The sequence below is a fragment of the Puma concolor genome, chromosome C2 (assembly GCF_028749965.1).
Source record: "Puma concolor isolate L17-30 chromosome C2, mPumCon1.1.hap2, whole genome shotgun sequence".
Lineage (NCBI taxonomy): Eukaryota > Metazoa > Chordata > Mammalia > Carnivora > Felidae > Puma > Puma concolor.
Window position 1 is genome coordinate 8313750 of NC_141675.1, and position 71773 is coordinate 8385522.

General features: G+C 47.4%; 1 long non-coding RNA gene across 3 annotated transcripts; it reads left to right on the forward strand.

The window, feature by feature from the left end:
- Positions 1–22741: 22741 nt before the first annotated feature.
- On the forward strand, positions 22742–56904 carry LOC147577073 (uncharacterized). Of its 3 annotated transcripts, none has more exons than XR_015255978.1 (3): positions 22742–23538; positions 53022–53166; positions 53314–56904. It is a non-coding gene; the product is annotated as an uncharacterized LOC147577073 (long non-coding RNA). The 3 variants fall into 3 exon arrangements; XR_015255976.1 differs by lacking the exon at positions 22742–23538 and adding an exon at positions 35301–35603; XR_015255977.1 differs by lacking the exon at positions 22742–23538 and adding an exon at positions 50378–51534.
- Positions 56905–71773: the final 14869 nt, after the last annotated feature.

A 71773-nucleotide genomic window follows, 5' to 3' on the forward strand; every position in this document is an offset into this window, starting at 1 on the left:
CTGTAGCAGGAGGATGAGCTTAGGATGTCTTTTACAGTGCCTTGGCTGATATATTTTGCTTTGAGTGCAAAAGCCCATGCCAACTTGAAATGCTGTCTGTGCTCTGTATTTAATAATAATAATAACGATAGAAAAAGCCACATAATTTTTGGGCCATCTTTGAGCAGAGCCCTCTCCGGTGGCCATTATTTTGCAATAATATTCAAAAAGGTTTATTGATTACATTGCAAAATGTCTTCGTGAATTTTCTGTTCTCCTAACATTTTTTTCCACTTGCTATCATGTATCATTTTTCCCTCAGTAGAAGTGAAAATTTAAAACTGAGAATTGCAGCTGATGACCAGGGTTAGTGTTCTTCAAGCTAAAAAACAAAAACAAAAACACTATTTTATGCTGGTAAGAGACTAAATCTAGCTTTTATTGAAATATAATTAGTGCCCAATAAAACGCAGATATTCTAAGCATTTGATTAGTTTTGACAGTTACCTACACCCATGTAACCACCACCAAAACAAGATCACGAACATTTCCGTCTGCTGGATTACTCCTGTCTGTCCCCTTCCAGTCAATTCCTGGCTCCCAGATGTAGCCACTGTCCCGATTTCTGTCACCATAGATTAGTTTTGCCTGTTGTTGACCATTGTGTAAATGCATTATGTGTCCTTTTGTGTCTCTCTTTTTCGCTTTTGTGCTTAGCGTGTCTCTGCGATTCATTCATATTGTGTGTTATCTATAGCCCGTTCTCTTTAACGGTTGGATAGTAGTCTGTTGTATATTTACACAATGTTTTTCCATTCTCCTGTTGATGGGTTGTTGGGTGGTTGGGACTATTTTGGACAAAGTTGCTCTGAACATTTGTGAACGAGTCTTTGCAAGAGTGTGGTAGGCTCTAAGCTGGCTCCCAGTGATCCCTACCTCCCGGCACTCCCACTCTTATACAGGCTCCACCCCTCGGGTGTGGGCAGAACCTACGACTTGCTTCTAACCCATAGAATGTGGCAAAGGGGATGGGATGCTGCTTCTGTGATTACCTTTCAGAAGATTGTATCTTCCATCTGGCCGGCAGACTCGATTGACTTTCTTGCTGGCTTTGATGAAGTATGTGCTCTATGAGGAGGCCCGCACGGCAAAGAACTAAGGGCAGCCTCTGGCCAATAACCAGCAAGAAAATTGAGGTCCTCGGCTGGGGGCCTGCAAGAAAGGAGCTGCATCCTGCCGGCAACCCCACGAACTCGCAAGTGGGTCTTTCCCCAGACAAGCCTCACATGAGACCCCGGCCCTTGGAAGACACCTTGATGATAGTTTTGTGCTAGATGTTGAAGCAGAGGACCCAGCTGTGGCTGGACTCCTGACCCACAGAAACTGTGAGATAGTAACTCAGTGCTGTTAGAGCTGCTAAGTTGGTGCTAGGATTACACAGCAATAGGTAGCTAACAGAGTGGGCTTATGTCCTTATTTCTCTTGGTTACATATCTGTAAGTGGAAGGCCTAGATCACACGGTGGGTGTACATTGAAACGTTGAACTTGTGAAGAAACTGCACGCTGTTTTCAAGCGGTTGTGTCTCTGACACTCTCACGAAGCTGGTGTGAGTCCTGCCTACTCCACAGCCTTGGCAACATTTTGTGTCACTGGCCTTGACTTTGCATTCTAGTGGGCTTGCAATTACACCTTCATGTGGTCTGAGTTTGTATTAGTTGATGACCAGTGACAAATAAACCTGTTTTAACCAGTGGAGCACCGCATTCAAATTTTGTTCTTCTTCCAAGAGAAATGCATCTTGTTTGTTGACTCCATTTGTTGTTGTTATCTGAGATACACAGATGAAAAGACAGGGTTCCTATCTTCAGGAAGCTCATAATGAAAACATCAACGTATAATTATGCATAAAATGTAATGGGGAATAGTGGATGTGAGGTATCTATCCGGTACACGTAGAAAAATGAGTAATTCGGTGTACTTGTTGCTGGGGAGGCGACCCGAACCAACATGTCGTAAGGCGGGTGCTCAAACATTTCATCTTAAGATAAGCAGTTGGGCTTACAGACTCGTATCAGTTGAGATGGGCTAGGCTGTGCTGTAGAAACAAGCAGCCCACCATATTTCAGTGGCTTAAAATAATAAAGCCTTCTTTCTCTTAAAAAAAAAAAAAATATTCGTTGGGGCGCCTGGATGGCTCAGTAGGTTCAACGTCTGACTTCAGCTCAGGTCACGGTCTCGCGATTCATGAGTTCCAGCCCCACGCTGGGCTCTGTGCTGGCAGCTCAGAGCCTGGGTCCTGCTTGGGATTCTGTGTCTCCCTCTCTCTCTCCCCTCCCCTGCTCACACTCTGTCTCTGTTTCTCTCTCAAAACTAAATAAACACTAAAAAAAATTTTTTCTTAAAAACTTTAAAAAAATATCTACTCTTTTTTTTTTATATGAAATTTGTTGTCAAATTCGTTTCCATACAACACCCAGGGCTCATCCCAACAGGTGCCCTCCTCAATGCCCATCACCCACTTTCCCCTCCCCCCCCAACCCCCAGCCACCCTCAGTTTGTTCTCAGTATTTAAGAGTCTCTTATGGTTTGGCTCCCTCCCTCTCTAACTTTTTTTTTTCCTTCCCCTCCCCCATGGTCTTTCTGTAAGTTTCTCAGGATCCACATAAGAGTGAAAACATATGGTATCTGTCTTTCTCTGTATGATTTATTTCACTTGGGACAACACTCTCCAGTTCCATCCACGTTGCTACAAAAGGCCATATTTCATTCTTTCTCATTGCCACGTAGTATTCCATTGTGTATATAAACCACAATTTCTTTATCCACTCATCAGTTGACATTTAGGCTCTTTCCATAATTTGGCTATTGTTGAAAGTGCTGCTATAAACATTGGGGTACAAGTGCCCCCATGCATCGGCACTCCTGTATCCCTTGGGTAAATTCCTAGCAGTGCTATTGCTGGGTCATAGGGTAGATCTATTTTTAATTTTTTGAGGAACCTTCACACTCTTTTCCAGAGCGGCTTGCATTCCAGTTTGCCTTCCCACCAGCAGTACAGGAGGGTTCCCGTTTCTCCACATCCCCTCCAGCATCTATAGTCTCCTGATTTGTTTATTTTAGCCACTCTGACTGGCATGAGGTGGTATCTCAGTGTGGTTTTGATTTGTATTTCCCTGATGAGGAGTGACATTGAGCATCTTTTCATGTGCCTGTTGGCCATCTGGATGTCTTCTTTAGAGAAGGGTCTATTCATGTCTCCTGCCCATTTCTGCACTGGATTATTTGTTTTTCATGTGTGGAGTTTGGTGAATTCTTTATAGATTTTGGATACTAGCCCTTTGTTCTATATTGTCACTTGCAAATATCTTTTCCCATTCTGTTGGTTGCCTTTTAGTTTTGTTGATTGTTTCCTTTGCAGTGCAGAAGCTTTTTCTCTTCATCAGGTCCCAATAGTTCATTTTTGCTTTAATTCCCTTGCCTTTGGGGATGTGTCAAGTAAGAAATTGCTGCGGCTGAGGTCAGAGAGGTTTTTTCCCGCTTTCTCCTCTAGGGTTTTGATGGTTTCCTGTCACTCATTTTTGAAAGAGAGAGCACGAGCAAGGGAGGGGCAGAGAAAGAGGGGGACAGAGGATCCAAAGGGGGCTGTGCGCTGACAGTGGTGGAGCCCGATGAGGGGCCCAAACCACGAACTGTGAGGTCATGACCTGAGCCAAAGTCAGATGCTGAACCGACGGAGCCACCCAGCCACCCAATAAAGGCTTATTTCTTGTTCATATGCACGTCCGTGGCGGGTTGCTCTGTGACTCTGCTCTGCACCCTGGTTGTTTTCATTACAGAACTCTGGGTGACAAAGTGCCTGCCACCTGGGGTATTGCCTGTCACCGAAAGCTCGACAAAGCTAGAACAAGTTCATTTTGTAACACATTCACACTTCTCTGTTTTTTTCCAACCGAAGGAATGACTCAGAGGGCAGGGATATATAATCTCATTATCCACAGGTTAAATTACCTGAAAGAGACAAATCTGGATTTAGGCCAGATCTTATGATTCTAAAGCTAATGCTCCTCCCTACCCCCACCGTGGTGTCCCAAATGATCCTTGAAATACTATTTTTTCATTTACTTACCTGCTCCATGGTTTTTTACTCTATTTCTGAGCCTTAAATATTCCCTTATTTGTATTTCATCAGTATGGGTCAGATATCTCATGTAAGAAGAATTTATTTAGCATGCCTGTTTATTTATATACAGATGAGTGTTTTCAATTTCCTCCTTCCCAGTTCAGAAAGCTCTGTTGGTAATGAATTTTCATTAAAGTAGTACAAGATTGGAAAATAAAATAAGCTTCAACACATTTTCCAAAATAATCAACACAAACCCGATGTGAGAACCAAACAATTATTACCTTCAGAATTAGCTCCAGATTATTAAAATGCAATTAGGTTTGGAAAAGTAACCCAGCAGGGGGCCATGTTTATATTTTCTCATTTTCACAATAAATTTTCTCAGTGTATAGGGGATGCCCCCCTCCACACTCTCTTCCTAATATCTGAACAATACCCAGGACTCCAGGGCAAAATAATTGCTTTCTTCCTCTATTGACTCCAAAGATACCAATCAGATAATGATCAGATACTCAGTCAGATATGGTCAGGTGTGGCCTGTAGATGTGTTGTATGTGGTTCACCTTATTTATAACTTAAAAAAATTAACCACCAATACTTAAACATCTCTTTAGAAAAAATTTTTTAAAGTGTATTCATTTTTGAGAGAGAGAGAGAATGAGCAGGGGAGGGGCAGAGAGAGAGGAAGACACAGAATCCGAAGCAGGCTCCAGGCTCTGAGCTGTCAGCACAGAGCCCGACGCGGGGCTTGAACCCACGAACCATGAGATCATGACCTGAGTCAAAGTTGGACGCTCAACTGAACTGAGCCACCCAGGCGCCCCAATACTTAAACATCTTGCATACAAATTTGGATTTGCAGCTTCTGGAAAACCAGAAGAGCTGGCAGACCCCAGGCCCCACTCCTCTGTGGCAGCACGTGGCTGGGTGGTGGGTCCCCCTTTGGGAGGGCCATGTGTCAGATCCCTACTGTCCCCAGAGGTGGCCTTTGAGTTTCCTAACTGAGGGCAAAGAGGAACTGGGCCGTTTCTCAACATGTCTTTCTCCTGGATTCTCCTCATGTTTCCAGCCCCAGCTGTCAGAAGCCTCTGGATGCACGAGCTGCTTGGTAGGGAAGCTTCCCTGAGAGTTGCCTGCAGGGCTAAGAGCCAGACCCCAGAGCAGTGGGTAGCAGTGAATTCAGCTCAGGGCGGTGCCCACATTCCCTTCGTCCCTGTCATGGACTTCAGGCGGCGCCTGGCTTCCTCCTGACTTGTGCCCTGGCTTGCCTTTCTGCTTCTGTGCTTGTCACAGGGACAGTCCACCTCTTGTTGGGTCCCACGAGATGCACAGGCTCTCAGAGCTGGCTGTGCCTTTCCCTTCCCTGAGAGGGCTGTTCCGGATTCCCGCTCACCTGCAGCTCCCCGATGGCAGCCTCAGCCCACAGCCTGGCCACTTCCTCCGGCCCTGTTCACCGCTCAGGCTCTCAAGTGGGCGTGACACTGTTTGAAGTTCTCACTGGCTTGAATTTGGTTCTTTGTTTGCACAGAGTAAGTCTGGAACAGGGTCTTTGGCTCAGGAAGCTGGAAGATGAATTGACCAATGGAACAGAATAGAGTGTCAAGAAACTGACCCATGCATATACAGTCACCTGATTTATGACAAAGGTAACTCTGCTGTGTAGTGGGGACAGGATGGTCTATTTATTTATTTATTTACTTTTTTTTTTTTTTTGAAAACTTATTTATTTATTTTGAGAGAGAGCATGCACAAGCTGGGGGAGGGGCAGAGAGAGAGAGAGAGAGAGAGACAGAGGCAGAGAATCCCAAGCAGGCTCCACACTGTCAGCACAGAGCCTGACGTAGGGCTCGAACCCACGAACTGTGAGATCATGACCTGAGCTGAAATCAAGAGTCGGCGGCTCAACCGTGAGTCACCCCCGTGCCCCAGGATCAGTCTTTTTAATACAACTGTTGGGTCAACTACATATGAATCTGGGGGGGAAACCGTCTCTCTTTACCTCTACCTCACGCGTACACAACCATCGAGGTGGCTTTCAGAAGAAGGTCTCTGAGAGAATACAGAGGAGAACACACTTGTGACCTAGAGTCGCATTTGTTTATTTAGTTCATTTGTTCTTAGTCCTGCAACACAGAGCAGGATTGGGAGCACACTGTATACTGGACTCTGCTGGGCAGCAGGGATGCGAGAGTGAAAAGACCGAGTCCCTGCCCTCAAAGAACACAGTTGAGTCAGGGGGAGGGGAAAAGGCACAACGACAAAGTGTGACGAGAGCCGTAGCAGAGGGAGCCCAGAGCTGGGGGCCCCAGGTCAGCCCAGGATGGGAGGAGAGCGAGCTGTCTGCAGTAGGGGAGGGGGTGTGTGAAGGAGGAGGTCGCCGGGGGAAGAGCACGCCATGCAGAGAAACCGGCATCTACAGAGGCAGGGAACTGTATGGCACGAGGATTGCTATCCGTTTCTTCGAAGTGCGGAGAAATTCTCTCGGCTTATTTGCCGGATTCCTGCAGAGAAATATCACTTGTTTGTTTGGCACATTCACCATGACGCGATGCGACATCCGCGATGGGTCCGATCGTAGTTGTACAGATGGGGAACAGGTGGACCTGGCGCCCTCGGGTCGCTTGTTCAAGTCTAGTGCTCCCCTAGACGCCACCTAGAGCTCCAGCGAGGCTGGAGGAATTAGAACTCAGGTATTTGGACGCCTACTCCTGTATTCTTTCCGCTAGGCCAAGTGGTTGTCAGTTCAGCCCCGGCCAAGCCTTTGGGACGGCAGAGAGCCTTGTAGGTTTTGAGAACAAGAGGAAAGATGCTCCAAGCTGTCTTGGGTCAGGTTTATAATTAGGCGATCCGTGCCTTCTGGCTGCCTGGCATAGTTAAATCGAAGGGACTGGCACACAGCAGGTTGTACGGACAGGGTCACAGAGGACGAGGGCCACAAGTGCGCTGAGTGCATAGTGCCCATTTTACGCTAAATGGCTAAACGTGAGAAGGTGGCTTTGGAAGGAAATGCTCACTTGGACGCCATGCCCAACACCGGCCACTAGGTGGCGCTCGGATGCAGGCGTAAACGGGAGGGTTTTGCAGCTTAGGGTAGGTGAACGTGCGGGTGTCTGTAACAGAAACGAGAAGGAGGCCGGGAGACTTGGACACACACACAGGGTGACAACCTCCCCTTGCTGGCTTGCCAAAATCTGCCGTAGTTCATTCGCAAACCCCGGGCTGAATGTCCCTGTAGACCTCACGAGGTCTGTTTGCCCTGAAACCAGGGGGGGGGGCCGGCAGTAGGCGCAGTGGGCTCTCACCCTTGCCCTGTCTGCGCTCACCGATGGGAACCCCGAACAGCTGGACTCCCCCACGTGTGTACGACACGTGCTTGGGTGGAAATCAGCAAGGACTATCCTTCTGATGGCGAAATTCCAAACGGCCCCAATCAGACCCATTCCGTGGCGTTCTGTTTTGTTACCCATTGGGAAATCTGTGTGGATGACAAGCGAGCCTCTTGAACACTTTGAGACCCCAGTTTTCTCACGTGTGATGTGGGGATAATTACGGCTTGTAGCTCCTAGGGCCACTGTGAGCATCATGTGAAAGAACCAAGAGAGCTTTGCAAACTGTAAAGTGCTCTATGTGCTTACTGTAGCTCTCTGCTCCTAGCACCGTATTTTTGTTTGCTATTTTCTCCTCTTCCTGCTCCTGGCTAGCATTTGTCACGTGCCAGGCAAGGCTCAAAGTGCTTCATCATTCGAACATCTCCCTGTGCCCCGTAAGGCAGTGCTTCTGTATCCCCACCAGGCTAGTCAGTGGCAGAGGGGAACTTCAAACCCAGGCTATGGCTTCAAAACTTACCCCCTCACCACGGCCCCAGGTGGCCTGTCTTGATCAAAGACACGTTGCTGCAATGGAAAACCATGTGCGTTATTTTCCATATTTTCATTTATTACCAGCTGGAGGCTTAAAAGTGCTTTCCCTGTGGTTCTCACCTCTGTTAGACACACCTGCAGCCTTGGGGCTCCTCTTTGGGCTTGGCTGTCCTTCACTCCCCATCTACTCCTCCCTCCTGGATGTACTGGAAGAGGGGAGGAGGGCTGAGGGGAAAACTGGAGAAGCAGGATGGGGGTGCTCTGTTCTCTGGGTCCAGCAGGGGCCCTGAGGAGAGATCGGGGCAGAGAGGTGTGTGGGCTCCTTTAGAAGAGTCCGGAAAAGGAAGGAACGCCCAAGGGTGCACCACAGGGTCGTAAGTGCAGAGAACCAAATGCTCCCCAGAGCACCGGGCTGCTCCCTGTGACAGCAGGGAGCAGGCAGGCCAGGGGGCTGGGCTGTCCTGAGCCGTGGGGGCAGAGGTCCTGTCACGCTAGATTAAACATGAATCACTTGGGGGCTCCTTGCCGCGCCTGGCCTCTTCTAAAGGTCGCCGATCCCAAGCGTCTGGCATTACGATTTGTACTGGCAGCCAAGCAAGACGTCTCTGGTTAGGGGTCATCTCAGAGTGATTTTACACACTCAGTCCCCGTTTAAGGGGTCACAGCCCAAGACGGCTACAACAGGGGACGAAATGCAGGGCCGTCAGGACACTCCTTGCTCTGCAAACCCGCCCTGAGCCCTGCCTGGGGTGTGGGAATTAGGGAGCCTCCCTCCAGCCTCTTGGCAGTTGTACCATCCTGGCCACTCCCAGCCTGAGGTCGCAGGATGTGAAGACCCCCAGTTTGGCCCTGCGGGCTCACAGGCCCTTCCTTCTTGCTGGTCTGCTCTGGAAATACTATTCCATCTTCCCCGAGACAGGAATTGTGGCAATGGTGGCCGCAGCACACAGGGCCACGGAAGGGGCGCTGGGTATCAAACACTGACACTGAAGCAAGCAGGTGCATTCACTGGGCAAAGCACTCTGCCTCTTGGGACCCGTGATTTTTCATCTGTAGCAAGGGTCAAAGTCTCCACCTCGCAGGGTTAAAGATTGAGTGAGACGGTTGTGTGTAACGCTGAGGCCCAGGCCAGCTCAGTCTTTCCGGCTGTGATCTGGCACGTCGCAGAGGACCGTTCTCCTGCCACCCGGGGCCAGAGGGACAGAAAGCCTCCACCCACCGTTCGGCAGAGGCCCGTTCGGTAGAGGCCCGGCTGAGCCCGGGGACCCAGCCTTGGCTGGCGTCCCGGGAGCGCTGCAGCTCACGGCCTGCAGGGGGCAGCAGCGGGACGCGAAGGGGAGGCCAGGCCTCTCCCTGGCGGGCCAGCTGGCTTTCCCTGCAGTCTGGGATAGAAAGTTCTCCTTTGCATCAGTGAATGCAGCTTGGGTCGATTTGTTTTCAAATGGGTGATGTCTGAGATTCCTTTATGAAAGCGCTTCACATCTGGCATTCAAAGAAAATCATCAGTCTAGACTCTCCGGCCTGATAGGAGCTTGTATGAAATTTGGGCCCATCTTTCCAGTAAAAGTGCCTCCCTGCTCCAAGGCTTTGAGCCGCCCTCTCTCCCTCCTTCTCTTCTTGTGACCTTTTATCTCAGCGGGAGCCCTGACTAGAAAGAGGGTTCTGGAAATGTGGTGTGTTTCTCATTAAGTTTCTGCTGCATAAAAGTCACGTGATACAAGGCTCTTTTTTTTCCCCCCTTTCCCTTCTTTCTTTACCCTGTGTATCTACAATAACTCCTACTGCTTAGGTCTTATTTAATTTGAGATGATTGAAGACCGAAATCTTGTTGATAGGAAGATGCTAAAAAATCTGTTTCTAGGGTGCCAGTGGTATATTTGGTTCACTTTTCCTTGGTGTTGAGATGGGCGAACAGAATCCCAAATAGGATCAGTTCTCTGCGAGACTCCAAATGCTCCCCTCTTCCTTCTGATTCCAAATCTGAAATTTTCTTTCTTTAAAACTCGAAGCTTTGACTTGGAGCTGTTAAGGTAGGAGGCTGCCGAGTGGGCCCTGAGGAACCCCTGGGGGTCTGCAGGGAATCTCGAGGCTCTGGGAAGGTCATTGCTGTGATCCAGTCGCTCCCGTCCCTGCATCTGCTGAGATGCTCTCATCTGAGCTCAGTGGTCTGTGGCAATGAAGGTGAGACAGAGGGGGAGACAGGGAGAAAGAGAGAGAAGAGACCACAGATCCTGGTAACTGCCAAGTCTCTGTTACCTTCCCCCGGAATTCGAGAGGCTCCAACCCTACCCTGTCCCTGTGAAATGTAAAGTGATGGGTCAGAGTTGGTGCAGCTGGTGTCTCAAAATAGGTCCATGGCTTCCTGCCTAACGCAAAGACCTGGGAGAGGGGGAAGCCAGGGACATGGGGGCAGGTGAGCATTCTCCTCACCCCTTGCTGTTCAGTGCTCGGCCAGTGGGACCTAGTCTTGGCAATGAGAGGGCCTGGCTTTCTTCTTCCTTTGAAGAACAAAGGGAGCCCGTGGCTCAGCATCACCCTCGTGGCCTTGTAGTGGTCCAGAGACTGGTCCAGAGACCCCGTGCCTCACGGGGCTGGCGCAGAGGCTGATCTACAGGCGGGAATGCTGTCGCCTGCCTCTGCTCCTGGCTTTCTGCCGGCATATGCCCTTCCCTTCTCCTCCTGGGGGTCGTGTTACCCTCTATTCCCAACATTCACAGAAACCTTTGGGATTCAGCCCGGCCATGCGAGCCTCAGTTCTGAACAATGGAAAGGAAATGAGGAGTGGGGCATCTCTGCCACTAACTTCTTGTGGGATTGGGGCAAGTCCTTGGACAGCCCTCTGTGTTTGTCCTCATCTTTTTTTTTTTTTTTTTTTTAATTTTTTAACGTTTGTTTTTGAGAGACAGAGACAGACCATAAGTGGGGGAGGGGCAGAGAGAGAGGGAGACAGAATCCGAAGCAGGCTCCAGACTCCGAGCTGTCAGCACAGAGCCTGACACGGGGCTTGAACCCACGAACCGTGAGATCATGACCTGAGCGGAAGTCAGATGCTTAACTGACTGAGCCACCCACGCACTCCTGTCCTCATCTTTGCAAACCGGGCTTGGATCTGAGGTTTGCTAAACTCCCAGCTCACAGAGCCGGTGGCAGCAACCAGCCCCTCAGTGGTCTGTTTTCTAAATAAAGTTTTATTGGCACACAGCCACACCTATTATTTACGTCCTGTCTGTGGCTGCTTTTGCACTGACACAGCAGAAGTGAGTAGTTGTGGGATCGCATCGCTTGTGAAGCCGAAGGTATTTACTATCCGGCCCTTTGCAGGAAAAATGTGCCAACCTCTGGTCTGTGGCTTCAATATGATTTCATTTTCCCTGGAGTGAGGCAGCACCGTTTCCAGAGCCATCGTGATTGTATTTCACGGTGACGGGTCACTTGAATGAGGCAGAGGCGACCGTTCCGCACCCCAGCCAGACAGCAGGTGAGGGAATCTGTATTAGTCAGCCTGGGAAACCATAACAAAATGCCATAGACTGGCTGACTTAAACAACAGGTAAACAGCAGGTATTTATTTTCTCACGGATCTGGAGGCTGAAAGTCCATGATCAAGATGCTGGCAAATTCAGTTTTATTCTGAGGCCTCCTCACCTGGCTTGCTGCTACCTTGCTGTGTCCTCACATGGCCTTTCCTCAGTGCACAGAGGGCGGACAGAGAGGGGGTGAGCTCTCTGGTGTCTCTTTTATTTTTTTTATTTTTTTTATATTTTTTTAAATTTTTTTTTTCAACGTTTATTTATTTTTGGGACAGAGAGAGACAGAGCATGAACGGGGGAGGGGCAGAGAGAGAGGGAGACACAGAATCGGAAACAGGCTCCATCCAGGCTCCGAGCCATCAGCCCAGAGCCTGACGCGGGGCTCAAACTCACGGACCGCGAGATCGTGACCTGGCTGAAGTCGGATGCTTAACCGACTGCGCCACCCAGGCGCCCCTCTGGTGTCTCTTTTAATAAGGACACTAATCCCATTGGATCAGGGCTCCACTCATATGACCTCGTTTAAGGCTGATTACCTCCTCAGAGGCTCTGTCTCAAATACATTGGGGTTGGGATTCAACATAAGAATTTTTTTAAATTTATTTTTATTTATTACGAGAGAGAGAGAGAAAGCATGAGCGCGGGAGGGGCAGAGAGAGAAGGAGAGAGAGAGAGAGAGAGAGAATCCCAAGCAGGCTCTGCACTGTCAGCACAGAGCCCGATGTGGGGTCCGAACCCACCAAACCATGAGATAGATCGTGACCTGAGCTGAAACCAAGAGTCGGGTGCTTGACCGACTGAGTCACCCACGTGACCCTCAATGTAGGAATTTGGTGGCGGGGGGGGGGGGTGGGGGGGGTGGGGGGTGGGGTGGGGGGGGCACAATTCAGTCCATGTCAAGATTCCAATCATCTTCTCAGGGGACTTTCTAATTATGCCAACCTGACAGATGAGGAGACTAAGGCCACGGGGAGGTTAGATGCTCATTCTGTGTCTTAGGTCAGGTCCCCCAGGACAAACCGGGGAGGATGACTGTGTGCAAGGGATGCTCTGCAGACGAGCCCCGCAGGGCACAGTGGTCAGGGCGTCAGGGAGTCCACGAGGGGCAGGGCAGAGCTCAGGTGCAGCCCCCCAGGGGCGGCTTCCTCCTGGCCCCAGAGGGCAGCTGGGAGCCTGAGACACCACACCTGTCAGCACTGGCTACGGGCTGCCTTGGGGCAATGTCAAGTCCCGGGCATTTCCAGTCTCTGCAGGTGTGGGCAAAGCAGCTCTGGTCGCCTGAAGGCAGTCCTCCAGAAGCAAGATCACACAGAAGCCAGGGAGGGCCGCACAGCAAGCGTAAAAGCGATCACAGGGCACCTTGGCAAGGCATTGGCTGTGTGGCCTCATCCCAGAAGGGCAAATCTGAGTCAATAACAAAATGTATATCCAAGAGTACCCGCGAATGATCTGGTAAAACAAAATTGGCACATCTGCCAGAACGTTCTATGCTTGGAAGAACTGAGAAGGTGACCGAACCTCGTGTGTGCTGACACTCCCAGACAGGGCACCCCAGTAGTTGCTCAGTTAGTTTTGAGGGCCACTTGCAGGGGGGCTGAGCGGGAGCCGGGCAAGGGGCCAGAGTGAGTGACAACAACCTGAGGTCAGGCTTTGAAGAGAGCCAGCCCTGTCCCGGGCCTCTCCCGGCAACCAGGACATCTGCCCTTGGCTGACAGTCCAGGCAGGCTTGGGGTCTGACCGTTTGCCCCAACGAAGGACTTTTCTGAGTCTGAGTTTCAAAGACGATCTTCACCACATGGGGGGGGTGGCCGTTCCCCAGGGGTGTTGAGGTAGAGGGTGCTGAAATGGTGGGTGAGGGTGGGTTGGAAACACAGGACTCATGCAGCACGAGTGGGATTTTGCTTCTGTCTTGATTTTTCACACGTCTCAGAACAAATAGAATGGTGGCCGATTTCACATGTTTTTGTCAGTTTTGTCACATCGCCTACTTTTTCCACCCCCCCAGCCCCCCTTTGGGAGAATTGAACTGAGAAACTATTAGAAATAATGAGAGTTCAGTAAGGCAGCCAGTCACAAAATAAATGTACAAAAATCAATAGCTTTCCTATTTCCAACAGTAACCGCTTAGAAAAAATAATGGAAAAGAAAGATCTCGTTCACAATAGAAACAAAAGGTATTTATCACCTTGAAGCAAACTGATAGAAGACATATGGGCTGCCCTCTCCCCCCTCTGTCCCAGGCATCCCTCTGGGTTGTGGGGGGAGACTTGTGATGACTGTAGCTTGGATTCCGGGCCCCCACCCTTCAGACTCTGCCATGGGAGGGCTGGGGGCTGGAGTTTCCCCGACTCTCTGGGTGGGAGGCACACTGAAGACATAAGCTCATGACGGCTGCTCTGGGCGGCTGCCAAGGGGCCGCTGCGCCTGCTGACTCTGGAAACCTTCAGGGTTGACCACGTCTGCCACTCCGCGGTGTCTCAGTGGCCATGTCAGTGTGGGTGCAGGTCGTAAATGTCATCGCTGGTGAGAGTTCCTCCCGTAACCAAGGATGGCGTCACGTCTGGGATGGGGTTAGGTCAAGGACGGAATCCAGGACTACTCCATCCCAGGAACTTTCTAGGATAACCTTCTGTCTTGGGTGGAAGTAACACATATATTAGTCAGGATGTTTTTCCTTTGCATACGGCAGGAAGCCTCGCTTAACCTCCCCCCGACCCTGGTAACCCCAGCAAAAAAAGAAAATAAAAAGATACAAGAGAACTGTATCCCATTCGTTGCCCCTTGGTGCAGTGAATGACGGTTTGCAGACTGCCAGCCCCCTGTGGCTGCCTCCGGGGTGGGGGCTGCTTTGTTTATCCTCGGGACAGACTGGAAGGGAAAGGTTATCAACTCCTCAAGGGAGTAGCCTGACATGGCCCTAGGCAGGACAGGTGGGTCAATACCCCAGCCCCCTTGCCCCTTGGGCAGGATGACTCTGAAACGTGTGCTCCACAAAGTGTCTGGGAGTTCCTGAGTCGGACTGAGCCCAGGTTGGCCTTTAGCTGCTATCTGCTCAATAATGTGCCTTTTCTCCCCTGTCTTCTTTCCCCATTCCCCTGCTGGTGTTTTCTGGGCTTGCTTCTCAGATAAATTTTTATTGCAGATGAATGCTTATTTCAGGGTCTTCTTTAGGGAGAGCCTCCACTGAAAGAGGAAGGGGGGGTGCTGTAGATATTCATTTAGCCTCATAGAACTGGAGTCCAGACATGGATTTGGCTTCAGGTAAAGTTAGACCCAGTAGACTCATACAATATCATTAGGACGTGGTCTCTCTCTTCCCATCACTCGGCTAGACTTTCTCCCCAGGCAGAATTTCTCAACACAGTGGCTCCCAACACATGTAGGCTAATATTCTCCCACCTGAACTACCTGAGCAGAAAGAAGAGAACTTATTTTTGTGAATCGTTCCAAGAAAGTCATAGAATGGCAAACCACTGGCCTGACTTGCCTACTCTCTGAGTCATCACTGAGGCCAGGTGGATGGAAGCGTCTGATTGACCAATCCTGAGTCACATGCCTGTGGTTTCCTTCAGGTTCTCTTCTGTGCCCCCCTTCCTATGTCTCCCACCCACTCCACTGCCTACGCTGGAGAGACCAGGAGCAGAGACAAGGGCTTTGAGTTTCAGCAGTAGGTAAGGCAGACCCTTGCCCTTGTGCATGTGCTGGTGTCTGTTTATTTGTAAGAAGCAAGGAGCCTTGATTTATCTGTACCTCTAGAATCTGATCACCTGCTAACCATCAGATCGTATTGGTGAACATTTTCAGAGAATCTCTGGGTAGGCCAGACCACTCTTCCTTAAAGTTAGGAGATAAAAAGAAAATGAACATCCCAGCTAAAGTACCACATGTCTACTTTTCATACTAATGACTTCTGCAAAGAAACGGATTTTTTTTTAATGTTTGTTTATTTTTGAGAGAGAGAGGGAGGGAGGGAGAGAGACACACAGAGAGAGAGAGAGGTAGAGTATGAACGGGGGAGGGGCAGAGAGAGAGAGGGAGACACAGAATCCAAAGCAGGCTCCAGGCTCTGAGCTGTCAGCACAGAGCCCGACGCGGGGCTCGAACTCACGAACTGAGAGATTGTGACCTGAGCCGAAGTTAGACATTTAACCGACTGAGCTATCCAGACGCCCCAGAAAACTGATCTTTGACACGAAAATAGAAGAGGGGAAAGGAATAATATCTGGAGGTGGTTACTATGCACCAGGCATCATCTGCATGGCTGTGATTCACTTTACATCAAAGCTGTGGTGTTCATCTTGCCGGTGGGCGCACTGAAGCCAGATGATGTTAAGTCAGGTGCGGAAAAAGCAAAACAGGGATGCTGAGTCAGCCCCATTACATTCCTGGGCCGCGTTCAAGAAGCCTTCCCTCAGAGAATGGTTTTGGGAGAGAGAGCTCTGCTGGTTCTGTGGGTAAGATGGACTCTCTTTGCACTGGTCTACAACGTCCTATGATGTTGGAAAGCAGAAACTTTAACCAAGTGGGGCATGGTGGTACACAGTGTAAGAATTAGAAGCAATCCAGCAGTGCTTGTGAAGTCACAGGGAGCTTGGTAGCAAACAGTGAGCGGTTTGCTCAGATCCAGGCTGGAGAAACCTGTCTATATCGTCCACGAGACAGGCAAGAGAAGCTGAAAACAGCTCAGCTCGGAAAGCAAGGAAACTGCCTGCAGCTGTTAGGACTTTCTCTGCACAGTGCCTGGCGCACAGTGGGTGCGCGGCACATATTTGGTGGTGGTCTTTTTTTTTTTCTTTTAAGTTTATTTTGAGAGAGAGAGAGAGAGAGAGAGAGAGAGCGAGCTTGCGTGCAAGCAGGGGAGGGGCAGAGAGAGGGAGAGGGAGAGAGAGAATCCCAAGCAGGGGCCACACTGTCAGCACAGAGCCTGATGTGGGGTTTGATCTCATAAACTGTGAGATCATGACCTGAGCCCAAATCAAGAGTCATTCGCTTAACCAACTGAGCCACTCAGGTGCCCTGCTTTTTTTTTTTTTTTTTTTTAACACTATACCCGCTGCTTTCCAAATGGCTTTCCATGACGACAGATAAATCATTTCTGATGGTTGCATAATACTTCCTAATCATTTAATTTATTTAACATTCTATTGAATTGACTGTTCAAAATCGTTGTTATTTAATTCCTTATTTTTGAATAGTCGGGTAGTTTTCCATTTTCTGGGGATATTAATGCTGTGAGTGAATATTCTTGCACTTGCATTTTTGTAAGTTTTTCAGATTAATTTCCCTAAGATATAGGCAGAAAATAATTGCTTGGTTAAATAGCATGCACATTTTAAGGGTTGTCTACTTATTTATTTTTTGGATGCATGCAGCCAAATATATATCCATCTGTAATAAGGAAAAAAGCAATTTATTTGTAAAATTAAGCAAACAGGATTTGCCCTCGATACAGTCTTGGGCCAGACCGATCTGTCATATCTTGGCCCAAATTAGCACTCCAAAGCTAATTAAGTAATTTTTGTGAGCCACTGGATGAGATTTGAACATCCTTGCCTTGCTTTCTGTTTCCATCACCCTGTTCTGTGACTCTCTGGAGAGGATAAGCATTTTGTCTTTGGGGCTGTGATACCGTGTCTCCTGTAGCGAATATTCCACGTTGCTTCCTCTGCACCCCCCATAACCTCATTAGTGCCTCACACAGGATCCAGATTCCAAAAATACTTGTGGAATTAAGTGTTGGCAAGAGTGTGGGAAACCCAGACTTGTGCACACTGTTGGTGGGAGTATCAGTTGGTACAGCCACTTTGAAGGCAAGTCGGCGGCACCTATTAAAATGTAAAATGTGCCTCCCGGGTGATTCAGCAATTACACTTCTCCACGTCTCCTCGAGAAAAACTTTTACACCTGTGCAGATGTTTACTGCAGCACTGATCCTGGCAGTGAAAACCTGGAATCAACTCAAACGTCTGTCAATAGGGCAATGATTGAAATGGAAAAGATTCTGTTCTGTGCGGTAGTAAAGGAGAATGAAATAGACAAGAGGCTAAAACGGCCCGGTAAATCCACTTCAGTCCGGCAGGTATATCTCATTCTCTTTGCACGGTATTTTTGTCTTAGATAATCTCCAACTATTTCAGTAGGTTGATTCTTGTTATTTGTTGTTTCTTCATGTTCTACATCATAAACATTGTGTCTTTATGTTCTATAAAGTCTCTGTGAACACTGAATTAGCAAATACTGAACTATTACTCACAGTGAAAAGAGGTTCCTGCCAGCCTCTGGCCACATGTCTTCAACCAATAGATACATAACCTTGTTTTACATGTGTTTTTGTTTAAAGACACTTTATTTAATGTACATTGTTGATTCACTGACATTGAACTCACGGCCCATAGCACTATACCTCAAGCCTGGATGAGGCTGTTCTAACAGTTGTATTTTCTCCATGAGGCACATCACAGCCTTTTTGCCCTTGGGAACACTGGATTGTTTTTCAGCACTTAATGATTTTAAACAGTGAGATTAACAACAAAACAACAAAATCACAAAAATGTGACATTAAATAGACCACAGAAAGAATACGTGCTTACAGTAGGAGAACTGAAACAAGAAGGCAGAGCACACCCTTGTCCAACCTGAGCCGGGAAGGTGCACGTCAGGGTGGCTCAAATTTTTTGCCGCTCTGTCCTTGTCCATGAGTGACTGCAAAAAAGCTGAGAGTGTTGGTCTGGGGGTTACACATAAATTTTAGTGAGGAGGGGAATCCACAAATATAGAAACAGTGGATCATTAGGACTGACAGTATATACCTCTAAAACATAAGGACTCTTAAAAACATAATGTCCATTACCATTATTACCCATTACCATTATTACCCATAAGTTCTTGAATATTATTGAACATCTAGTCAATGTTTGCATTCTTCCAATTGTCTTATTTAAAAAAAATGAACCCATGAATTTAAACATATTTGATGTTTTAATTTACCGCAATGATTATTAGCATTAATTTTATTATTATTTTTAAAGATTATTATTTTCAATTTTTAAACATTTATTTATTTTTGAGAGAGAGAGAGACAGAATGCAAGCAGGGGAGGGACAGGGAGAGAGGGAGATACGGAATCCAAAGCAAGGTTCCAGGCTCTGAGCTGTCAGCACAGAGCCTGACACGAGGCTTGAACCCACGAACCATGAGATCATGACCTGGGCCAAGGTCGGGTGCTTAACTGACTGAGCCACCCAGGCACCCCAAGATTATCATTATTATTATTGATGCTCAGATTGTCCCATCTTTGGCCAGTGGGAACTTTGGCAAGTTGAGATAACACCATCAGTCTTTGATAATTTTCTTGTTTTCTGATACAGTTGGTTGTTTTAGGCTCTTCATTTATTTCCTGAGCAGACCTGAGATTAGCTATTTCTCTAAGCAGATTTGGTCCCTTTTAGTGAGAAATGCTATCTAGAAATTGCAATATGAGCTCTAAGAGAACTCATTGCTATTGGCCTTGGCAATGGAACTAGGAAGTATGGGTAGTGTCTGTCTGTCTGTCTGTCTGTCTATCTATCTATCTATCTATCTATCTATCCTCAATATCATCTATCTTTTCTTTCTTTCTTTCTTTCTTTCTTTCTTTCTTTCTTTCTCTCTCTCTCTCTCTCTCTCTCTCTCTTTCTTTTCTTTCTTTCTTTCTTTCTTTCTTTCTTTCTTTCTTTCTTTCTATCATCATAAAATACATTATGAATTTGAACCAATGTTCTTTTTCAGTTTCAGGATCGTGTGGTTTTTTTTACTTAAACTTTTCTAATATCCTCATTTCTTTCTTTCCACACCCACAATCCTTGTTCTCCAAAACAGCATGGATGACAGAATTGGAATATCATGTAATTATTTTGCACTTTTATCCCACTTTACCCATAGAGTGGTCTTACAATTCCAAACGCACGCACAACCACCACCAATATTATTATTGAACAGTTACTTTTTGTAGTTGTTGTTTTCACAATTCTGTTTGTGCTTAGTAAATATTCCACTCAGAGTGTACAAACTGCTGTAGCTTCTGTGTTTATTTTTAAATATTTATTTATTTTTGGGAGAGAACCAGCAGGGGAGGGGCAGAGAGAGGGAGACACAAAATCCAAAGCAGGCTCCAGGCTCCGAGCTGACAGCACAGAGCCCGATGTGGGGCTCGAGCCCATGAACAGTGAGATCATGACCTGAGCTGAAGTTGGATGCTTGACCGACTGAGCCACCCAGGTGCCCCACTTCTGTGTTGCTTTGCCACCACAGTGGGTGCACTGTTAGGTTCACTTATTTCATTTTATTTTTTTCATATTTGGGGATTAATATTTTAAAATGTAATTGTGTCTTAAAATTATTTATAAAAATACATGGCATTAAAGATATATCTAAGAACCAAAATATATTCAAATAAGTCTAGCTTCTTTTTTTTTTTTTTTTTTTTTTTTTTCAACGTTTATTTATTTTTGGGACAGAGAGAGACAGAGCATGAACGGGGGAGGGGCAGAGAGAGAGGGAGACACAGAATCGGAAACAGGCTCCAGGCTCTGAGCCATCAGCCCAGAGCCTGACGCGGGGCTCGAACTCACGGACCGCGAGATCGTGACCTGGCTGAAGTCGGACGCTTAACCGACTGCGCCACCCAGGCGCCCCCAAATAAGTCTAGCTTCTATTTCTGCCTCACCTACCCTATACTTTCCTTTCCCCTATAAAAACCCGTTTAAAATGTTTGTATGGCTTACTCTTCCATTGAAAAATTGAATCAATATGTATATATATTTTTGTATATATCTCCTCCTTTTTTACAGAAATAGAATATGGGGGCACGTAGGTGGCTCAGTCAAGTAAGCATCCGACTCTTGATCTCAGCTCAGGTCATGGTCTCACGGTTCGTGACATCGAGCCCTATGTCAGTCTTTGTGCTGACAGTTCAGAGCCTGCTTGGGATTCTCTCTCTCTCAGAATAAATAAGTAAACATTAAAAAAAAGAAATAGAATAAGATGCACATTTTTCTGCACCTTGTTTTTTTAAAAAATCATTTTAGCAGTGTAACTTGGAACTTACTCCATAGTAGAAGATGAAGATATTTCTCGTTCCTTATTATAGTTGTAGACTATTCTGTCATATGGATGTATCATGATTTATTCAACCAGTCCCTGATTGTGGCATTTGGTTGTTTTCTGCCTTAGCTATTATAAGTGGTGCCACAATTAGCAGCCTCATGCATACATCTCTTTTGTAGTTTTGGCAGTATATGTTTGGGATAAATTCCGGAGAAGTATGATTATTGGATCAAAGGGTAAATGGATATGTAATTTTACTAAATATCTCCAAATTCTCCTCCATAGGGGTTAGAGCGCTTTGCTTTCCTTCTAGCAATATATGAAAGTGCCTGTTTTCCCAAAGCTTCCCCAACAGAGTATATTGTTGAACTTCCAGATTTTTGCTAATCTTTTGGATGGAAAGAGAAATTGCATCTCAGTGGAGGTTTAATTTGCATTTTTGTTACTCTTGCCCGGTTTTGTGAGGAAAAGAAAATGTATTGAAAACATATAAGATAATACATTTCATACAAACACCTGAGTCTCCATCTCTTGAAACATTAATGCAATAGCACTGAATAGACATTTCCGCGTGGCATGACTGATTGAACTGAGTACCAGCTGTCCTCTTCGGATGGGCATTTATGTTCCAGTTTAATAGAGATTCCACTTTACCTCTTTGCAGGATTATATTACCTGCCTTTCCCTGTCAACATTTGAATTTGTCAGCCCGTTCTTTGACTTGGAGAGTCAGTGTATCAGTTAGCTATTGCCACAGAAATGCTGCGTAACAATCACAAAATGGCGGTGACATATGACGCTGAGCATTTATTGCGATTGCTATTGTGCGGTGGTTGGCAAGTAGGCTCTACAATGTTAGCTGGGCTCATTCACATGTCTGGGGTTTGGTTAGCTATCAGCTGATCTAGATACAGTTATAGAGCCATTGGAAAATGTGATCTGATATACATAAAGCTTAATATGCATTGGATGGCATGCTTCTTGTCCAGCATGTCTAGCTCATGGCATAAGCCCTCACCTGAACAACAGGTTCAGGGTTGGGGCCTGAGTCCTACTGACACCCATACATCCTATTGTTCCTCTAATAGGACCTTTCTAATGCCGATTTCTTCCCCCTTCCCTTTACCACGTTTCCTGCACTCTAGTTTTGGGCATAGGCTCAGTATCAGTAAGGGTAGGTCCTTCAGCTCTGTCAAAGATGAGAATGTACTCTGGTTCTTCCTGAACGATGTGGTGGAAGTGAGAAATGTAAGTAGCAATGTTGGCCTTAATAGAGAAAAGACTGAGCTTCCCAGGAGAAGGGGGAATTTTGGGAAGTCACATATAGACTCGAATTGCAACTCTTCCCTGGGTCCCCAGCCTGCTGGCCTAACCCTGCAGATTTTGGACTTGTCAAGCCTCCACAATTGTGTGAACCAATTCCTTAAAGTCTCTCTCTCTCTCTCTCTCCTCTCTCTCTCTCTCTCTCTCTCTCTGTTTACATACATACCTATGACACACACACACACACACACACACACACACATATATTCTGTTGGTTCTGTTTCTATGGAGAACCCTGATACAGAATGTTGGCAGGGGAAGGGTTTCCAACCTGTGTTGTTGCTTGTTTTCTTCTAAACTAACAAAATTAAATATATCTCACTACTGTGAGAATTTATTTCCTTCAATGTTATAAAAAAAGATGACTATTCCCTACATACACAAAATTCTGACTTTACTCCTTGTCGATCATAACTTTATTCTTAGGGTTCAATTCCCTTCTGATTCTAAGTTGCACCATAAAGATTTCTGGTATTAATTGACATTGAAGGGTCCCAGCTCCAGATAAGTGTTCTGCAAGCTCTAGGTTTTTCTCCTGCAATGGTGGGTTATAGGGGTGGTGAAGGGGTAGAAGGACCAGGCTGAAAAGAAGTCTCCTCACCTGCCACCCCCTTTAGAGAGGGGGTTATGCACCCCCTCCCCCCCTCCCCCCACAAAGATTTAGCCCTTCCCTAAGCACCATGTATTCTGGGAAACTGTTCTGGGCTCTGGGACTGGTTTGTTTCAGGCCAAACCTAGGAATGGGGATGGTGTAGACACAAGAATATTTTGAGCCATTTTGTCTCATTTAACCTAGCAGAATTTACACTCAATTTGGGACTCAGAAGTGGAAGATTCTGTGTGTCCTAGAGATGCCAAGTTTTGTACAAATGGCATCACTGACATATAGATCTTGACTCGCCCTTGAGGATCCCTGAGAGCATGTAAGAACGATCTCAGTAGCCAGACTTGGAAAAGGAGAGGAAGTGAGAGGGGATATCAGCCTGTTGGTGTGTCAGGCAATCTAAACTCTGGTGTTTTCACAGCAGTTGAGGCTGGGATTTTCGTCTTCCTATCACATTATTTTACAAATATTCCATGGAGTGTTTGTTCTAAATATCCTTTGATTTGGCAGAGACACCTCTGCATCACGAGGAACTGGCAGCTGGAAGAACTGAAGGAACCCTGCAGCGGGGGCTGATTTCTTCACTGCTCATAAATTCTGCATGCTGTGGAAACAACAAAATGCATAACAAACACACACTCTGAGAATCTTCTTAGGAACCCTTTTCAGTCTGTGCTTCTGCCGAGAACAGGGGCATCATCTGAAAAGTAAATAATCACCTGGGGTCCTAAACCCACAATGGGTGAATGAGAGACTGATGGGCTTGACTCTCCAAATTTGGGTCTCACTCCCTGGATTCCACCGGCAAAAGCCAAGTGTGCAGGGGGGTGAATGGTGGCAGGAGAGAGAAGGAAGAAGAAAGTGGTAATGCCAGTCTCCCAGTGCAGCCACTGCTCTTCTTTGGGGAAAGAAGCCGGCACAAAGAAGGTGACAGCCAAAGTGAGCCGCCGTGACACGGAGGCGCCTGAGCTGGCCACTCCTTGGTTCGAGTCCGAGCCACGTGACTAGAGGTTTACCAGCCACGTGACTAGAGGTAGGTCATCTCATGCCTTGACCCTTAGTTTCCATAGTGTACGATGACAGCAATAACTACCTCAGAGTTGTGGGCAGGTCAAGATCGTGTATATGAAGAATATGGCACATACTAAGTCTTCATAAATGCTAGTTGTTGTTGCTTTTGTTTTTACCGTACGTATGGTTGCGACACCAAGGAAAGCTGACGGGCAGCCACTTCTGCCTTCCATGAGGGTCCCTGAGTCAGTGGCAGGGTGGGGCTGAGAGCTGAATTGGTCATGGTTCAGTCTAACTAAAGGGTCAGCTTCTTGAGGCACCTGGGTTGCTTAGTCGGTTAAGTGTCTGACTTCAGCTCAGGTCATGATCCCCCAGTTTGTCAGTTCAAGCCCCGCATCAGGCTCTGAGTGCAGAGCCTGCTTGGAATTCTCTCTCTCTCTCTCTCTCTCTCTCTCTCTCTCTCTCTCTCTCTCCCCTCTCTCCCTCTCTCCCTCTCTCCCTCTCTCTCCCTCTCTCCCTCTCTCCCTCTCTCCCTCTCTCCCTCTCCCTCTCCCTCTCTCCACCCCTACCCCACAAAATAAATAAATAAATTTAAATAATAAATCTCTCAAAATAAATAAATAAACTTTAAAAAAATAATAAAGGGCCAGATTCTTGATAAACCATTGCCTGAATGCTTGGAGAAACCAAACCTGCCCTGGGGACAGGTATGTATTTTGTTCTTTGACCCCTGGCCACCTTGCTCAGGAGAGGCAGCTGATCGCAGGACAGGCTTGTTTATCTGACCTCTGCTTATCTGGGCCATGGGTTTATCTGGACAGAGTCCTCACCTGGCTGTCTTCTGTCTTGTGTCTCTCCTGCACTCCCTTCAGGACAGAGCACCGCACCCCTGGAGACGCTTCGTCTCCGTTTAGAGAGACTTCTCCGGCCTTCTTACGTCACATTTCTCTTAGGTTATTCAGGTGTGTGTGTGTGTGTGTGTGTGTGTGTGTGTGTCCCCTAAATCAGATTAATAGGAGGTCTGAAAAGTAAAAAACGAATCAAAGACGGTAATCACTTCACAAAGAGTCTCTTCTCTGTCTCTTCACAAAGAGTCTCTTCTCTTTCTCTTTAATCTCTCTGTTGTTTTGATAAACTTGGTGCTGATTCCAGCTATGGCATCATGGAAAATCTTGGCCTTCCATACTATCTGTGAGGTTTATATCAGGGCCATCTTTCCTCATAAGGTGGAGTTATGTTAAAGAAGTGAGCTACCCAATGTGAGACAGCAACCTGGCATACCAGTAAAGCTAACATATTTGGGTACAGGTGGCCTGAGTTTGTGTCCTGGGCCTGGGATCTGGACTAAATTACTTACCTGCTCTGAGCCTTAGTTTCCTCATATGAGTTAGGTGATCTTGGTTTTCTTACTTTTTGTATATGCCTCAGTTTATTGTAATATTTGTGTTCTGGTTGAAATTAGAATTGTGATATGTTTTCAAAGTTTTTTTTAATGTTTATTTCTGAGAGAGAGAGAGAGAGAGCAAGCGGGGGAGGGACAGAGAGAGAGAGAGGGAGACATAGAATCTAAGCAAGCTCCAGGCAGCTGTCACTACAGAGCCCAATGTGGGACTCGAATCCAAGAACTGCAAGATCATGACCTGAGCTGAGGTTGGACACTTAACTGATTGAGCCACCCAGGTACCCCAGAATTGTGATATATTTTGAAGGTGAGTAAGAACTGACCATCCACATTGAAATGTTAGGTGATTATTTATAACTGTGCCTTGGAACGTTCTGGGTCATGTCAGGGTGTTAAGAAAAAGGCCAAAATCTCATTAGGCTTTATATTGGGCAAGATTGAGAGGAACTGAAGATTTTAGATAAGGAAAGATAAATGAATGTTCCTTACCTTTGGTATCAGGAATCAGAGCATTGAAAGAATAAAGATCCCATCCTGTGTGGAGCATACAGCATGGCAATAGGTCATTCCTGACAGTCCCCGAAATACCCATCTAACCTAGACCTGCTCTCTATGTTTGCCCTGCTCAAAAAGGGCAACACTGGGGGAGTCCGGTTGGCTCTTGATCTAGGGGGTGTGAGTTCAAGCTCCACGTGGGGTATAGAGATTACCTAAATAAATGAAACTTAAAAAAAGAGCAACAGTGGGGGCTACTGATGGCCAGGTACCTAGCATCAGTCTGCTGAGAGCTAGAGTGTCATCCAACCAGGCCACCGTCCCTGTACCAGAGGTGACCTGAGGCTGGGGAGAACCTGCTGTTGGAGAAGTCCTGTGTTGGGCGGTAGGATTGTGGGGCGATGGAGAGAGTTTCACAGCATTCCCTGTTGGATGGTGTCTCCCAATAACCACTTCTGCATTAAGACCCTATTGGATGGGCCATTACTGAGAATGAAAGGGTGCTGGACATGAACTCTGAAGGGCTTGGGTTGAATCTATGGCAAAATGTACTGCATGAGAATTCTGAGTTTGGTGAATGCCAGTGACCCTCAAAGAGTCCGAGTTTCCCCACAGAACTCAGCATGTGTGATGAAGCTAAATTCAGAGAAGAAAAAAAACAAAACAAAACAGAGGATCTTGGATTCCAGGTGGTTTATTAAAAGCCTTCTTGGGGTGCCTAGGTGGCTCAGTCAGTTAGGCGTCCGACTTTGGCTCAGGTCATGATCTCATGGTTCCTGAGTTCAAGCCTTGCACCTGGCTGTCTGCTGATAGCTTAGAGCCTGGAGCCTGCTTCGGATTCTGTGTCTCCTTCTCTCTCTCCCCTCCCCTGTTTGTGCTCTGTCTCTCTCAAAAATAAACATTAAAAAAAATTTTAAAGCCTTCTTAAAGAAGGCTTCATTGCCTTGTTGTTGTGTGGGGGCTTCTGATCCTAGAGGAGGTACCCTAGTACTCCCAGGTATAGCTCCTTAACCCGGGGGTCCTTGGAGGACATATGTCAAAAGGGGCCCCAAATAAATACAAGAGAAGGACTTTGTAAACAATGCCCTTTATGCAACTTTAAGCTGTTGTAACAATTATCATTACATTGATCTTCAATGGAGTGTTTTTGTTTGTCTCAAATGGACAGAAACTACCCTCTGACAGGTGCATGCAAGTTCTTATCACTGTTCTAAGAGGAAAATTCTCCCAGGAATGTACTGTATGGAACCTTTCCTGATGATGCCATTTTCCTCTAAGTGTTTACTGGTAAAGCCCCCAGAGCAATATTATCCCCAAGACACCTTAATGTGGATAATATCCAATCTCTTATTCCCTTTAGAAAGGCAAACAATCTTGGTGGTTTGCCTGCTGCATGGTGTGTGTCACACTTTATCATCTTTACTGAGCACTGTGAGTTTAGAAAAAGATGAGATTTCTGTTCTAGCAAAACGGGAGATTAGAAAATCTAAAACCCTTCCATTACAAACCACTAACGATGCTAGATAGAACATTAGAAACATAATTTTACTTTATTTTAAAGTTTGTTTATTTTGAGAGAGAGTGAGTGAGTGCTGAAGGGGCAGAGAGAGAGAGAGAGGGAGAGAGAGAGTCCCAAGCAGGTTCTGCACCATCATCAAGGAGCCCAATGTGGGGCTCAAACCCACCAACCCTGAGATCGTGACGTGAGCCAAAATTAAGAGTTGGACGCTCAACTGACTGAGCCACCCAGGCGCCCTGAAACATGATTTTAAATGCAAGATGACCTTGCAAGAAAATGAAGGAGGTCATTAGACACTAGGGACGAAGAGGTAGAGGGAATTCAGGAATGTGAGTGAGCACTGATGTTTCTGGCCGTCTGGAGGCACCTTTAACCACAGACATGAACAGAGGCAAGACACTCCTCTTTCTACTCCATGTGAAGCTATGATCCACAAAGGTCTACACTCTTAGTAAAAACATAAACCAGGAAAAACCCTCCTTGCAAAGGAGTAATGCAAGGAAACTTGTCTGTCCCAGGTGAGTGTTGATTCCGAGTGGAGGGGAAAAGTATCCTCTGTGAATCTGTGGACCTGGGCTGGCCCTTGGGTGGGGTTGGTGCTTGAACGCCATTATTTGCAAGGTTGAAATAAACAAACGGAGGTTTTTTTTTTTTTTTTTTTGAGATAGAGAGGGTGCAGGTGAGTGAGGGGCAGAAAGAGAGGGAGAGAGAAAATCCCACGAGGGGCAAGAGGGAGAGAGAGAGGAGAAGCAGGGCTCACCTGAAGTGGGGCTTGAACTCACACATCATGAGATCATGACCTGAGCTGAAGTCCAATACTTAACCAACTGAACTACCCAGGCTCCCCCGAGCTGAGAATTTTTAATTTAACGTAGGCTCAACACCTGAAAAAGCAAATGGAGATCCTCTCCAGGCTCAAATAATGCCCCCTGACGGAATTCCTATGATTCTGGACTCACAATAAAAAAATATATATATATGAAATTCACTGAGAAAGTCAGTAGAAACACCTGTATGGGAAAAACTCTTCTTCCGTTTCTCTGTACTCTTAGTGCCCCCCAATACTTCACTTCTGGTCACCAAAGCTGTGAGGTTTTCCCCCATACCAAGCAACTCTCCAACACCAGTGGGGTGTCCTACAATTTAACTCCATTTGGACACTATCTACCCAGAGATAACGTCAGAGCCCACAGGTTAAGGAATCAGTCCCACAAGACTGCTCCCTGACCGAGACACTTCAGATGCCAACCACAAACCCAGGCTGTTACTTGTGCTTCTGACCAACCCACTATCAATTAGAGGGTCCTATAACCCCCTTCTTGGGTTCAATAATTTGCTGGGGTGGCTCACGGAACTCAGGAAGACAGTGGGCTTCCTAGGTCACTGGTTCATTTATTTAAAAGGATAGAACTCAGGAACAGCCAGATGGAAGAGATGCATAGGGCAGGGTCTGGGAAAGCTTCTTTCCACTTCCATACCATTCTCCTGGCACCCCCACTTACTTCCAACCCAGAAGCCCTCCTACCCTTTCTGTGAGGGGTTTTATTTTAAGGTGTATTTATTTTTGACAGAGAGAGAGAGAGAACATGAGCAGGGGAGGGGCAGAGAGAGAGAGAGGGAGACATAGAAATCAAAGCAGGCTCCAGGCTCCAAGCTGTCAGCACAGGGCCCCACGCGGGGCTTGAACCCACGGACTGCGAGATCATGACCTGAGCCAAAGTCTGACGCTTAACCGACTGAGCCACCCAGGTGCCCTTCAGCTCAGTTCTGCTCCTCAGACAGTCTTTGAATGCATATATCTATCACATACAACATTTGCTAAGCTGTCAACCACTCAAAGTGTGGTCCTTAGACCAGCACCACTGGCATGGTCCAAGTTTGTAAGGCAGATGGTTTCTCGGGCCCCACCCCAGACCTGCTAAAACAGAATCTGCATTGTAACAAGTTTTTCCCCAGATAATTTGCATGCATATTACAGTGTGAGAAACAATGATCTAAGCACATGAATTAATTTATTTAATCCTTAAAACAACTCTTTGATTCAGATCCTGACTCCAAAGCCCTTACTCCTTCCTGGAGTCCCAATAGCCAGCAAAAGATGTAGCTTGGGGTGTTGGTCCTGAATAAACATCCATTTTGCTTTTTTTCCCATCTGGAAGATGAGGAGATTGCTGCTGAGGGCAAAATAAGATCTGGGGAGGGTCTACCTTCCAGAGGGTTCATGGGAAGTTGAACCCTGAGTCCCCGGGCTTTATTGAATTCAAAATTTATGGTGGAACAGAGTACGTATTTGGAGTTCCTAACCCCAAAACCCTGCAACCACCTGTAGTCCTGGTTTATTTACTCAGTTCTTGCAGAAGAAGGATTAAGAGTTAAAATAAAGAAATCACCAAGGTTCGGTGACCCAGTCCTCCTTTTGATAGGCGGTTGTGTTTATGACTGTAAAAGTAGGCGTGGGCGCCCTGGATGTGGGGTCCAGCCTTGAGAGCCAACGGCCAGGGAAGAGCCGGCATCATTTGCAAACTGGTGAATGGATCGCTGTGCCTGTGTTTCAGAAAGTCCTTGCTCCACTTGTGGGTGCCTCAGCACTTGCCCAGAGGGAATCCTTAATCAGCCGGATCGCCTTAATTAAAGCTCTCCAATATTTCATTGGCGATTAATACCTATTTGCAAACAGCTGAAGTTTCAACCGTTCGATGCAATAAGCTCAAAACTCCGAGTCTGATGGAAATTCCATCAGCCCCTCCAGAGAAGAACAGTGCATAGGATGGCTTGGAAAGCCTTCAGGGGACTTGATGTGCATGGAATAATTATTGCTACTAAATACCATCACTATCATTCTACTGCCGTTACTTGATGTTAGCAACTGCTGCTGCTGTGCCCCAGGCACTGTGCAAAGTTCCTTTCCTGCATTATCTCATTTAATCTTTGCAACCAACCTATGGGTTGGTTGGGGTAGGACTTCCTACCCCAATTTCACAGATGAGACAGTTGAAATTTCAAAAGGTTAAGTAACACGCCCAGTAGCAAAACTCGTGAATCATGTCATGGCTGGGATCTGAATACACTTTTAGTTCATGGCCTAAACCAATGCCTCCCAAGATTCTTGGGTTTTCTTATGCTTCTCTCACCTTTGGGGTTCCATGACATTCCCGTGGAGTCCTTCCCCACCCTTTAATTGGCAAAGGAATTACATCTATTGGAATGTTTCCTGCAGGGAATATCTGAGTATGTCTCTATGTGGCTTAAACTATCAGGAAATATGTCACCTCGCACTCCTGTACAATGGTCCAGAGGAAGGTGGGCATCGGAGAGGAAGATGGGTCTCATGACAGTGGCTCTGGCACTCAGTGTGGGTGGGACCAAGAAAGCTGTCCCCAGACATGACACTTGAGCAGAATCTGAGGGTGAATGGGAATGAGCCAGGGGGAGGTGGTTAGAGACAGTGGGGACAGTCAGGGAGAAGATGATTAGTGCCATCGAACTGGACCGCCTTCAGCCTGGTGGAGTGTGACCCTGGGCACAGGAGGGCAAGGAGAGGTGGCTGGTGGCAGATCACACAGCGTCTTGAATTCATCTGGAGTCCAAGCCCTTGGCGGTGGCATGGAAACCCACAATTACATTAGCTGCCTTGTAGACAGGCAGACTAGAGCACCAGGATAAGTAGGAGGCGTTTGTGGTAATTCAGGAAGCATTGGAGAGGGGGTGGGGGAAACAGAAATGAACACCCTTGGGTGTGATTCAGGAAATCTGATCGACAGGACTTGGCGATCGATGCACAGAGGGATCCGAGGATGCCATCAGATCTCTGGCTTGAGTGAGGGCTTGGGGCCTTTCAGACAGATGGGGACGGTAGGAGGAAGAACCCACGAAAGGACCTTGCGCACCCAACAGGGGTCTAATGGCTCCAGATGCCACTCAGGAAAATGCCCAAGGAGGCTTTCATGAAAGTGCACATTTGAGGCTGGAGCACCCCTGCCGATCTGCGTCTCTGCACTCCTCTCTGTGTCCTAGGTGAGGACGGCTTGGCAAGCAGGACAAAGCAAAACCGCACGCACGTGCGCCAAGTGGACGGGTCCACAGATGCTGATAATTGGTATTCTATCAACCAAGACGGTCAGCAGGGGGGCTTTTGTCTGTTTCTGTGGCATTTGCTTGGGGTGACTCAGAGCGATTTGAATGTCTCTGCCGCTTACAGATGTGGCCGCTTGGTAATGCATTCTTTTGTCTTGTCCAAATATTAATAAAAATACTTTGCATAGAGCTGTAGGCGCCCTTCTGGAAGGTCTAAGGGCTTTGAACAGGCTCTGGCTGAGGAAGAATTGATCTCTGCGGGGGAGGAAGCTATATCCCTGTGTCGCACATCAAGTCCCTCAGCTGAGGATTTCAGAGCTGTTGATGGTGAGGGGACTGCTTTTTCAGAGGTTATAGCATCTCCTGGGGCGGCTCAGCTGTGGTATCAGGACTGGGAGCCTCTGACTCCCAGGGAAGCTGAGCCTAGAAAGATCAAATGACACCCACCTAAAGTGGAGCTGGGCTTAACCCCAAGAAGCTTGGCTTCTTCCCACCTTGCTCACCTAGTGAGGGTTTCACCCCTCACCACTTCTGATTTTGGACAAGGGGGTCCTGGATGAAGAAGTGGAAAGAAATGAAGAGGGTGAGGTACAGACACCAGGGTAGATGTGCACTTTTGCTCACCTCTTTTATGTTCAAAACAGCCCCCAGAGGCAGATGCTCTCATTCTCGCTTAGAGACAAGAGCTGGACGCCAAGAGAAGCTAAGGCCTTGCCCAAGACCACACATTGAGAGCTAGAGCTGTGACCTCACCCCAGGGCTGTCTGAGCTTCCCTTCTACTTTTTTTTTTTTTAAGTTTATTTATTTATTTCTCAGGGGTGGGGGTGGAAAGTGTGAGTGGGGGAGGGGCAGAGAGTGACAAAGAGAATCCCAAGCAGGCTATGTGCTGCCAGCGTGGAGTCCAACTGGGACATTCGAACCCGCAAACCGTGAGCTCATGACCTGGTCTGAAGCCAGACCCTTAACCGACTCAGCCACCCAGGCGTACCGTCTGATCTTCCTCTCCTAATAAGATACAAAGAAGAGAGAGGTGAAGATCCACAGGGATCTGGAGTGACACTTAGGGTTCCTTGGTTAGAATGCACACAGCACCGCCAAGTTCTACCCGAACCCCAGGGAATCAGCAGGGCTCGGCTGAACTAATGGAAGCCATGAAAATGAATGACAGAGACAGGCCCAAAAGTGCCTCCAGGGACTAATAAAAGGCCAGCTCTCACCAGACGATACGGAAAGTCGGAATCTTAAAAGTAATGTGCACTAGTCGTGTCCGTGGATTGCATACGTGTTTGGCGCATACAACCTCATTTAGTGAACACTGTTACCCCATTTTATAGACAAGGGAACTGAACTGTAGAGGCTAAGTAATTGGTCAAGATCATGCCGCTAGGAAAATGGGAGATCCAGGTCTAACTCAGGACCGGGCAGTCTGATCTAAAAGCCCAGCCTCTTGACCACCGTATACTGTCACCTTCTGACAGCAGCTGGCTCAAAACCTTGCCTGTGTGGAGCATGCAATGTGCCCCCATTGACATCAGGGAGGAAGTGATGCTGGCTGGTGCAGCTGTCCCTTAACAACTTGAAGAATAAACCGAACAAAGGAATAAGGAGAATTAAGGCTGGGCTGATCATCACTCATAGGTGATATTATTATTAACTAAAAATACCCCAAGACATACAACTGCCCAACTATTTACAGTAATAGAAGATTACAGTACGAGGGTCGTATTTTAAAATAGCAAAATCAATAGTTTTTCTATGTTAGCAATGATCACCTATAAATCTTTCTTTGAAAATCTTAATTCAAAACAGGAATACAAATGTAAAAGTCTTAGCGGACAAGAGATCTACAGAAACAATATGTAGACAGACAACAACGTTCTTAGGGAGACACGTAAAAGAAGGCATGAATAATTTAAGAGGTGCACCTTCCCCGAGAGTGGGAAGACCCCTCACTTATGGGTGTCAATCATTCCCATATTAATTGTTGAGGTGCAATTCTATTAATTCTATGTCAGTGTTTTGTGAAATCTAGATAATACATACACGTGGGATGACAATCATCCCCAAATTAATGGTTCCATGCATTCCTCTTAACTATACCTCTAAAGCTAGGTCTTTTAATTGAGGTGACACATGTTCTTGGTTGAAAAATCAAATTGTGCAAAAAGATTTATAAAGAGAAACAACCATTTCTTGCTTCATCCTTCCGAGCCTGGGCCCTACTCTTCGGAGACAGCCCTTGTAAACACATTTAGCTCTTTCTTTGGAAAGCTGCCTCTGTATTTTTCAGTAGGTTTTGCTGCAATTTATAGACTGATCAATTTTGGACATTAATTCTTGACCTCCTGCCATGACAGATGAAGACTTAATTCCCCTCCACGGCTTCTCCATCTCTCCCCAATGGCCCAGGATAATAATGTCGCTGTTTTTTTCTCTGTGTTACATTTGTCACTTTTGGAGATCTGCTTGGACCTTATTTCTTTTTAGGCCAATAATAGCGACTTCCTCCTCTTCATCTCGTAAGGCGAGGTTTACATCCCTACAGATCTCCTACCCCTTTCCACTCCATCGTCTGTACTCCAATGTCCACATTGTCAAGGCGGAGGATGTTTTTATTGTGTTCTTTTATCCCGAAGTCTCCTGGTTTGGTTTTAGGTAAATTTTAGAAGTGGGAAGTCATTAACAGCGATTGCGTTGTCATGGCTACGTAAACAGGGCTCACACCAGAGCTAAACGGTATGTTGTGAGGATGGTACCTTCCCCGCACAGGTTTGTTTTCATTTTCTCTGGGGTCAAAAAAGATCTTTCCTTTGATTTTTCCATTGTCTGCTTTCATTGCCTCCTTCACTTCAAATTCTCACGGAAAGCAGAAGATCTCCCAAATCTTGCCCCAGGCCCCAGCCTTCCATCCTGTTCCTGTTGGGCTGGGGTGCCCATCTCTGCACGCCTTCTGCCCCACACCCTCTCTGTGGGCCCTCCTGTCTCCTGGGCACCATTTCTTATTGGGGGAGGTGGGGGCTCACATCCTATTGAATTCCTAAGGAAGGACAGATGGGAGCTAGTTTTGCTCATTTCCACAACTAAAAATGACTTTATTCTACCCTAATTCCTAATGGCGTTAACTCTCATTGGTAATCCTTGTCTGAATCATTTACTTCAGTCTGGGCTGCAAACTGGTAGACTTTCCAGTTTTCTTCATTCCTGCCACATCTATTAGTTGGCATTCTTGTATAAAGGAGATTTTTATTTTTGTTCACCAACTATGTGTAAACTGTTAGTCCTAAAAAGCAGAGAATTGCTTAGTTCTTCCCTCTCTCTCTCTTCTTAAAAATTTCATTTATTTATTTATTTATTTTGAGAGAGAGAGAGAGAGAGAGAGAGAGAGAGAGAGATAGTGTGCAAGCAGGGGTGGGGGGCAGAGAGACAGGGAGAGAGAGAATCCCAAGCAAGCCCAGTTCAGGGCTTCACCTCATGAACCATGAGATCGTGACCTGTACTGAAATCAAGAGTCGGACACACCTAAACAACTGAGCCACCCAGGCGCCCCACCTCTCTCTTTTTTAATGTCCATTGAATGCATCTGTGAAACAGAAAGCAAAAAAATCGGGTTGCCTTTCTATGGGATTGATCCGTAAGTGATCCACTGTGATTTCTGGACTTCTTCCTGTTTGGGAATCAGAAGGATGGGGGAGTCCCGCACCAAATGGATTCAAGTCCCAAACCTTTGCTTCAGGACAGGTAGAGAAAGAGGATAAATCTTAACTCCTGGGAAAGCGCCTTGGCCTCTCCTATGGCACCGTGCAAAGAATGTACTAGGCACCAGCTCGACCCACTGTAATTCTGGCGTTTTAAAATTTCATGCTCCAGATGTTTTTAGAATAATTGGTGTGCCTAGTGAAGCCTTGCCTGCCTTAGCAAAGGGGGCCTTCTCCCCACTCTCCCAGCAAGCCCTGCCCTCTCAGGGGGGCATGTGGAAAGGAAAAAAATCCCAAATGACTCTCCAGTCCTATTTGCTTAATCTGTTGTGTTACAGCGAATACCCCTGGGTTTGGAGTTCATTGGAGCTTTGCCACAAAAGGAGAAAAGGAGGACATTTAAAATGTTTTGTAATCCTCTTGTCTCTTGGAGCAAAGATTGTAATTTCTGGTTCAAAGGAACTCTAGCACAGACAATCTGCCTTGTTTTGTTTGTCCCGGGGGAAAAAAACCACAACGCACCCCCCCGCGCCCCTTCCCCGTTCCTTTCCTGCCCTGTGTGCGCCTATCTACACATTCACCTACTCCTCCTTGGCTGTAGATTTCGTTCCCTTCTCAGCACAGGTGTGGGCTCTCCACTGCTGTTCTGGAGTTTGCGCTGGGCCCCGGGGGCTGTGGAGATGGGACACAGATGGTGTGGCCACATTCCGCCGTGGAGCGCCTTTTCCACACACTCCTGGGACAGTTTCTGGAGGCAAGTCCTAACGGCTCACAAAGTTTCCCAATCAGGAAAATGGCAAGTCAGAACCGAGCAGAAGTCCTGTTTACGAAGTGTCCTGCACTTGGCATGGAACAGGTCGTGGATAAAGGTCCCCTCCACACCGGCCCTGCCCCGGACAAGGTAAACCTCTCCTAGATCTGCGGTCTATGCCTCCACGTGTAAATGGGATTCATACTGGAAGGCTTTCCTGCTTATCTTAGGGAACGAGGTCACCAGAAAGGCAGAGCTCCTGATTCACATGACTTTCAATTACTTTGCCATTTTTTTCTTTCAAAACGACTATATATATACGTATATATATATGTATATATACGTATATATGTATGTATATATGTATATATATGTATATATGTATATATATGTATATATACGTATATATATGTATATATATGTATATATATACATATATATGTATATATATATGTGTGTATATATATATATATATGCATTTTCCTTAATACTTGAATATGGCAAAAAAAAAAAAAAAAATCAAACACGAAAGAGAAAGTTCAAATCCTCCCATCCCGTGTTGGGAACTTCTGTTAATGGCTGGGTATACAGGTACTCAGACTTGTTAAACAACAAAATTCAACTGAGTAAAGTTTAAAGATCTTATTGGCTTTATTCAATGATTCATGAATCGGCAGCATCCAATCTAGCAGACAGAAAGCAGCTCCGAGGAGCTGTGCAAAACGAAAGCCTTTTATAGGCAAAAGGGAGCAGGAACAAGGAAGTTATACTAGGCAGAAAGGCAGGTTGGTTATTGCAAGGTCGCTTTCCTTTAGGGAGGGCAAGGGTCTATCGCTGATCAGGTGACTCCTGCTTGACTGGTTTAAGATCCCATTTCTGGGAGACTCAAACTGTAATTAAGTGACGTCTTGCTTTGGGTGACATGAGGCTTAGCAGAAGGGATTTCATTTTGGGCCTGTTGGTCTTGTTTTGAGCAGACTTAGAAAGTGAATATTAAAATATGTGAAGAACTTCAAGTTTAGGACGTAAATGGAATCTCTTTGATTCTGTTCTCTCTCTGGCAACACACCTTATTTGTTTTCCCTCCTGTCTGGGTAACCCTGCATCAGCAGTGTCTGCCAGAGCCTGCCCATCTTTGCGTGGACTTCTGGGGTCTGGAATTCTGGCTCCTCTTTCCTACTCCCGGCTGGTCTGAGGACCTCACATCACACACCTGCTGCGACTCCCCGTGGGGCTTCTGCCGACATCTTTCCCTCCACGCTTTCCCAGGAAGGAGGACTGGGGACTGGTGTATCTGTGTTTTAGCACCTTTTTCTCTCCATGAGCGCAAACTGCAGTGACATTCTGAGACAGTACGTGCCCCAGTGCAGGCGGGGGGGGGGGGGGGGGGGGGGCCCAAAGCACCAAGGCGCTGATCTGTGTTTTTGGATCCCCGCTCTTGATGAAGCACTTCCTCCCTTGTTTCTCAGAGAAGGCCAGTCTGTGAAGCTTTGAACCAGGTCCCTGTTCCTCTGCACCAGCCTCATTTTCTTTTCTTCCTGATTTCACTTGTGATGGGAACATAGCGGAGGTGTTGCTAGGTGCCCCGACCTGATACTTACAATATCACTTAAATGGTGTAATCGTCACTATGCTCGCCGCCCAGATCACGGTCCTGGCCGCTCCGGCGCCCAGGTGCTTTCTCTTCCGGCCTCCTTTCCCTCTGCCCACATTGTAGAAGCTCTCGTGGGCCACCGGTACCAGGAATCACTTAGCCCGGCGGCCACTGCATTTCCCACCCCGGACATCGCTTCCTCGACACCCCGCCGTCCCCACAACCTTTTCCAAAGAAGTCCGTCGCCCTGGAGGAACCAGCCTCTTGCCTCTAGCTTCTTGGTTCTTCCCAACTCCATTTTCCGGCATCCCCACCTCGGCCTGGGCCCGGATCCAGGCCCCGGAGTTCCCAGCGGCAACCGCCCCGCCTGCAGCCGTGACACAGTCCAGAAGGGGTTAAACTCAGGCGAGCACCAGCTCCAGCAGTTAATCCGGGATTCTCGGCACTGATCTCCGTGCCTGTCATTTGCATTTCTCTCCTTTGTGCAGGCTTTTCTTCCTCCCTTTCCCCGGGCCGGGCGCCCACATTAGCATAGCTCACTCGGCGCGCCGGCTGCGGGGCCCCCGCTGTGCGCCAGCCTGTGCAATCTGCAGGCGCCATCAATTTTTCAGCGCTTTGCTCATTTCTCATTACAGTCAGGCCCATGCGGCTCCCCACTCAACACCCTCCTCGGCCGTCCTGCCGGAGCCAGGCTCTGTCACGTCCCTCCCCAGCCCTCCCGAGCATGCACTTGCTTGTAGAGGCTCCCACCATAATTAATCACAGTATTAATCCTGGCCAAGCCTGTCTTCCTGAATAATTATGTCAACACGCTTGGGTGCCTGGGCCCGGCAGAAATGTTACCAACCTTGAGCACCGGACGATATCCTTGCAGCCAGGACAGCCGCGGCGGGGTTGGGGGCTCCTTGCCTCCCCCTGCCACACGCTCACATACACACGGGCCCGCTTGCACACACGTGTGCACGCACACACTCACAAAGCTAAAGGCGCCAGGGAGGAGTAGAAATGGTGGAGCTCACAGCAAACAGCTTTTCTTTTCAAACAAGGAAACATGGCCACACAATGAAGTTATCTTTAGGTAGCAAAGTGGGTGGTTGTCATAGCGATGCGTGCATTATTAAGAGAGTGTTGTTCATCCCGGCAGCTAATCTTATAATGAGGCTGGCTCATTATCACGTTGTGGCAAAGTTGGCTTTTGCTCTCTTTTCTGCTGCGGGCCTAGGGTCCAGCAGGGTCCCCAGCTCCAAGCTGGATCATGACTCCCAGCATGCATCTTTTATTTGCTTACCCCATCCTCCTTCCCTGCTTTTCCCAGGGTGGGGGAGGGGGGGCAGATGCAGGAAGCTGGGGCTGGGCAGGGCTCCAGGTGCCTTTGCCTACTACGTGTCCCATAGTTGGTCCCTCTACAGTTTGTGACACACGTCACAGCACCTGAGAACTGTGTTGGCCCGGGTATCTGGGGCCTGTGTGAATTAAAGTTCCAGATGGGCTTGCACACAATCAGTTCCTCTACTTTTCTTCTACACCTGCTTCTCAGACCTCCCCTGTCCCAGGAAACCAATCTAATGGACCACATAATGCATCATGGCCACCATTTAATGGGGATTTCTTTATTTCCTAGTGGTCATTGCAATTTTACGAAGCCCCAAGATTTATTAAAAGTCCACTATCACCTCAAGTTTGGGTGTCTGGGACTCTCACTTTATGACCAGATATCCAGTTTATTTCAAATAGTTTTGGAGGTCGTTTGCCGTTGCCTTCTCTGGCAGTCTCTGTCTGAGTGTTTTGTAGATGGCTACAAAGGTCTATTGGGTTCAAGTTTATTTTCATGCTGCTTGTGATTTTCATCCTCCCCTTTCCTTTTCAATTAAGCTGCATCTGACTTTGCTCACCGTTCGGATTAGGGGGGCATCCTCTACAAAGGGAGAGGAGACAGCAAAGTCACCTCCTGCCAAGAGTGCCATCAAGGGAGATGGTCGCCTTGGACTTGAGAGGTGAGCCAGGGAAAGGCCATGGCTCGTACCTTCCTTTATTATCAAGTGTCACGCCACAGCGAGCACAGGTGCTGCCCTCCGAGGGACAGCCCTCAGTGGCGCACAGATATCTCCCGCACTGTCTCCAGCCCAGCAGATCCTCCGGGGGCTCCGCAGCCTGTGCTGTAGTGGGTGAGGCACTAGCATTTGTTGGCCGGTTTTCTCAGGGCACAGTCCACCGACGTGAGAATCACCTGGGGACTGATTAGAAATGCACGTTCTAGAATCTCCTGGCCAGTTGGAGCGGCCTTTTCAATAAGTTCTTCAGGTAGATATGATGCACATAGAATACTTCTCATGAGCCTGTTTGTTAAATTTAATTCCCCCCCCCCCCCTTTTAAAAGTAATATAGAGATAGGGTGAGGCTGGTTCAAACAATGAAAAGGAGGAATGGTCCCTGGTCCCCAGGCTCCCTCTACAGGGACTCCTACATTTTTGTTTTTTTATGTTTCTTTCCAGAGATATTCTTGCATACATATGTGTATAAATCCCTTTAAGACCCACAAATGGTGGTATCCTAAATGCACCGTTCTGTCACTTGCTTTCTTCACGATGCAATACATCTTGGCTATGGTTTCCTATCAACATATTGAAATCTTCCTCATTTTTTAAAATGGCTGCGGAGTACATTTCGTATGGGATACAGAACGTTTCATGGGTTTTGGATAAAGCTGGTGTCTGCTCCTAATCAGGCACCTTTCTTTCCTCAGGCTTTAAGAATTGTGTCTCAGAGATCTGCAACAGCTCCTGGGAACGGGGAGACAGTTGATTTCTCGTAAGCCCTACTTGTGACCATAGAGGAGCCTGTATCTTGGTTTGGGTTCCCCAAGGCAGACCCTCATTCCGGGATTTCTGTGTGGGTGGTTTATCTGGGGGGTGATCACAAGGGATGTCGGTAGGAGAAGGGCTGTATTTATACACTAACTTCTGGCAGCCACTGGTGACTGACCGGTTGTTTGTGGGAAGGCGGTGGGGGGGGGGGGGTTTGTTAAATTCCCCTGCGCTTCCGGTCTGCCTCACTGGGCGGGCAGGTTGTAGTAGCCGAAGAAAGCAGATCTCAGGCAGAAATGCTAGAAGTTAGGCAGGTGTGTGCTGAAATAGGAAGGGCAAGGGGATGTGATTGGGGTACCAAGAGTAGGTTGCTACCCAACTGGAGGTCAGCATTTCTAGACTAATCTTCATACTCAAAAAGTGCAATTGAGGGGTGCCTGGGTGGCTCAGTTGGTTAAGGGTCTGACTTCGGCTCAGGTTGTGATCTCACAGTTTGTGGGTTCAAGCCTTATGTTGGGCTCTGTGCTGACAGCTCAGAGCCTGGAGCCTGCTTCAGATTCTGTGTCTCTCTCTCTCTCTCTCTCTCTCTCTCGCTCTCGCTCTCAGTTGCACTCTGCCCCTCCCCCGTTCATGCTTTGTCTCTCTCTCTCTCTCTCTCTCTCAAAAATAAATAAAACATTCACAAAAATTTTTTTAAAAAGTGCAATTGAGGGGCACCTGGGTGGCTCAGCCAGTTGAGCGTCCGACTTTGGCTCAGGTCATGATCTCGCGGTCCGTGGGTTTGAGCCCCGCATCGGGCTCTGTGCTGACAGCTCGGAGCCTGGAGCCTGTTTCAGATTCTGTGTCTCCCTCTCTCTGACCCTCCCCTGTTCATGCTCTGTCTCTCTCTGTCTCAAAAATAAATAAAACGTTCACAAAAATTTTTTTAAAAAGTGCAATTGACATGGATGTGGTACCCGAAAAAGACAATCTATTCCTAGTTCTGTTCCTACTGGTTGGTGACCTTGACTGAGTTCAGTCATTCAAGCTTTTGGAGCTTTACTGTCTCCATCTGGAAAATGGGGTTGGTAGTACCTACCTCTCAGGATAGCTTTGTGGATTGAATCGGATTTCTAGTTTTGGTAAAAGGGCTTCAGAGCTCTGCACGTGGGTGACTACTCTTATGGCCTAACATCTGACCCTCTGGGAAGGAACCCAGTTTGCCTCCTTCACAGCCTGCCTGAGATCACCAAATCACCCCCAGTCCCTGAAGTCACTCATGTTAGTCTCTACAAATGCCAAAGTCAAATTCAGACCAACCCACGTGGCACCAAGATGGCAGCAAGAATAGGAACAAAATGTTTCCCAGGCAAATCCTTTCCATCGGGAGAGAAGCAAACCCTTTGATCCCATGGTAGCAAGACTACCTTGTTTGTTTTGCAAAAACAGCCTGGAATTTAGAGTCAGAAAGATTCTTAAGGTTGCATAGTTCATTGGCTTCGAGCATATGTAGCCTCTGAAACCCTTTCTGTAAAAAGAATGATGCTCAAAAGCTTTGTCAAATGAAAGCAGAGTGCTCTGCCAGTGGGATTTGGTGGGGGACCCAGGCCGTCCCTTGGGATCAGGTCATACCCAGGCTCCCGTAGACTCAGCAGGGGCTGTTTATAAACAACTGGTCTGGTACATCCCTTTTCAATGAGCAAAGGAAGAGATGGGGCCCCTTGTTGTCCTGTATTGGGGCTTCTTTTATTTTAATTTTTTTTTTAACGTTTATTTATTTTTGAGACCGAGAAAGACAGAGCATGAACGGGGGAGGGGCAGAGAGAGAGGGAGACACAGAATCGGAAACAGGCTCCAGGCTCTGAGCGGTCAGCACAGAGCCCGACGCGGGCTCGAATTCACGGACCGTGAGATCATGACCTGAGCTGAAGTCGGACGCTTAACCGACCGAGCCACCCAGGCGCCCCGTGTTGGGGCTTCTTTAAATGGTCCAGGGAACCCGACCGAGGCACCCTGGGCTGTAAGACCCCACTCGTGGAGAAGATGAAAATGGCAGAGACCTCCATCCCTATGCTCTGATTCTGTGCTTTAAGGATACATTCTCAAGTCCCTTTTCCTCCAGCCCCCTTTGATCCCACCTTGAAGCTCCCACCCTGGTCTCTGGTGCATCTTCAACTCATTTGCTGTCAAGCTCAGCACATTCCTTCCCCTGTTACCCTTTGCTCTCAGGCTTATAAACCTGAGATTCCTGCCTCCCCCTGCCCCCAGGCACTGGCCTGTTGGGCCCACCTCCTTCCCACCAAGCCTTCTGCTTAGGGGAGGGGGATGGGATGCCCAGAGAGATGAGCCGACTTGCCTAGCGTGGCCGAGTTAGCCCCTGGTGCACAGCGATTTTGATCCCGTGTGATTCCCAGTAGTTGCAAGGCCACTGTTTTCAGGCATCTTCTGGTTGGCCTTCTTCTTACCCAAATTAGCCCCCTCTAGGAGGGCTTGGCAGCTTTCCCAGAGTCAACTGAATGGCAAGGGGAAAAACAAAGTCTTAGCTACTGATGGGCACATCTCTTTCACCAGGGGAGGAAGAAAATGGCAGAGGGATTGCGTGTTGCCATATGGGTTGGCAAGAACCGCTCTGATATTTCTATTGTAATCATGCTGTCTGGCAAGCAGCACACCCGTCCCCCCCCGCCAAGCCTCCGTTGCCTCTTCTGTAGAATTGGGATTGTGATACCTTCTTCCTTGGCTTGCTGTGAAGACTACAGAGAATGGCATGTGGGAAAGGGCTTTGGAAAGAGGAAGGCCTTCCAAAATGGAAGAAATTTCTTTATTATTGTACCTTTCTGATGGCTGTGGAGGTGTAATTTCCATAAGGCTGAACATCAACCTCAGAGGGAGCCTGGCATGGAGGGCGGAACGTGCCTGCAGGGAATCTCACCCTGCCAAGAGGGAGCCATGCCCTCCAGATGCCCGTGACCAATGGGGACAGGAGTCGGTATAAATGCGCCAGTCTTTCACTTTTCCAGTGGGATGATTCTGAGGCACATCTTTCGTATCCCAGAGGGTCCCCAGCATGATTGAACCCCAGTACTGCTCACGAGTGCACCCTTCATTGGCTTTTCTCCTTTCCCCGTGTTGCCTTCCCATTTTCCTCTCACCCTTACTTTCTGGGGCTCCCCTCCCAAATAAACTACCCATACCCTGGTCTCTGTTTCAGGGATTGGTTTCGAGGGAGCCCAATCTAAAACATGCAGCACCGGGCAGCAGTAGGAAGAGGGCTAGCAGATGTCAAGGATCAGAGAAGGTGAAGGCCTCCCATTGCTGGGAAGCTGATAGGAGGCAGGGAATAGAGGTCCTTGCTGATCGGCCTGGGGAAGGAGGCAAGGCCCTTGGAAGGTTGCCTGTGCTCTGTTGGCATGACCCCAAATGGAGCCTAAGGCTTCCAGCCCTGGGCTAATTTGTCCTCAGAGAGTTCTCTGCCCAAACCCAGCTGGGGTGGGGACAGAGCACACAGGTGTTCTGTGCCAGGGCAGAGGCTTGACATCTCAATTCCGTGCATACCCCACTGAGCATGTGGGGCAGAGTCTGCTGGGAATATGTACCCCAAAGCAGCGTGACAAAACTAAACAACAAAAGCACGCCAGCAGGGGCGGGGGAGCAGGAAACTTAGGAATGAACTTACTATGTGAACTTGGATACATTGAACTTTTCTGGGTCCCTGTTTCCCATCTGTAAAATCAAAGGAGGGAGGGGACTGAAAGATCTCCATGCGTTGTCCCAACCCTGAAATTCCTATCTGACTTTTCTTCGCTGACCCTAGAACTAGATATACCTGGCGGGGATAAGTCAAGGCAGATTGGGGGTTAGCTCACGGCTTGTCCACACCATCTCTGGAGCATTACATTTTTACAGCTTCCCACCAGACCTGAGCCCCCTGCAAGGCTCTTCTACTATGGGGGGTCCTGTCCTGGACTCCTCCCCATCAAAGTCCTGTACCCCTCCATTAAGCTGGGATGCCACATCATGGAGCACTCTCAAACTGGACTTTGTTCCTGAACTTCTCTCTCCTACTCCACTTTGGAGGTTTATAGGTTTCTGGCCCTAAGTCAGGCTCAAGTTAGGGAAAGGGGAGAAACTTTAAAGTTTTGCCATTGAGTTGGACTGGACTTTCTTAACACTTAAATGTAAGATAAGGTACGGGCAAGGCCACACTCCCTCTGGAGGCTCTGAGGGAGCCCCTTCCTGGCATCTTCCAGCTTCAAGTGGCTCCAGGAGCTCCTAGACTTGCGGCCACATCCCTCCCGTCTCTGCCTCCATTTCCACATGGTCTTTTCCTCTGTGTCTTCACATGTCTTTCTTCTCTGTTTCTGGGTCTCCTCCTCTTCTGACTCTTATAAGAAGACCTGCCACTGGACTTAGGGCTCACGTGGGGAACCCTGGATGATCTCATCTGGCGATTCCTAACTTACTTACAGCTGCAAAGGCCCTTTTTTATTATAATTTTTTAATGTCTATTGATTTTTGAGAGATAGAGGGAGACAAAGTGCGAACAGGGAGGGGCAGAGAGAGAGGGAGACACAGAATCCGAAGCAGGCTCCAGGTTCTGAGCTGTCAGCACAGAGCCCGATGTGGGGCTCGAACCCACGGACTGTGAGATCATGACCTGAGCCGAAATTGGAAGCTCAACTGACTGAGCCACCCAGGCACCCCTGCAAAGACCCTTTTTTAAAATAAGCTCACAGTGACAGGTTTCAAGTGGATGTGTCTTTTGAGGAGACGCCATTCAACCCATGACTTCTGGGATTTCTCGATGTCCCTGAATGTAAATGGTGGTGCTCATGTGCTTGACATGCCTGTGGAGAGACAGGCTCTCTAGGACCCTGGTTCTCTTATTCCCCCAGCCACTTGGGATTGAGAATGACAGCGTGAGAGACAGTGGGAGAATGAATGGGAGCGAGCGGAGTGCAAGACCTAGCAATGGTGCCCAGTCTGCAACCCTGGCTCTGACCAAGCATCTCCCCCTCTCTGCGGGGAGTGAAAGAGCTAGGAGGACAGTGAGTGGAGGAGAGACCTCCTCTCGTGGAGAGCAGGAGGGGGAGGGGTAGCGACAGTCCCAAGAAGGGCGTTTTAGCCCAACATAAGACTTTCATCGCTGGGACTGGCCAGTGTTTTCATCTTTCCGGTCCAGGCCATCTGAAACAGATTACCTCAAAGGGCTGTCACTCCAGGTGGGCACAAAGAGCATCGCCTGGAGCAGAGGGACCCTGTTCCAAGAACCTGGTCATTGAGAGGGTAGAGGGGAATGAGCATGAAAGCTGAGTTTGTCTGAGAGATTTTTCATCTTGAGGAGCCTCAAGAAAAGAGACAAAGGGAGGGCCAACTTGGTGGGGACATTCCCTCAGCAGAGGACACCGAAGTATTCCTTAAAGCCCTGGGGACTGTAACACCGGGTGCAGCAGCCCTTAGGGACTCTGTTACTATAGCATTGGCCGTGGCTTACCCCAGGTTTCCAAATCGAGGCTGGCAATTATACCATAAGAGCCTGGCTCGTGATGCTCTTTACAAGCGGTGATCTTTCCTCAGCCCCCAAACCAGAGTGAGGGAAAGGTTCTGAAAGGAGGAGAGTTTGAGCTGTACTTAAAAGCAGCAGCCACAAGCCACCCACCAGCCTTAACTGGGCTGCAAGGTCAGGGCACTGGAAGCGGCAGAGGCAGTGTTTCCTCTTGACCAGGGATTCTGCTTTCCAAGGCAGTCGAAGGCATGGGCCTCAGGTAGTCAGTGATTCCGTGAATTTGGAAACCATTTTCAGTAGGAACTGTGCCTCAGTTTCTCTCGAGAAGGGACGGAATTGTTATCTTCTTGGTCTGGACACAAGCGTGAAGAGTGAATGTGTTCGGGGACCAGTTGTGTGCTCCCCTGGGCTCGGGGACAGCTGCCACCGGAGCCAAAGGTACCCTTCCCACCACAGTGCCCACCCCCCGAGGGACAGGAGATGGTTCTGGGGCAAGTAGCCGTCATCACAGTCATTTTACAGAAAGGCTGCTGGTTGTGGGGCGCCTGCGTGGCTCATTTGGTTAAGTGTCAGACTCTTGACTTTGGCTCAGGTTATGATCTCACGGTTTGGGGGTTCAGCCCTGTATCGGGTGTTGTGCTGACCCCGTGGAGCCTGCTTGGGATTCTCTCTCGCTCCTTCTCTCTCTGCCCCTCCCATGCTCTCTCTCTTTCTCTCAGTAAATAAATAAATAGATATTTTTTTTAAAAAAAGGATTGTAGTTGGTTACCCCCGAAGTCAGAGTATGAACAGGATGGGCCCCTTCTCATAGTACAGATACCCCAACATCAGGAAATGAAGAAGCCAACCCAGGATGGTAGCGGACATGGGAAAGATCTGGAGGAAATGAGGGGGGTTTCCTCCAACCACTTGGTGAAGAAACGCGGGGGTTCCCTACCGGGATTGCACTGTACTATGGATTATTTGTCATGTGTCTCACACATGTGGAAGAATGATATTGAAAAAAATGTCAACTGAGGTTTATAGTTTCAGTTACCTCCTTTTTGCCACAGTGGTTCCCTCCTCCCCCACTTCGTATCTTTCAAGGAGCTAGGGTACCATCCTGAGAGAACCCCCCAGAGCCCTAGAGCCCTCAGGGGATGGAGGGGACTCGGCATAGACAGAACACTCAGGGAACACAGCACAAGGGAGAGCAGAGTGTTGAGAGAGGGCTTCTCCCAGGCTTGGGGAAGAAGGGAGCCAGAGGGAAAGAGATGAGAGCACAGGTTCTGATGGTCCTAGAAAGACGGATGGTCGTTCTGGTGCCTCAGGGGAACACTTGGGAAGCAGCCAAAGCCAACACGGGCAGATGAGACCCAAGAATGCATGCTATGTTCTGTTTCTTGGGTAGAGCCCTGGGGAGGTGGGAATGGCTATGGGAATGGCTATGGGACAGTCCAGCAGAGGGATTCTGTCACCCCCACATGGTGTGGCATAGAAATAGGGAAGAGAAAAGCTGGGCCTGAGGCAGCCAAATGATGGGAACAAGGGACAACTGAGCAGCAATCTGTGCAGCCTGGTGGCCAGGGATGGTAAGATGGGGATGGCTTAGCTGATTCCGAAGGGGCAGGTGACTTACTGATTCCTTGTTCCATCCTGCTCTGCCCTTGCTATGCCATGGCCCTGTGGAAGTTCCCAGGAACTTGGGCTTGTTGCATGTTAGTTTGAGTTCCCCGAGAGCAGAGCCTGAGACAAGGATTCATGTGCAAGTAGTTTATTTGGAAGGAGATCCCAGGAAGCAGAAGTGAGTGAGTGGGAGGAATGAGTCAGGGAAGGAGGAGCAGCCGATAAAGGGGGCATCAATGATCAGGTTATGCCGGAAGCAGCTGGGGCTCTGTGTCTCAGGGGACCCTCTGAAGAACAGGCCTCAAAATTGTCTTCCCAGAGGACTATTAAAAAATAAAATTTAACCGAGTAAATCTACAGATCTAACTGACTTTATTCATTGATCCATGAATCAGGTGGCATCCCATCTAGCAACTGGGGGGGGGGGGTCCAAGGAATTGTACAAAATGGAAGATTTTTATAGGAAGGAGGGTGGGGCAAGAAAGTTATTAGCAAAAGGGAAAGATTTTTCCAGGCAAGGTCACTTTCCCTTAGGGGGAAGGGCAGGGGATCTGATCCTACAGATCACCTCATCTTCCTTTGGGGGATGGAGAGGGCCCGTGTGACAGAGGACCTCATTGGCGCCAGTCAGAAAATTCCTGAGTGGTTAGGACTTAACATCTCTGAGGGAAGTTGGGACTGTAATTAGATTAGGGATTAAGCCCTGGTTTCATGATGTGGCCTAAGTGATGCCATTTTGGGCCCGTGGTTTTCTTTTAACAGGGCGAAGAGGCTTGTTACCTCCCCACTGAGGCAGCAGAGAAGAGAGGCACGGTGGCCCGTGCCTGACTTGGGTACTGTCAGTGTGCGTGGACTTATGTGGAGCTGTCCCCAACGACTGCCCAGGGGGACATGGTGCAGAGCATCCGAGGGCCTGCTGCACGACCCTGGGAAGGACAGGGCAAGAAGTTGGCTTGAGTTTAAGTTACCTCCCCACTGCTGGAATGAGCTCGAAAGAGAAATTAAGTTGAATAATAGAGAACTAAAGAAAGCTATATTTGTTAGACACCTGTGTTTGTAGACTGAGATTCTATATCTGCTTTATATAAAATATTAAGGTTAACTTATGTTAGTCTATATGATGGGAAGAATATAAATTCTGGAGTCAGACTAGCACTGGATTTGAATTTGGGTCCTGTCACTGAGTTGCTGGGTGACTGCGGGTTAATCACATCGTCTCTCTGACCTCCCCTCCTGCATGTGTCAAACCACTTGCCCTAAAGAGTTGTTGAGGGATTCGCAGTGATTCATGCGAAAGCCCCATCGTGGGTTTTCAATATGCATTTTTTGGCTAAACTTTAATTTTCTTTATGTGGTGCTGATCTGCTTATTCTTTAAAAATTTTTTTTTAATGTTTACTTATTTTAGAGAAAGACAGAGAGAGAGACAGAGTGCCAGCAGGGGAGGGGTGGAGAGAGGGGGAGACACAGAATCCAAAGCAGGCTCCAGGCTCTGAGCTGTCAGCACAGAGCCCCACGTGGGGCTCAAACCCACGAACCGTGACATCATGACCTGAGCCGAAGTGGGACTGGTCCTCTTATCCTTAACAGGTTCCTTTGTTATTCAAAAAGTTCTTAGCAAAGATGTTTCTCCTGGGTAAGGTTCTAAATGGATTTAAAGGAGGGTGAACCCAGATGTCACTGTTCTCCTGGGGTCTGGCACCGTCACACCTGGTAAGGGGGTCACTCGGAAGGTGGCCGTCTCCTGCCTCTTTCTGTCCAAGCACGGCGCATGTTGGGCGAGGGCTTGTTTTCCAAACTGACCCTTGAGGATTAAGCATTTGACTTTGGTCTTTGTTTGGGGGCTGGAGGCAGCAAGTAAAGGAATTCCCTTCCTTTCTCCTTCCCAAAATCTCTTCCCACACGCTACTGAACCTGAATGTTCTTCAGCTGATTACCACGAGTGGTGAGAAATGCATCTGCATTTGCAAAAGCCAAATAGACCGCAGTTGGGTAGAGCTGCGATCAAGGTCCGATAAACGTGTCGAGGTGGCCGCACTATCTGGTGCACAGCCCTCCTTAAAACCTGGCCGACTCAGTGGAAAGGTTCCCGCAGACAAAACGTCTGCCATCCTTGGAGGGGTGAGCTGGGCGTGTGTCGTGGCTCTCCACGAGGAAACCTAGGTGTGGGTGCTGGAGCAGACAGGCCCGCCCAGCATGGTGGCCTTTGCTGCAGCGGTCGGGTGGCACTGGGTTTGGGGCCACCTAGATGGACATCACGGTACCTGGGCACACTCAGAACTCCCGGCAGCCCCTTCTCCCTCGCAACGGAAGCCTCGGGCATGCCATGGAAAGTCCTGGAAGCTCAGCTCCAGAGTCTGGCGAGGCATGACTTCTGACCTTTCTCTGAGCGCATTTGATCTCATCTGGTGTCCTCAAATGTCCTTTCCAGCCAGGGTCTGTGTCTCTGATCAGTTCTCTGGTGGGATATCAATTGGGCGTTCACATTTTCTGCTCACCCCTGGATGCCTCCTCTTAACTGGATGACTGCGGCTTCTTGCTTTGAGAGGAGAGTTTGTCCTCTTCCATGAATTGCCATGTGTATCAGGTTTTATTGCATGATAAACAACACGTATCTGTTGTTTTTGCTTATCGATCTGTGGGGCAGTGAGGGTGGCTCTGTTTCAGACTGTGGGTCACCGTGGGATTCCTCACTCTGGTACCAGAAGGAGCATGCCCTTCTCATAGCAGATGGCTGAGACTCAGGAGGCCAAGCTAGACGAAGCAAGCGCTTTGAAAGTCTCTCTGCTCACTTCACATCCATTCACATGCTACTGGGCAAAGCAGGTCCATGGTCAAGTCCACTGTGGGTGGGATGGAGATGTACATCCTGCCTCTTCCAATGGAGGGCAGTGCAGAGTCACATGCAAAGGGTGTGGATGTCAGTGCTAAGGGGGGGGGGGGGTGGAGTAGCGAAGAGCTGGAAAGAGGAATCCAGTTTCACACACTGCCAGGCCCCGTGCTTTGGGTAGCTTTGGGAGATCCGGGAGAACCGAACATCTGACGGCCAAGGAGGTGCTAAGTCATCTCTCTGTGAATTACCAAAATGTGCCCCTTGAGGGCGGATGAGTTATCAAAGTTGCTTTGGGATAATGCAGCCCCGGTCTGGGTGCTTGGCTTGGCAAGTGGAAGACAGTGTGGAATTCAGCCCCCACCCGCTCCCTGGGCGGGCACTTTGGTGCAGGGTCAAGCTGCAGGTCTAGGTGCTGCGACCCTGCACCCTCTCAAGGAGTGACTCACAAGGCCTGGGAGTGCATTTTGTTACCACCAGCTCCAAGCTCTTCAGGTGGGAGCCGTCTGGGATAGTTTCTTGGTTTTGACCATCCAGGTCAAAAAGCTGGATTCGTCTGGACTCTACCTTCAGGAAAGAAATATATATTTTTTCCTTCCCAGAAGCAGCCTTCCCAGCCAACCACATAGGCCAGAGTCAACGTGAAAGAAATGAGATGATTATGGAACGTTCCTGATTGCAGAGCAGCACATGTGTCTTTGAAGAAAGAGCTGCTTCTTTCCCCTCACAGTCTGACGTCAGAGGAGAAGCCACGCCTCTCTGGACGGCAAGCAATGACAAGTTCTGACGATGTGGGCCCGTGAGAGCGGGGGTCTACCTCAACTAGTTCCAAAGTGCAGATGGAATGGGTGTGTGCCCCATCGGCGTCCGCTGGTTTTCATGGTGGCCTGGTGTGTGAGCGTGTCATCCTCACCTTCATGCCTCCTCATTGTCAGAAATATAACCAATGGATCAGAATTCCAGAGTCTCTATCAAGTCTCATGGCTTCACTTTGAGTTTGGAAGCAGGGCCTGGACCCTGGTGGATGGAATCGTTGTCTCTACATCCATCACTCTGCCTTCTGTCCTCACTCTTGCCACAGCCTCGCTGTGGGTGGAGTGTAACCCCTTGACTCTGGGTTCTGCCATGTGACATCCTTGGACCAGTGATACATGGATGGAAGTGAGGGGTTGCCAGTTCCAAGCTCAAGTCTTGAGAGCCCTTGGATTTTCTGCTTTTTCCCTGTGTGTCAGAGAAGACCTTCTAGGTCTCTGGGCCCTGAGGTTTATACTTGGGGGGCAGAGATGAGCCAAGCTTCAGCGAGGGCCAAGATAAGCTATGCCCAAAGCTTGAGACGGAGCCTGAACCAACCAGCGTCCGGCTGACGTGCAGACCCACAGACCTGCAGGTGCATGAGTGACACGAGTGACGACTACTAAGATTCGGGGTGGTTTATTGTATAGCATGACTGCAGCAACCGTTAACCGATACACTTATTTCCTAATGGAAAGCCACAGTATGTTGACCTTGGACACCAGTCATGGCTGGGACACAGGAAGCACCCAAGCAGAGAGGCCACTCTTGCTCTGACTTGAGGGCTGGGATCTGCATGAAGGAGAAAGTGTGTGACTCAATTAAGATACAATTAAGATCCTCCTCCATGGTCTCCCTTTTATCTACTGTCCTCATTATCCTGCTTCCTTTTCTTCTCACCGTGGGACTGGTGCTGTTGTTGCATGCTGATGAGTTTGTCTGTGGCCCAACTTCTGAACTAGCGATATCTGGGTAATTAATTTGGATTTAAGCTCCTCTAGCCAGCCCTTGATAGGCCCACAACTGAGTGCTTTGGAATGCCTTGATTTCTCCCGGGCATTTTGGGGGTACTTAGAGGTCAAGAGTCATTTGGTACCTATCTATCTAAAGTCAGTCTCAAAGTGAGTTTTGAAAAGTGTATGAAAATGTACAGTTGTTTCAAGTGACTTAGCTTACTCCTGGGAGCTCCACTCCTCCCCCTGCAAGTGCGATGAAGTTTTCTCACATTTCGCCTCTACAATTTGGTTAGAGCAATTCTCCTTCATGAAAGTATGGGCTATTTGCTAGGCATGAGGCCTGGCTGGAGCTCAGACAGGATATGGGCATCATGACACAAGGCCCCCCTTGAAATAAGGTGATGAGAAGATAGAAATAAAACTCCAACAGAAAACGGGGAATTAACTCAGGAAGTAACAACCCTAGTTTCACACGTCATTGTTTCTGGATGCACCATGCACTTTCCAGTTTTTCATGTTTGTCTTCTCTCTACCTCCACTGAATTCTCTAAGGTCTAGTCTTTCTAGATATCATCAGGGTTAAATGAACCACTTGTGCCCTGAAATTCTGTGATGCTAACTACAATGGCTTTCAAAATTTTTGCTGTGTCTCACAGCAAGAAATAAATTTTGCATTAGTCCCTAACACATGCTCACACATAGGCACACACTTTTATAAAAAATTAAGAACATTTTTTTAATGTTCATTTATTGTTGAGAGAGCGCGAGCAGGGGAGGGGCAGAGAGGGAGACACAAAATTGGAAGCAGGCTCCAGGCTCTGAGCTGTCAGCACAGAGCCCGACACGGGGCTTGAATCTACAAAACACAAGATCATGACCTGAGCCAAAGTTGGATGCCCAACTGACTGAGCCACCCAGGTGCCCCTATAAAAGTCTAATTTAATGTATCACTCTTTGTCTTAGTTGGGTTTGTCCCAGAATAGGCCCTGGAATAAGGATTCATGTGCAAGTGGTTTATTTGGGAGGCAATGTCAGGAAAGACCCGTAGGGGAGTGGAGAAGTGAGCCAGGGAAGGAAGGAAGGCATTCAAAAGTACGTTATCAACAGATGCGTAACTTCAGTGGGGAACTCTGGAAACAGTTTTTGTGGGGATTAGCCTTCAGGTCGGCTCGAGTGATCCTCACCTCCTGGTGTTTGTGCCTTTGTGTAATTCCCTCCCACACTGAACTATGCGTGTGTCCCGTGTGTCCAGTAGAATATGGCAGAAGTGATGCTATACCATGGAGAGCAGCCTCTGAGAGGGCCCCAATTCTCTCTTCCTGCTGGTATTCGTGACCTCACACCATCCACCTCCTTGAGTGTAGGCCATTTATAACCACATAAGAAGTGACTCAGTTCTAACCATAGAATATGACAAAAGTGATGGATGCATTTCTGAGATTAGGTCAGAAAAAGATTCTGGCTTCTGCCTGGCTTATGTTCTCTTGCTCTTTCCTTCACTAGCTCTGAGAAAAAAGAAAACAGCCCCCATGTTGTGAGCTATGCTATGGAGAGGCCCACGTGGGGAAGAGGCTGGTGAGGAATCCTGAGTCAGAGGCACCAAGGGGCACCCAGCTAAGGTGTGCCAGATTCCTGACCAATAGGCATGGTGAGTTAATACATTTCTGAAAACTGCTAAGTCTCAGGGTAGTTTGTCAGACAGCCATAGACAATTAACACAGTATCTGACTTTTAAGGTTGGGTCATAAAAGACTTCGCTGTTCTCACTTTGGTCCCTCATGCTCTTGGATTCCAGCCACAGATCACGAAGAAGTGTAAGTGGTGGCAGTCTGAGGCCTGCCAGCAGCCATCAATGTCAAGGAGCCAGCTTGGAAACAGACCATTCAGCCCCGGTCAGGCCTTCAACTGATTGCAACCCCGGCTGACATCTTGACTGCAAAATCATGAGCAACTTGGAGCCAGAAGCACCGATTCAAGCTTCCTCTGAATTCCTGACCAGCAGAAATTGTGAGGTAATACGTATTTGTTGTTGTTTAAGCTGCTAGGTTTGGGGGATAAGCTGTTAGACAGCGATTGATAACTAATACAGTGTAGGACAAGTGACTCAGAGTTATTCTATCCAAATGAAGGAGCTGGGGTGTTTATACATGGAAACCCACCTGTCAGTGGGTGAGGGCTGCTTCTAGGGGTGTCAATTCCCCAGCCCTTGTTTGTGAGCAGAGAGGGCTCCAGTGGCCAGAGAAAGGCTGTAGGCAAAGAGATGCAGATTCTGGTAGCCGGAGGTCAGGCCTGTGTGAACCCAAAGGTAAAGATGAGAGTATGCGGATAGGGGTGTTTGCAGGGCCTCGTAACTCTCAAACTCCATTTAAATCTCGTCTCCATGACCTCCCTCCTTCTAGGTAGCTTGGAGCATCTATCCTTCAGAGTCTAGCTCTTCCAGAATGGCCTCTCTGGTCAGAGGAAGAGGAAAAGGACAAGCCTCTCTTTACATAATTGTGCCCACCTCTGGTGCTCCCTTTGGTGGATGCTGGTGTTTCTTGGGCCAACACTGACCTGTCGTCGATACTCTTTGTGACATCAGTCCAAAGGCTAGGCTTTCTTGCAGGGTGTGCGTCAGGGTCTTTGAAGGGCCCCGTGGTAAGTCCCTGATGGAGGCCGCCCTTTCCCACCCCCTACTCGACTTTCACTGTAGGGTCTACCATACGGCCTCCTGCTCCTGCCTCCCTGTGCCTAGCGGGCAGCCCACCTGAGCCGAGTATAGGAAAAACAAGTCAAGTCCAGCCACGTTCTTGACCTTTAGGGGACTCATGTCATCAGCCTCACCAAATACTGAGGTACAGGCTATTCCAGGCTCTCCCCTTCTGCCCTGTGCCTCCCTGGGGCCAAACTCCCCACCTTGCAGGAATCCCAGATCTTTACCACTGACTCTCGAAGCCTTCTCACTTGGCTTTGAGATGGGAACAGCGTTCACACCCACCAGGAGGAAGCGTACTTCTTAGATCCAGCACCGCCTTCCAGTTGGTGGCTCTGCTGTGAGTCTAGCTTCGGTTCCGGAATGGCAGGCAAAGTGTCGCCTAGTAACCCGTAATGCAAATGAAACACCTCACAGTGACAGGCGGTGGGTACTCCGCAGGCATTCATTTCCTCCTTCTCAGTGTCTGTGATGGAACACGCACCAACCAGTGTGGCTGTTCTGAGGACGTGGGGTTTAATACAAAACGGGCTCCCTGACACGGGGAAAGAAGGGTGTGCGTGCGTTCATAGGGCAGGGCCTTGAGTCAAGTGAGTATTCTCTGAAAGAATGAAAGACGGGGCTGACACAGGAGTTTTTCCAACAGAAAGCAAATGCATAGAGATGCAGAGGTCCAGCATCAGTCTCCGGCGCGTGTGGGGGACTCAGCCTAGTGGCCTCAGCCTGGTCTTCAGTGGTCAACCCCCGCAAGCCAGGGACTTCCTCTTCTGGAGCACTAGGTGTCTGCCACCTGACTTCTCTCTTTTCTGTGACATGTGGCCAGACCCAAGATCCTCACCATCGGCCCTCCCTTTCAGAGGCTACCTGGGCTCCCTCCCCTTCCCTTTCCTCCTTCCTTTCTTGTTCCATCCATATATTTTGGTATCTACTACAAAGGTCAGAAAAACAAATCAATGAAGAGAAGGACCCAATAATCCTGAGAACTGACTCAGGCATGGGAGGTGGGGAGCAAAGCCGCTCAATAAAATGAAAGAGAATTTAAAAATTCCCTGAACAAGGCACAGCATGGGGTCCCGATCAAAGGGCCAGGCAGCTTCGGCTTTGTGTGTGCAGAGGCTGGATGCTCTGGGGCTGAGGGAGAGGCAGCCCCCCTCCTTGCCTCCCTTTCAACACACACACACACACACACACACACACACACACACACACACACACGCACACACGCACACACACACACACACACACACACACACACTCCTTGGACCGCCACCTGACTGCTGAAGAAAGATCTGATGACGGATTTCCAGAGTCTGGGAGGCAGACAGGAGAAGGCATTGGCAGGTCACTTATATCCTTGTAGTGACCCCATTTTCCAAAGCTGTCACAAGATCCCAATCTGCAGGAGAGAGTTTAAGTGCCCTTTGAGGACCAGACAAGCATAAGGATAGGGACGAGGTGAGGGATGTTACAAGTCCTACGTGGCTTTTTCTGAAACAACCTTGGGAAAAGGTGAGAATGTAAGAACCCACCAGTCTGCAAAGAAGTGAATCAGGTTTTATCAGCCCTTTCCTTGTGAATGGCAGCTCTTCTGTGAGGTCCTTCCTGGCACCTACCACCATCCCCCCAGTCCCTGGGGCTGACTGAGCACTCCCCTTGAAGCACCCACTGTCCCCCAGTAGTCTTCCACCAGAACACCTGAGATACAATATCATTCTTCATCATTAGTCTGTCTCATTCTGTTCTATGAGGCCAGCTCAGGGGCAGACTGCCTGCGCTCAAATCAAGCCAGCACCGCTCATTGGCTGCATGACCGCAGGCAAGTGACGGAACTTCCGTTTCCTCAAGTGGAAAATGGCTACAAAGCATGTATTTCTTCTTTTGCACAATGGCTCTTCAAATATTGAAGGGTGGGCTTTTCTCCTCCCAGGTTAATAGGCTCTGCTATTTCCACAATTCTTTATAGAACATCATTTCCAAAGATCCAAAAGTGTTTTGAGTGAGAACAGCATCGTGGGAAGAAGGATAGAAACTCTCCACTTTGGGGACCTCGCTGAGATGTATATGTTCTGCCATGTTTGCTCTCAAGTGACTCATTGGTTTATACTATGCTGATTGTACACACATGTAGAAAACGTGAAGGCCTCCATGTGCACACAGGTGGGGAAGGCATCGCACATGCATGTGTGTGTGTGAGTGCACGTGTGTGTGCACCTGATTATTTTCCCGCCTGTTTCCAGAGTTTTAAGGTGGTTTGCAGATTAAAACAGAATAAAAGATGAGGCAGTTAATAATAAAACAAAATCAGGGGCGCCTGGGTGGCTCAGTCGGTTGAGCGTCCGACTTCAGCTCAGGTCACGATCTCACGGTCCGTGAGTTCGAGCCCTGCATCGGGCTCTGGGCTGATGGCTCAGAGCCTGGAGCCTGCTTCCGATTCTGTGTCTCCCTCTCTCTCTGCCCCTCCCCCGTTCATGCTCTGTCTCTCTCTGTCCCAAAAATAAATAAACGTTAAAAAAAATTTTTTTTGGGGCGCCTGGGTGGCGCAGTCGGTTAAGCGTCCGACTTCAGCCAGGTCACGATCTCGCGGTCCGTGAGTTCGAGCCCCGCGTCAGGCTCTGGGCTAATGGCTCAGAGCCTGGGGCCTGTTTCTGATTCTGTGTCTCCCTCTCTCTCTGCCCCTCGCCCGTTCATGCTCTGTCTCTCTCTGTCCCAGAAATAAATAAACGTTGAAAAAAAAAAAATTAAAAAAAAAAATTTTTTTTTAAATAATAAAACAAAATCAATATTATGGGAAGGATGCAGCAGCGGATGCTTTGAGATTTCTAAGCGAGCAGATTAACCATGTGCCGGAAATTTGGCGGTTTCTTAAAGGTTGAGGCTCTAAGACCAACCCTTCTGGTCACCTTGTTTTTGTTTTGGCAAAAATGGTTTCATTTCCGGACTATTTCTTGCTTGCAGATAGAAAAATGGCAGGTGGATCCAGAGGGATAAGTAGGTTTGGGAATTGGCGGCCAAGAGCATGTTGGTTTGTGACTTTTTTTTTTCACTTACCTTTTCTTTGTCTTTTTCTTACTTATGTCGCAATAAAGCCAAAAATAAATCCTGTATTTGTAAGCCACTTTCCACGTTATTCCTCTAATGATTCTGTGTGTGGCCTAAAATCATTCTTCCCCTAAACTGAAGCCCCAGAGAGTTAAGAGTCACATGTCCGTTGTGTGGACATATCACAGTTTATTTATCCATTCTCTTTGTGATGGACCTCTCGGCTGTTTCCACTTGGGGCTTTTATAAACAAAGCCGTTGTGAACATTCTTGTAAAGGTCGTTTTGTGGTTTTATGTTTTCATTTCTCTCTTTTTAAACAATTTGTTTATTTAAATTCAAATTAGTTAACATACAGTGTAGTATTTTGGTTTCACGAGTAGAACCCAGGGATTCACCCCTTCCATGTAACACCCAACAAGTGCCCTCCTTCGTGCCCATCACCCATTTAGCTCATTCCTCACCCACCTCCCCTCCAGCAGCCTTCAGTTTTCTCCGTATTTAAGGGTCTCTTATGGTTTGCCCCCCTCTCTGTTTTCATTTCTCTTGAGTAAATACCTAGAGGTAGAATTTCTGGGTCATAGAAGAGAAGAGGTGTATGTTTAAGTTTATTAGAAAGCCAACCAGTTCGCCATAGTGATTTTTACCAGTGCACTCTCCTACAAGCGGTATCCAAGAGTTCCAGATTCTACATATCCTCACCAACGCTTGGTATGGTCAGTCTTTATTTTCAGCTGGTCCTTTGAAGGTGTAGAGGGATCTCATTGTTTGTCTTTGTATTTCCTTCATGGCTAATGACTTTGAACATCTTTTTGTGTGTGATTTGGCCATTTGAATGTATTTCTCAGCACGAAAGGAATGAGTTACTGCTACTCACAATAATGGACTAATTTGAAACACGTTATCGTGAGTTAAAGAAGCCAGACACAAAAGAGAACATACTATGTGATGCCATTTTTATGAAAGAACAGACAAAACTGATCTATGTGATAGAGGTCTTAGGAGTGATTGCCAAAGAAGCTAGAGTTGGGGATGTTGATTGGAAAGGGGCAGGAGAGAAGTCTCTGTGGGTAATGGAAGTATTGTTTATCTTGATCTGGGTAAAGATTACATAGGATTTCTTTTCTCTGTCTCTTTGCCAGAACACCTCTATGTGTGCTCACCTAGGGCCACTGGCTAGCAAACCCCAATTCTAGCCTAAAAGGGGACTGGAGAAAAGAGTCTGCAAACCACTGAACCACAGTCTGTCTCCTCCCCAGTTGTTAGCTTTTGCTTCCTCATGCAACTAATCAGAGCCACTTAGTCCTGATGTTCATCTTGTGCACTGCACAGAAGTACCTCACAGAGGCAATGAATGGCAATGAAAGGTGTGGGTTCTGGTGGTGCCAGCCCAGAGCAGGTGCTTTTCTTAATCACCCTCCAAGAGGGGATCATTTTCGTAATATTGTGGAGAGTTCTCCTTCAAGCTAACAGTGGCCTTGTGGCTAACATTGGGTCATGAAAAGTTGTTCATGATGAAAGCCTGCCTTGGTACTTGTTGAAATATCAGCTTCTGATCATTTTGGTGACCAGACAGAATCCTAAAGATAGAAGCCCAACATGGGAGCATTTTTATGTTCATTCATTCATTTTTACTCCCTTTTACTCCCTTTCTTCCTTCCTTCCTTCCATCCATCCATCCACCCATCCTCCATGCAACCAATATTTTCTGTATACATTGGCTAGTGAATGCCATGTACTGGGAATTGTACTAGTTTCTGGAGATGAATTTTATTTTCTTTTAAGGTGGATATGCAATGGCATTTTTTTAACGCTCCTGTCTCTGACTCCTCCTTTGAAACATCTCTGGCCAGGGTGTGAAAAATATCTTTGATTTTCTCGCTGAAGAGCACAGCTCTGCCTTTGGGTATCATATACAAGCTGGAGACAGCTCTACAAAACAGTGTTTTCAGCTTTGCCCATTAGTTCCTCTCTGTCTGTGGTTAAGGGGTCTTGCCTGTGTGGGCTCACTTGTGCCGCTGCCCTGTGTGGTCTATGGCACCAGAAAACTACTGGAGGATTTAGTGTAAAGTGTAGCCTCTTCTTCTGATTTAGATTTAATTATAGGATAATCTTGCATTCTGAAACAGGAAAAAAAAATGGGTGAGGTACTGTAATAAAGTAATAATCCATTACATTTGCATAGTACTTGGCCTGCTTCCAAACCATTTTCACATGAAATATCTCTAACACCCAAACATGGGAAGGTAGGAAATAGTTATTGTTATTATCCTTTTTTATTGCAGTAGAAAACATATAACATGAAGTATACGCTCTTCACAAAATTTGAAGTATACAGACCACTATTGTTAACTCTTGGTACAATGTTGTACAGAAGGGCTCTAAAACTTTTTTGTCTTGCATAACTGGAACTCTGTGTCCATTGAACAGCCCTCTGATTTGCATCTCCTTGGCCCTGGCAACCACCATTCTACTCTCTGTTTCTACGACTTCGACTACTTTAGATACATCATATAATTGGAAACATGCAGTACATGTCCTTTTGTAACTGGATTAATTCACTTCGCATAACGTCTTTGAGGTTCATCCATGTTGTAGCATGTGACAAGATTTCCTTCTTGTTTATGGATGAGTAATATTCCAATGTATGTATACACCACATTTTACTTGTCTATTCATCCACTGATGGACATTTAGGTTGTTTCCACCTCTTGGCTATTGTAAATAATGCTGCAGTGAACATTGGAGTGCAAATATCTTCTCAAGATCTGGGTTTCAATTCTCTTGGATAAATATACAGAAGTGAGATCGTTGATCATATAGTAGTTCTAATTCCATTTTTTTTTTTGAGGGACTTCCATACTGTTTTCCCTAGCGGTCACATCATTTAGGAGGTAGATATTAATGCACGTAGGAAACTCCTACTGGATTGACCAGCTAGACGTGTTACCCCATCACGTGCTAATCAGGGCTGAGTACTAATTTCTGACCTTCATGGAGTCTCAACAGATAAGGAATGTCAGTCAGTCATCTTAGAATTAGTCAGTTAGTCCCAGCACTCTCTTGAGATGGGGACATTCCTATTAACCCTTAGCATCCTGGTTCACCAGCATTTCTGGCTCTTTGGCCTGGGAGCTGGAAATCTAGAGAAGTTGGAGGCAGCTGGTGGCCCTCTTCCATAAGACATGGTGAGCAGACCAGGGAAACGAGGAATAAAAGTCCCAGTGAGATAAAGTGGCTCACTTAATGCTTCTTGCTAAAGTGATGGCAAGGCCAAGAATAAAATTTTAGTTATGATCAGATGGTGCAAATTTCTCTCACAGCAACTGTCCTCATGTTGCATCGTGGGATTTTTGTTTCAGAATAAAGATTTCAGTCATTTCTTACTAATATTTTTATTATTTATCACCTAGCAATGTATTTTCAGAAATGAGATGATGCCATGTGAGTCAAAGAGGACCAGGCTTGAGGAGAAATGGCCCTGATTCCTGGCTAGATATGTGCCGTTAATACCAGTTTGGCTTGGGGCAGGTGTTAGCAATGAAGGGTCTTGGCTGTAGGTGGAAAGTGGGAGTATGGGGGATTTACTGACAATTTCCTGCCACTTATACTGGGATTGCTCTTGGACACACCTGGGTGGGCTGGAGCTGATGGAAACAGAATAGAGCTGGTGGTGTTTGGATTTAAAAACCAAGTTGATGTTTCCTACAACCGGAAGGAACTCTTGAACTGGGGGCAGTGATAGAAACTGAGAATTTGCTGGAACACAAGAGGCGAATTGACTAGTGGCTGCCCGGAATAAAGGCAGACTTGAAGAAGACATTTGAAAGACCCTAAGACCCACATGGAAGAGAGAATCAGACTCAATACTGAAGGACCCAACGCAATGATTTATGTGTTGTAGGCCCTCAACATATATTAGTTCCCTGAAAGATGTTGGGTAGTAAAAATCAAATGAAGCCAAGTAACCACAGGGAAATCCTAGAACATTTGTACAGGGAGTAGAAGAATCTTTGCAATAAAGTGTCTAATGACTTGTTATAAAAAGTTGTGGACACCTTGGTTGAAGTAGGGGTGAGGGGCCCAGAGTTCTTCTCTGCATTGCTGTTTGGTATCTGATTTTCTCTTCAGTGAGCCCATGACTTACCTTCTTGAAACCTCCATGGTTCCATGTCACACAAGTTGAAAAGCTGGTAGATCAAATTACTTCTAAGGCCAATTCTCTTCTGAGAGTCAGTGATTTTTATTGTTAGCAAATTTATCTATAAATTATACCTTATTTTGTCATCCCTAAGTTCCCCTTGGTTTATATTCACACCTATGATTTAGCTGTATATAGATAGATACTGGATTTGGATATCAGGGATTGTGGGGGCAGTTCCACGGCCTTTTCTAGTGGAAGGGTGTCCTTGGTCAGCAACTTGACTAAGAACTATTCCCAAGAAGGTCTAGAGATGGATGCAAACCAATGTTTTTTCCCTCAAAGGGTTTCTGAACAGGGGCGCCTGGGTGCCTCTGTCGGTTGGGCATCCGACTTGGGCTCAGGGTCATGATCTCGCGGTTCGTGGCTTCGAGCCCCGCATCGGGCTCTGTGCTGACGGCTCAGAGCCTGGAGCCTAATTTGGATTCTGTGTCTCCCTCTCTGTCTGCCCCTCCCCCACTCAAGCTCTGTCTCTGTCTCTCTCAAAAATAAATAAACATTAAAAACTTTTTTTTTAAAAAAGGTCTCTGAACAGAGCTATGGTGGATGGCAAACAGGGCCACGATTATTCCCTTCCCTGTAGTTATGTCCCTTTACAATGTGACCTTGCAGCTCCTCTCAGGAAGATGTAGTCTGTTTCCTTACTCTCTGAGTCCGAGAGGGTTGTGTAGCTTAATCTGACCTAGAGAATGTGGTAGAAGGGACATTGTGCCTGCCCAGAGCATAACCAGCCATCCTGTGACATATTCAGACTAGCAAGATAGAGGATGGAGGCCATGTTGAGTAGAGATAGGTCATCTTGGCTGAGGCCGTCCTAGATCAGTTGGTTCCCAGATGGCCTGGCAGCTGACTGCGGAGGCATGAGTGAGTTGAGGTCCGAAGAACCAGCCATCTGAGCCCGGCTCAAATTGTCAACCCACAGACTCAGGAGCTAAATACGTTGTTGTTTCAAGTCACTAAGTTTTGGGGGATTCGTCACATGGCAAAAGTTACCACATAAAACCCACAGAATGTACACCACCAAGAGTGAACCCTAAAGTAAGACGAGGACTTTGGGTGGTTATGATGCGTCAGCGTAGGTTGTGTGGGGGCAGGCTGTGTGTGGGGACCCTGTACCTCCCTCTCAGTTTTACTGTGAACCTAAAACGGCCTATGAAAATAAAATCTTTAAAGAAAAAATGTTAACGGATATAGTCCATTATGGAAATGACCAGTAGACTCTCCAGAATCTTAGTGCAGTGGCCACGGAGGCCCAGTATGACCCTTTATGGCAGAGAAAAATGCTGTGTGTTCCACAAATCACTTAATCTTTATGACGATCCTGTTATCATTTCCACTTTAAAAACCAGAAACCTTTGGCAAAGAGAGCTTAAATGCTTCTCCGAGGGTCATACAGGTGTGAGCATTGCAGCCAGATACAAATGCTGGTATCATTTATTCATGACGCCAGTTTGCTGGCCGTGGTTCACTCTCTCTGTGCGCCGTAAGGTCGGTCCCGTGGCTTTGAGTCTCTCCTCCTCAGTCAGAACGTCACTCCCCCCGCCCCCGCCCCGCCCTCCGACCAGTAGTGCCACACTGGGCTGAGGGCTGAGGGCCGAGGGCTGGGGTGGGGGACACAAGGAAGCCTGGCCTTGCCCTCTCCCCCTCCAACCTTCTTCCCTGGACTTGCTCGCATGGCTCAGAGCCTCTCTCAGTTCTGAACGTCAGCGATCTGTTATCACAGATCATCAGCATCGGGTCTCCCTGGGACAGAGCGCTTGTTGGAATCCTCCAGAAGCCCACTTATCAAGCATCCCACACCAGAGAGATCCCGACTCTCCAGAAACAAGCCCCTTTCTGTCAGCCTGAGATGGAATTAACCTCCCAAAGGACCCCGTGCAGCCTCTACGAACCAATCACAATTGGCTCCACACTGAGAGTCCACGGGCTTTATTTTATTTTTCCTCCAGATCTCGTGGCTGTTGCATTAGGCACCAACTCCACAAGTTGCTTAGAAACTGCTTTGCGTCAGTGGGCTCATCCAGGTCCCCATGTGCAGGCAGAGTGATAAGCGCCACTATTTATTTTTTTTAAACACAGACATATAATTAAGGAAACTGTTCTGAGGTCTGCAAAGTCCCACTGGCAATGAACAGCCAATGAGAAAGTCCTGAAGGTGGAACAGAGCTGGGGATTTCAATGAGAAAACGAATAAATACGACCCCCATTCACTCCTGTCTCTGTAAACTTAGGGTCAGAGCCAATTTTAGGCGACTCACTTTTCTTCCCCCCAGCTTGGTTTTTCTCAGGCCCTGCCCGATCCTTCAGAGCTAAAGATGTTTCTCAAGGGGGAGACACTTCTAACTCCACGTCTTACCATTCTGAATAAGAGAAAGGAAGAGACAAGGCCGCAGATGGTGGGGGACATCTGTTGTGTGGTCAGTCCAGCCTCCATGTCTTCTGCTAACAGCACTTTGATTTTGCACTGGGGTATCGCCTCTCCCCTATTCAAGGTCACAGGGTTTGTGGGGGCAACTCCCCCAGCGCCAGGGAGCAGACACACGACTCAGGCCCTGCCAGGGGGAACGATTTAGGTCTGGACACATGACCCAGGAGGCTCAGCTTTGGGACTTGGTTGGAACTCTGGGAAAGGTGACATTTTTTCCTGCTGGAATTGTAATTCTGGAAGGGCAGATGCCTGGTTCTGCTGGTGGCCATCTTTGTCACCATGTGGGCAAAAACCTGCTGAGAATGAAGTCAAAATAGAATACAGGCAAGGGAGGGAGATCAAATTGTTGGAGCTACCAGATCCAGTCTGGTTTTCAGTGAAATGAGTCCATAGGTTCTTTTCTCCTTTGGTTTTGTTTAGGCTAACTTGACTTGGACTTTTTGTAGCCAAAATAGTCCTGGAAGGCAGGTTCATTCCAAACTCCTTTTTTTAAAACTCTGCCTCCCACCTTCAGGCCAGGGCCAGGGCAGAAGGACTTTGCTCTGTGGTGGTCCCATCAAGGTCTAGGTGCCTGTGGGTGCAGGTGTTTCTCATCCACAGGGAGAGGGGTTGGTGGGAAAGTTGGCACGTGCTCCACAGCACGGTGAGAGGGACAGAAGTCTGTGACTCTCTCTGGAGTCAGTAGAAATGAGTATTGCAGCGCATCGATGTGGTGGCTGAAATGAAACATCAGCATGGGCTCTTCACCCCAGGAACTTTGGTTTAGAGCAGGGGTGACAGGATGCATGTATGGGCAAAGCTAAAGGCCCAAGGGCAAGCCCTGATGGGGGATCTGGTCGGTCAGAGGTGTGGGGGCTCACGGAGGGCCGTGAGGCTGGTAGAGAGGCAGGCTTCTTAAAGTGCTGGGTCAGGAAGTTAGAGTGGTCAGTGGAGGAGAAGGCAGAGGGATATGTCAGCAACCCTGTGACAGAACTCGTTCACATTTTTGAGACTAGAGACTGCCCAGGCCTTTCAAGCCAAGCCTCCACGTCTGGGTAGAGGGTCCTTCTATTGTCCTCCTGTCCTCTCTTTCCATATTGCTTCCTCTTCTGCTTCCCTTTCTCTGTCCCCCGAAACTCTCATGGGGCAATGGACAGTGGGAGGGTATGGTCACAGGGAATCACTTCTGTCTTCTCTTGCACCCCTGGGAGGCCAGCACAGGCTTTGAATTGCACTGGGGCGGAAGTACATTAGACTAAAGGAAGAACCAAGCAGGACTCCTAGAAGGGTTCCATCAGTTGCCAAGGCAACATGCTGACTCTTTCCCTGGAGGAATTTTAAAATAGGTCACACATTCCTTTTTATGGGAGGTTGGGAGTCCTGCCAGGAATGATGATGGGGCCTGCAAAGGACTCAGCATGAGAGGTCAGAATCTGTGAAAGCCCAGATTTCATTTATAGAAATCTGTACAGAAGGACAACTCTCTCATTGGCTGGGCTGCTCCCATGGGCCACCTGTTTGCAAGGCCCCGGGCAGCAGATGTGGTGGTCCAAGGGATGAATGGGCCTGTGTGGTTGTGGTCTCTGACTCGCTATCTGTGGGGGAATAAGCACCTGAGTGTCACCTGGGTGCATCCATCCATCCTTCACAGCAGGTGCAGGTGCTGCCTCTCGGTGACTTTCCTTCCAGTGCTGAAACAGTTTCCCCCCAAGCATTGCTACCTTCTGGTACTGGCTCGTTTGGGCTTTGGATCCAGGTTTGACTCTCTGGTCTGCCTTTTACTAAGCAGAAGGTGCAATCGGTCTACTGAAACTTTTGGAACCTTGGTTCTTAATCCGTGAAAGTTGAAGAGCAGGTCACCCACCTGGGAAGGGGAGCCCCGGGCAGGGTGGGAGAAGAAATAGTGCTGAGAAATGGCCCAGCCCTGTCTCTGGCACAGAGAAGACAGGTAGACTTTATCAGCTTCCTTTTTAAGTTGAGTGTTTTCATCTCTTTTAGGGGGAATTCCTGAAGTTTGGGTGGTCACACCTCTTGAGAACCTGGCCCCCACTGGGATGGTCCTTAAGGCAGAGATGCCGTTTTTTTGAAGCTCCTTCTTATGCAAATCTCACCTCATGCTGTCTCATGGCTTCCTTTATTCTCCTTTCTAATTTATACTTATGTATTTATAATCTTTTGATGATCTGCAGAGAGAACGGGAGGGCAGGGACCTTGTCTGCTGCATTCTCCACTGTGTCCCCAGCGCTTGGCACACGGTAGAGGTTCGGTAAATGTTTGTCGAGTGAACAAATGAATGATCAGAAACCCTGCATGGTAGTGGCACGTGTCTTTGTTTAATAAGACACAGGGGAAATGAGACCTTGCTATCTAATAAGTGTAATTTCTCTAGGAGGAAAAATCTTTGCAAGCACAAGCCCACGTGATGTATATAAATAATTAAAACAGGCCCTTGGTGGTAAAAAAGTAATTCCTGGAGTTACATGGTCCGGATGAATTTTGCCTTTGTATGCTCTAGTTTAACGCGGCAGCTTTCAGAATCCCCATCTGTTGCTTTCACCTGCTGTATCCTGCGGATGAGATCACGTCTGTGTTGCTTTAGGCCCTTGGCAGAGGTATTTCAGCTCAAAATCGATCCCTAATTGTCGCCCCTTGGATACTTGTCCATGTGTCTCTCTCTTCCTTCCTACAAGGCTGGGGGAAGGTTTGGGCCTCGCACTATTCTTCTTGTGCTTCCTTTGGGGCTACATCACAGCCTCAGTGTGTGCACGTGTGTGCACCAGGCATGCACGTGTGTGCACATATGGGCACACAAGTATAAGCACGTGTGAAGGCCCTGGGCAGACAGGGTTAGGAGGGTGATCTCCCGGGGAATAAATAAAGAAGCCATGCCCGTGGAAATGAATGCTAGAATTGGAGTCAGGTGGGTCAAGAAGAGAACGCACTATTGGTCATTGAAAGGTCCTCTTGCCATAGATGATAACTGAACAGAGAAAGTGTACAAGGGAACAAGGAAATGTTGGTGAGAGAATCAGTGATGGGTATTGGGAAAAGATAGTGATTCTGATCCCTGTGCTGGGCCATGTGGAGGCTCAGGGTAACTGAGGTCTTCAACTGGTTCCTGTGGCCCCCTTTTCATCATTCCAATGGGAGCTAAGCTTCTTCATCTCCACAAACCACAAACCACATCACAGTATTCTTTATATCAGCAGGGACTGACACACGGGTTCCTTGGAAGGGTTTGCTAGATGAATGATCCCTAGTAATCCTTCCAGAATTCCTTCAGTAATGGGGATAGAGGTGGTGTCAGAGATGGGTAACTGTCTACTCTCCCCTTCCATGGCAAATGGTGAGATGGAAAGAGGTTGCCCAGCTAGCGACTGCGTTCCTAGCCTGCCTTGTATTTGGCTGTAGTCACGTGAGTTGTTCTCACCAATGGAATGTGAGAGGAAGTGCGATGTGTCAGTTTTGGGCCAAGGCTTTTAATAAAAGGAGCATATGAGCATATGTGTCCTCCTGCACCTGTTCCCCTTCTGCCAGCTGGATATATGTGATATCGAGGCCCTAGAGAATGAGAGGGGTGGACACTAGATGGAAGGTTCCTGGTGGAGGGGAGTCGCCTGCCAACTCGAACCCCTTCCCAGGTACGTGAGCAAGGAGTCAACTTTTACCATGTCAGACCATTATATGTTTGGATCTATTTCTCACAGCAGCTTGGTCTACACTGAATGATACAGAGTACTCCAAGTATGAGCCCATGGAGTGGCAGGGTAGAGAAGACGTTCCCAAGTCTGTGTATACATATTACAACACACACTTGTTCATGCCCAGACTCAGCAGCCTAGTCTCCATAGAGGTGCAAATGATCTTTAGCTGGGCTCAAGATGGTCGTACTTTTTTTATTGTCAAAACTTTTTAAAGTTTATTTATTTATTTTGAGAGAGAAAGAGTGCGAGTGGGGGATGGGCAGGGGGGAGAGAGAGAGAGAGAGAGAGAGAGAGAGAGAGAATCCCAAGCAGTCTCCACCCTGTTAGCATGAACCCTATGCGGAGCTCGATCTCATGAGCTGTGAGATCATGACCTGAGCTGAAATCAAGAGCTGGATGCTTAACCAACTGAGTCACTTAGATGCCCCTGGTCATCCTTTTTGCACAATTTAAGAAGCAAATGTTATGAAAAGATATATAGAACTCACTCTCATCTCTGCCCCATCCACACTATTTACTGTCCTCCCGTAACATGCAAAGGGATTGCCATCTTTATTAGCTTCTTGTGTGTTCTTTTAGAGTTCATTTAAATGTATCTAAACAAATGTATTGAATATATAAATATATAAATGTATGATTGTATATGTACATCATTTCTTACACAAAAAATAGCATACTAAAATGCTTTTCTGAATTTTATATTATTTAACAATAAATCTTAGACCCCTTTCTGTATCAGTACATGGAAAACTTCACTCTTTTTCACAACTATGTAGTATTCCATTAAAAGGCTTTACCATAATTAATTTAACCAGTTCCCTCTTGATGGATGCTTGAGTTGTTTCCACTCTTGTTACAGATGGTGTGGCAAAGAATCATCTTTTCACGAGTGCAGGAATATCAGTAGAACACATTTCTAGAAGGGAGATCATCGAGTCAAGAGGTAAATGTATTTACAATGTGCATGGATATTTGTTCCTCTCTTTTGAATCTGGTTTCTGGGAGGGTATAGGGCACATTCAGGCTGGCACTGGGCTTTCATTTCTCAAGTCTCCTGCCATCAGCCAAAGCATTCATTTGAGCTGAGAGAGGGTGACCAGACCCCAGTCTTGGTGTAGTATCTTAGAACATGCCAATGTAGGAGCTACGGTCCTTCCAAATTCCTTGAGTCTCTGCCAGCCATAGGTGGTGTATCTGTGCTCTGTTCTCTTGTAACCCATCAGAGCTGTGGGTTTTGAGCTATAGTCTGCCATCTGTCAAATGGAGAATAGAGGCTGTCTGCCTGCCACAGGTTGGTGGTGACACACAAGTGATGTGTATGACAGAGCTGCAATAATTGTGTGGTTCAGAGCTGGGGCTCTGGACTCATTATTTGTGTTGGATTCCTGGCTCCCTCTTTTCTTAACTTTGTAACCTCGGGCAGGTGTTTAAGTCCTCGAGAAGACCTGAGTTTCCTCTGCTCTAAAATGGAAAAGATAAAAACAGAATTATTGTGAGGATTCTAGAAGATTAGCTAAAACATTGAGCACAGTAGATGGCACACAGTAATCAATATGTGTTAAAGGATCTCGATGAGCAGCAAGCCTGATTTGCTCTTTCAATTACCAGCTCTTACAATTCTCTTCATGCAAATTGTAGTTAAATGATGTTTATAGGCCACCAGAAAGTTCCTAGTTCTTGTCACATCTACCCCTCTGATCAGCTCTTTGATAACAGACTGATCTAGGACAGTCTTGGTATATTTCAACTGAAGGCTTTTGGTTTGAGAGTCATCAGCTCAAACATGAAATAAACTTTTAATCCAAAAGAATGATAAATTCATAAGCAAATATCCCCTTCCTCTTTTAAGCTGCTTTTCAATTTGGCCAAACCAAGTGAAATACATGCTGTTAGTGCAGCACAGAGGAAGCTTAAGGGCAGTTTTTAACACATATGTTGACTTAGACACATGGGCCTTGTAGATTGGTATCCACAATGGGCGATCTGGTGCAATTATGGTTCTAAGGGCCATGTGGTTTTTCATAGAGTAGACATAACCTTAGGTTCTAATTGAAGATCATCTTTTTGTCCTCAGAATTTAACTTTTAAGTGTGCTTGAAGCATAGGAGGTGCTCAATAAATATTTATTGAATGAATGAATGAATGAATGAATGAATATGCCAATGGAGAAATACTGTTAATAAGAAATAAAATGAAGGAGTAAACCCATGAATTTGGAGAGTATCAGCCTTCATTCTGTTGAGTGTACTTCATGGGTTATTATTTACTCTGCCACGAGTTGATTTTATTCAATAACCGGTATTTATTGTGTGAAGGCCTAGTGCAAGGGGCTGGTGGGCATATATGATCACCAACTCTCTGTGTTACTTAATTGATTTTAAATTAGAGGATCTTTTAGCCTGGTAGGAATTGAGATGTCATGGTTGTCTGACTCTGTAGCAACTTTGCTCCAGAATCTGTGCTGCCTTGAGGAAATGCAGTTTTTCATATTTTCTACCTATTATGATCCAGGTATGAAAATCATCACCAAAAGGCTGTCTCGGTGGCTCAGTCATTTGAGCGTCTGGATCTTGATTTCAGCTCAGGTCATGATCTCACAATTCTTGAGTTCGAGCCCCACGTTGGGCTCTGCACTGACAGTGCAGAGCCTGCTTGGAATTCTCGCTCTCTCCCTCTCTCTCTGCTTCTCCCGCTTCTTTCTCTCAAAATAAATAAAAAAACTTAAAAAAAAAAAAAGAAAATCATCACCAAATAGGAATAGGAGTGAGACACAGGAAGTCCAACTAGTAATTCAGGCATTGAGTCTGAGCTCAAACATCTTACTGCCCTCAGACATCCTTCATCACTGTGAGGAGGGAGATAGAAAGGGAGTGGACCAGCCTGGTGCTCCAGGGACTTACCCAGTTCCAGTGGCGTCTGCCCTGACCCTAAGCCTTAGCCCCACTTCCTGCTATTACGTTGTCAACAGTTAAATGCAACCCAGCTCAGTTCTTTTAAAGGCAGTGACCCACTCACCTTTTGAGAGAAGACATTACTGTGTTCTTAGCTGCCAACTGACTTCTGCCCTTGGCCACCCAGCAGGACCTGGCAAATTGGATCCGAGCACACATGATATGGTGTGACCTTCAGCAAATATGCCCTGAAGTGAACACCCTACTTTATGTTTATAACGATTATGTTTTCTCTTTAAATGCAATGTGTTAGCTTATATTCTTTTATTTTTATTACTGGTTTGTTCTTACTGTCCTTAGGCTAGAAAGCACGCAAAACCAAATTTGTTGATTTGTAAAAACTCTGTTTTGGGGTAAAGATGACTAATTAAAGACCACCCCACTCCCCAGTGCCTTCAGTAGTGGGCATTTTTCCTTATTAGCAGAGAAAGGAACAGGTGGAAAGCTGTGGTGAATTCTACCGATACCCACATGCAGAGAGGTCTCTGCTACAAAGGGAAGTGAACAGCCATCTTTCATTGAGCATTGACTGTGCCAGCCACATGTGCTATGTTCTTTACCTCTTATATAAGCTTAGTTCTTACAAAATCCTGTGAGGGAGTCAATCTCTCATTTTTATGGATGAGGAAACCAAGGCTCAGAGACACTGATGCATAACAGATCACCTGGCTGTGAGTGGTGAAGAGATGTTGATTCCTTCACGGGCTCCATCATCAAAGGCAGATACTGAAAACTCTGGGCCAGATCTGACTTGCTTGGTATATGGTGCTTACAAATAATCGAAGTTAATTTACTACATTTAAAATCCAGTAAATTTCCTATAATCTAGACTTAGGGTTTCTCCTGAAGAACATCACTTGTATAGTGCTATTGGCTGAGTAGTGGCTCCTCTCTCAGGTGGGGAGAACCCTTCCTGGTCACCAAAATCCCCATTTGGTCCATTTTATGAATTTATATCCTCTGCCTAGCCTTTCAGCCATTTGAGTCTGATACCTTTGATACAGATTTCTCTGTGAGTAATGGTAAGGTGTGTGGTAGGGGAGAGAAGTGGAGGAGAAGGTAGGGGTGTGAGGGATGAAGGGTGATGTGGCAGAGGACATAGTGTAGAATATTCTGAAACCAGCTCAACATTTCCAAGCTGGGTTAGCCATTTGGATGTTGGACAGTGTGGGGTCAAATGAAAGGGCTGCACTAGTTGAACTCTGAATTTCCATCTTCTATTTAGGTTTTATCTCACCTGCAAAACCATATTCTTTCTTTGT